At 36.4% G+C, this 72089-nt stretch overlaps 1 protein-coding gene across 2 annotated transcripts; it reads left to right on the top strand.

Annotated features, from left to right (window-relative positions):
• Positions 1 to 16181: 16181 nt before the first annotated feature.
• On the top strand, positions 16182 to 71019 carry TDRP (testis development related protein). Of its 2 annotated transcripts, none has more exons than XM_016428709.2 (5): positions 16182 to 16405; positions 17351 to 17606; positions 41216 to 41275; positions 65779 to 65882; positions 67926 to 71019. In XM_016428709.2, exons 1-5 carry the CDS (start codon positions 16197 to 16199, stop codon positions 68269 to 68271), a joined length of 975 nt encoding a protein of 324 aa, XP_016284195.2. In that variant the 5' UTR covers positions 16182 to 16196; the 3' UTR covers positions 68272 to 71019. The 2 variants fall into 2 exon arrangements, with proteins under 2 accessions (XP_016284195.2, XP_056669371.1); XM_056813393.1 differs by lacking the exon at positions 16182 to 16405 and adding an exon at positions 16522 to 16813.
• The last annotated feature ends 1070 nt before the right edge of the window (positions 71020 to 72089 follow it).

Genomic DNA, 72089 nt, shown 5'->3' with positions numbered 1-72089 from the left:
TTACCAGATTTCCTAGTTTGATTGAAAAGGTTTCGTTTTTCTAATAGGGCAAATGTCCTTGAAAGAATTTCAGGAAGTCTCTCTTCTGAAGCCCAGAAGATAAAATCTCTGGGAATTGCTAAAAATGTAACTGAAAATTCTATTGCTTTGTGGATTACCAAATCTAGAGGAAGCTATTCAAGATGGTTTGGGAATGGCAATAGCTATTTGTGAATTGATTTATTGTGCTTAACTGCCTAAAATTTGGAACCTGCTAGGTATAGGATTTGTGCCTGTAAATAAATCTACCAAGAAGACCGAGGCCAATAGATCTTTTGATCTTGAGAGTTTGGTAGTACAACTGTATATGCTGATTGGGGGTCTGAAATAGAAATGTAAAGTTTCTCCTGGCCAGCTCACCTGCCTCTCCTGGGAACATTCCCTTTGGAACTTTCTCCTTGATTGACAGGTAGGTCAGGTCCCCAGCTTGTTTTCTTACATCTTGGCTTGTCCTGAAAAATCTCTCTTCAAGTCTCTACCACAGGTCCACACTATGTTTGCTGCAATAAGGTGACACCATCACCTCCACCTATCCATTGTCATTCTCCCTATGCAGAATCAAGGGATTTCAATTTGGGTAAGACAAGGCAAATTGGCACACCACAAGTCACAAGTTTAAGTTCTTACCATGATTAGTAATGAGAATTGGCTGGGAGACCCAGTCTTTAAAAGTAAGACAAAAAACCCCCAAACAATTCAGAACATGGGAAACAACCCCAGGAAAAATAATGTTCCTTGAAACTGGGAGTCTAGAAGGTTATTGAAAACCATAAAGGCTACAGCTGTCTTTTAATCACAAAGCTCAATTTGACAGTTACAGAGAAGGAAGTCAGATATTTTTCCTTGACAAAGTGGAAGATAATTCAATATATTATTGTTGTCCAGCTGTGTCTGACTCTTCATGACCTCATTTGGGGTATTCTTAGCAAAAATAATAGAAATAGTTTGCCCTTCCTTTCCCCAGTTCATTTTACAGATGAAGAAACTAAGGCAAAAAGGGTTGTGACTTGTTCAGGGTCTTGTTCAGCCACTAAGTGTTTGAGGCCAGATTTGAACATAGAAAGATGAGTCTTCTTGACCTCAAGTTTGGCACTCTATCTACTTTGCTGCCAAGCTGTCCACAGTCCAATGTAGCTAACATTAATATGGCACAATTAGATTTGAAAAAATTTACAGATACTATTTCACTTGATCCTCATAACAACCTTGTGAGGTAGGTGCTATTATTATCCCCATTTTACAAATGAGGAGACTGAGGTTGAGAGTAATTAAATAATTTACTAAGAGTCTCATAGCTTATATCAGTGCTATGTAGTAGGCAGAGATGATTTGGAGTTAATATCTGGATTCAAATCCCAGCTCTCAGGTCCCTTTCAGTCAGCTATCTGTGACCTCACTCCAATAGCAGATAAATATATGTCCAACCACCATTTTTTTTGCTTTTTCTATCCCCCTAAAATGGGAGAAATTTTTACTCTAGCCCCTTGGCTTCCATGCCTGAACTGTTCCTCCTAGCTCTTACTCAATATCACCTCCTCTTCCTTCCCATTGAGCTAGTGTAATCTAGAACAAATGAATAATTCTGGGTTTTTTTTTCTTCCTTATGGCTAAACTCAATGGATCTAATAGACTACTGATGGTGAACCTTTTAGAGACTGTATGCTATGCCCCACTCCAGACCAAGTGCCCTCTAAAGACAAAATACCCTCCACTACCTTACCCCAGACAGGGGAGGGAGGAAGTGCTCCCATTGGGCTGCCTGGCAAAGGGAGTAGGTAAAGTGAGGAATGTCCTTAAGTGTGGTGGAGAAGGGGAGGGGAACAGCTTCACCCCAAGCCTCTCTTTCTTTTGTGGTAGAGGCATGGAGAAAGAGAGGACTTGTAAGCCAAGATTCAAGAAACAAGCAGCTCTCTCTAGTCACAGCCAGTCAGAGTAGTCATTGCAACAAAGAAATAATTTCCTCAGTTTACCTTCTCTATTTCACTTTCTAGGAACAAACTCTTGTAGTCAACAGGGCATATGCCCACAGAGAGGGCTCTGTATGCCATCTGTGACATGTGTGCCATAGGTTCACCACCATCAGCTTAGACTATAGGGAAGAGCTATTCCTCCCTTAAGTGAGGCAAATTGAAAAGGACTAGCCAATCAAGAGTTGGAAGTGACCTTAGCCATCATTTAGCCAACCCCTCCTTTTTCAGGGAAGCTAGGTAAATTGATAAGGTCATAGAGCTCAGGCTGCTTCTCCCATCTTGTTACACTGTTCCTGAATACCTATCTATGATTTTATTCTGGCTTCAGCCCACATTCTTGATTAGAATCATAAGAGAAAGCTGGAATTCATCAATATATTAACTAGCTTACTTCCTGGCCACACCAAAAAATTAGCAAGAAGGCTGATGATACCTCTACTTCCTATTCTAAAAAGAACATGAAAAGAGAATAAAATTCCTTACCTTCCCTTCACAGATTCTCTTTAAGCTTGTACTACATTACCTTTTCAGCTTTATCATTAATCTCCACAGCTTCTATGTTGTAGTCAAATTACCCTACTCTATCTACTGAACCTCATCACCAATATTCCCTGAAATTTCCCACTTCTGTGCCTTTGTTTACCCTATTCTCTAACCCTAGAATGCACTCCCTCCCCCTTTTTCCCAGGTGAATTCCAAACCATCCATTCAAATGCAAACTTTTTTCCATGAAGTGTTCCATGATCCTCCTGGGCAAGGAATGACCTTTCTGGTCAGACTTCATAAAATATTTTGTTATGTAACTTGCTAATGTACTTAGTCATGCTATATTGTGCATTTTATTCTTCCATTTTATCTTCAAACTAGATCAATAGTGAGTTAGTCAGTCAACAAGTCTTTATTAAGGACTTATTGAGTGCCAGGCAATATGCTAAATGTTGGGAATCCAAAGAAAGACAAAAATAATCCCTGCTCTCAAGGAGTATTCATTTTCAGGGAGGAGACAACATGTAAATAACTAGGCTCCTAAAGTATATATATAGTGTAGATGAAGGTAATCTGAGATGGGAAGGAACTAGCAGCTGTGGGAGCAGAAAAGGTTTTTTGCAAAAGACAGAATTTGAGCTGATTTTTTTAAGGAAGCCAGATAAGCCAGGGGGCAGAGGGAATGAGGAAGAACATTCCAGGCATGCTTGACAGCCAGGGAAAAAGTCAAAGATCTAGGAAATGGAAGATCCTGTTGGAAGAACTGCAAATTAGGCTAGTGTAGCTGAATAACAGTCTGTGGAGGGTAGAAAGGTGTAAGAAGGCTATAAAGGTAAGAAGGATCCAAGCTATATAGAACTTTAAATGCTAAACCGAAAAGTTTGCATTTTATAATGAAGGTAAGTGTGAGTCACTGGAGTTCAGACATATCATATTCTCAGCCAAGTAAACTGAAGTAAGGAGAGACTTGAGGCAGGGAGATCAGAGGAACTCCTACTGTAGAAGTCAGAGCAAGAAGTGGCCTTGAATAGGATTATGACTGTGTGATTGTAGAGAAGGGAATAGATAGACAGACAGATAGATAGAAAATCTCTCTAAGATTTCATAAAAGTAGAAACTCTTAGATATGTTGTATAAGTACAAATGATGAGTTGCAACTGGCTGACTGAAAGAATAATGATGCCCTTGATAGTAATAGGAAAGTTCAGAAAAGAGGAAAGTTTGACAAACAGTTCTATTTTGGACACATGACATTTAATTACCTATATACAATACAGTTCAAGATATTCAAGGAATTGTTGGAAATGCATGAATATGAACTCTATAATTCAGAATTGAGATTACAGCTAGAAGCATAGGGCATGGTGGTGTTAGATTAAAAAAAAAAGAGAGAGAGAGAGGGCTCCAGGATAGACCCTTGAGAGACATCCAAAGTTAGTGGTCATCACATGGAGGAAGAACCAGAAAAAGAAACTAGGGAGTTATCAGACAGGTAGGGGAAAACAAGGAGAAAATAGTGTTATAAAAACCCAAAGAGTAGATAATCCAGAAAGAACAGATGATTAAAAGTGGCAAATGTTACAGAGGGTAAAGGAGGATGAAGATTGAAAAAAAAATCTATTTGATTTGGAAATTAAGAGATTATTGGTAAGAAAGAGAATGAAGTTAAAAGTCATTTGTAGAAAATTTATAAGAGTGACAGACAAGGAAGTCAAATATACTATAGTTGATTTTCTCAAGTTTAGTCATGAAGTGGAAGGAGAGATATAGCTAGTGGAATGATCAGTTTTTTAAAGAATGAGGTGAACTGGGCATGTTTATTGATAGTGGGGAAAGAGCAAATAGATAGGAAAAGGTTGAATATTAATGAGAGAATGGAGAAGATAGAAAAGAGAACATGTTGGAGAAGTTGGGAAAGAATGGGAACAAAGGTGCATGTAGAAGGGTTGGCTTTGATAAAGAGAAAGACTTTGTCTTCATTTGAGATCAGAGTGAAGGAGAAGATTATTGGGGGAAAATGTCTGAATAGTGAAAGACAAGGAGGAAGAAAAGGAAGGCTGAGGAACTTTCTGGTAATCACAATTTTTTGGTAAATTATGAGAAAATTCTTAGTTGAGAGAAAAAGAGAAAGGGCACCTGCAAGTAGGCTTGAGGAAAGACAAGAAGATTTTAAACAACTAATATGGGATTTAAAAAATCAATTTGAGAGGGATAGCTAAGTAGCACAGTGGGCAGAGTATCAGGCCTGGAGTTGGGAGGAGCTGTGTTTAAATCTGGCCTCAAACACCTCCTAGTTGTGTGACTCTGGGTTAGTCACTGAATCCTTATTGCCTAGCCCTGTAATGGCCAACCTATGGCATGCATACTGAAAAGGGTACACAGAAACCTCTCTGTGTGCACACCTGTGAATTTACATTTTTCAGTAAGGAAACAGTATGAACACGAATTACTAACTACAAAATATATGTGTGCTGCTATTTATTGGCTCAGTTTCCTAATTCTCTGTACCCACCAGCAGGTTAAATCTTCACACAGCTGCTGGTTCCTGCTATCCTCAAGATTCTAGGGGTAACACTCTAAGGTTGTAGTTTCTAATTGAAATGTTTTCTCCTCAATAGCATTTAAGTAATTTCTGTCTCCCTGATATCAATGAACCAATAACATAATTACCTTTTATAAGGATATATTTACTGAGAAGTTATAGCAACTACCTAAGTACAGTAATATTCTCCAAGTAAGAAGGTAACTCTTCCCCTCCATACACCCACTTGGACCCTTAGGAGTATGGATTCAGATTTAAAAGTGGTTTCTATAAAACATTCTTCCCCAGTATACCTGGGTGTGTGTACACACACACAGTGAATTTTAAAACTACTCCACCCTACTCAGATGTAGTTTAGAAGATTTGATTTAGCTATCTCCTGATTGTAACAATGAAGACACTCTCTTTAACAGAATCAGGAATGTCTTGTAGTACTTTACATTACTCCACTCTACTTAGACATACTTTAGGGGAAGATAAAGTTGTAGTCTCCTAATTGAACAATGAAGGTACTTAGTTCTCACCTTATAGTGAAGCTAGAACTTTAAGCTAAGTCTATTTTTAGACCTTAATACAAAAAGGTGTTAAGTAACTATAAAGGTTAAATTAATCACAAAAAGGTCAAGTAACTAACAAAAGGTGAATTTAACAAAGAAGTGTGAAGTAGCTCAAAAGATATAAACTAATCAAAGAAGGTGAAAACTAAAAGTATGGGCAGTCCTGGAGAAAGCCTTTGATACAAGGGTGAAAGGTCTATATATTTGGGAATTTTTGTCTCTCAAAACCTCTTTCCCTGGAAAGATCTGGCTGATCACTTCTTGGAGGAGCTCACTCAGACACTTTCCTTGAGACAGTCTTGTGGTGAGTGATAAGACTGACTTCTTTTTCCCTTGGGCTCAGGAAGGCCCCTTTGGCCAAGGCCTTTAACAGTTGCCTAGCTCAGCCTGAGCTGGAGCAGTTTAAATTAACTTTTTCCTCTCCCTCTCTTTTCTCCTTAAATTCCTTCCCTCCATATTAATTAAATTACCATAAATTTCCAGACTGACTTGGGAATTTTATTTGGTGACCATTTAAATCTAGATTTAAAGTCACAACTCTAAATTCATCTTTACAACACACACACACACACACACACACACACACACACACACACAAACACACACATACATACATAAGGGGGAGAGAGTCTGACCATAGAAGACTTTTTTCTCCCTTCTCTGGATATTATGAAGTCAATGGAAAAGTTGCTCCTTTCTCTAATTGGGAGGACTACTTGCTGTACTAGGTCAAGGAGGTCACTCCTTAGGGCTGCTGAATGTTTTATTAGTGAAAGGGTTTATCAATCTTTTTGGATGCAAACTAAATTCTGGCTCTCTCAACATTCTTTCAGGGTCTAAAGCTCCTTGGAAAACTCCTCAGTAGCACCAGTACTAGTCCCTCAATCTTTCATGGCTAGAAGATGGCTTCCCAAAATTCTACACATTGGACTGAAACCATCAAGGAACATTGCACATGTATATATACATACATACACATACATATACAAATGTGTATGAGAGAGAGAGAGAGAGAGAGAGAGAGAGAGAGAGAGAGAGAGAGAGAGAGAGAGAGAGAGAGGGAGTGAGAGAGAGAGAGAGAGAGAAAGAGAGAGAGAGAGAGAGAGAGAGAGAGAGAGAGAGAGAGAGAGAGAGAGAGAGAGAGGGAGTGAGAGAGAGAGAGAGAAAGAGAGAGAGAGAGAAGGAAGGAGGGAGAGGGAGGAAGAGAGAGGGAAAGGGAGACAGAGACAGAGAGAGACAGAGAAAGAGACAGAGAAAGACCTAGGTAGCTTAGCAGAGAGAATTCTGGGCCTGAAGTCAGGAAGACTCATCTTCCCAAGTTCAAATTTGTCCTTGAACACTTACTACTGGACAACCCTATTTGCCTCAGTTTTCTCATCTCTAAAATGAGTCAGAGAAGATAATGGCAAACTACTCTAGTATCTTTGTCAAGGAAATCCCAAATAGCATCATGAAGAGTTAGATCTGACTGAAAAGATTGAACAAGCACTGTGTATACATATGCAAGTTTCAGAAAGATAAATGGATAATAACTCTGGGTTTAGAGGGAGGAAACTAACAATTGGGAGAATGAGAACAAGACATAGAGGAGATGAGCCTCGAGTTGAGCCTTGAATGGCCATAGGGATTCCAAAAGGGAAAGTATTACCAACATGGTAGACATTCTATGCAAAGGCCAGGAGGTGGGAAATAAAATGTCATATGAGAGGTACAAGTGGGCCAGGTTGGCTAAATTGTAAAGTGTAACATAAAAGGGAGTGTAATATAAGATCATAGAATAACAAAGCTAGAAGAAATACCTGGGATTAACTAATCCAATACATATCTGAAAAAGAAGCCCCATTCCAGCAACCTCAACAAATTGTCATACAGTCTCTTTCTAATTATCTCCAGTGAGGGGAATCTCAATAACCACAGAGCCAGGCTAATTGATTTACATATAGCTCTAATTTTAGGAAGTTTTTCCTGCCATCAAGGCTAAATTTGTGTCTTTGAAACTTATATTGCTCTTAAATCTGTCCTGAGTGGAAATAGAATTATAATTCTAAATTCCTCTTATACTTGAATCTGAAAGGATGAGTTTCAGGTAGATTAGGAAGAGGGGATAGTATTTTAACTGAAGCAACAAGTAGTGATGAAAATTCCTTGAGCACAGGAGTACCATGGTTAGATCTACATTTCAGGAATATTGATTTGGCAGCCATATGGAGGATGGATAGAGGAGAAAATGGGAGCAAGAAAACCAAGTAGGAGGCTAACATAATGGTCTAGGAAAAGGGAGATAAGGGCCTGAACTAGGCTGGTCGTTGTGTGAGAGGAAAGAAATACAGGCAAGAAATTTGTTACATTGTATAAGAAAGCCAACTTCCCCTGATTGCCAGTTAAGTGAATTATTTTAGAATCACATCAACAGAAGGTACTCTGATTATTTTATTAAGTGAAAGAGTTTTAGCAAATTTACACAAAAATTCCTTTAACAGCATGAGTGAAAAATGTTCTGACAAGTCAACCAAAGGCAGGAAATTCATTATTAAAGCTGCCACAGCCTTCAAAAGAGAACGGAAAAATGAAAAAAAAAATACTATGAATGACCAGTACCATTGTTGATTGAATACCTAAATTTCCACAAATTGTTTAACTCAAAGCTTTTCCATGTTAGACTCAGAAGAAGTCACCAAAGCATCTGACTTCCTGCTATAGCTCAAATGTCCAGGCAGGCAAATACTGTTGGCATTTCTATTCTGTGAGGTGAAATTTGTCACTGAGAAAAAAGCAAGGTCACAGGTTTTCTACTAAAGGCAATTTTATCTTATGTTTTCTTATTTTTATTTAATTAAAAATATTCTTAGCATTTAAGAAGAGATAATATATGCTATGATTGTGTACTTTTTATTTTTCTTTTATTTATTCACTTTGCAAACTTCTCATTATGGCATTCAAGGGCCTCTCTAATGTGGCACCAACATTCCTTTCCAATTTTGTTCCATATTACTTTCTGTCACAGACTGTCCTCTGTGTTCTGGACAAACTAGATTATGAACTATTTCCTAAATTTAACATTCTTGGCCTCACCTCTTTACCTTCAGAAAAGCTATCCTCTGGGGCTAGAATTCAACTCTTCTCAAAATTCTTATCTTCTTCAAAATCTAGTTCAAGTACCTGTCCCTTTGTGAAGCCTTCCCTCATCAAGCTACTCCATCAGTTGCTAGTGCCTCTCCTCAGGTTAATTGTGGTCATTGCTAGGAATAACTATTGACAACCTGAGTGTGTCCCTAGTATTTTCTTAATATTAGGAAAAAGATATTAAGAACTCCAGTAGGTTTGGTAGACGTTCTTTGTTGATTTTATGAAAGAGCATTGGCATTTGCCCAGGATAAGTAGGCATGAATTGGTTGCATTGGAGACAACATCCAAATCCCATGAATTCATTTTCATTCCTCCGTTCTGATGTTCTAATCTTACCTTGTATCACTTCATATGGGTCTTTCCAAATTTCCTTATATGATTCATATGTATATTTTTATAGCTCCATAAGATTCTACCATAATTTATCTAGTCATTTTCTAACTCTTAGATATAATGATTGTTATGGAAGAAATTTTTAATGAGCATGACTCTCTTAACTTGTACATCAACTGTTTGAGAAAGATTTTTCATTCAGTGAGTATTTATTTGGCCCCTATTATTCTCAGCATTGTGCTAAACACTGAAAGAAGGGAATTTAATTGTGACATAAGATATGGTCAAAGATGATTTCTTCTTAGAGGAGTCTTAAAATATGAACAATATTTTAGATTTCTTGATTTGTCTTTTAAAATATTAATATGTTTTGCTATAACACAGGACACTTTTGACTTTATAGTGACATAAATTCGCTATTCTCTAAATTTCAAATAGAATATTTGGAGTAACCTAATTATGCGAATGTAGCCCAAGTACCCATGTAGCTAATTCTCTATCAACATACTTGAGACTATAGCAAGTTTTTTTTGTAAGACAAAACTGTCAAGCAAATAGGACAAGTTTCCCCAAACATATGAAGGAGTACAATGTCCCACATCCTGGTGGGAGAAAAAACATTCCCAAGACAATTCACAGTCCTAAGGTTGAGTTCCATCTGGAAAGCCATTTACAACTCTATCATGCAATAGACTTGTTTTAATGATGTTCCACTCTACTCCTGTCACTGGTGTGCTTTTCTGCTTCTACCGTTATTTGTTGCTACTTCATCATAAAGCTGTTCTTGCCATTTGATGCTGGGTTTCTTCTTTCCTACTGAACTCTTGCCATCTGCTTGGACTGTTAGCGGCTGGGGCTTCTTCTTTCTCAAAAGGATTGTTATCACTAATTTGTAACATTGCCCATGACTTCAGCTGTTCAACATATTTTAGCTCTTTTGTTATTTAGGCCAATGGGAACAGAAAGGAGCCTCTCAAGGCACGTTCTTCCCCTTCCAAAATGTTCATCACTTCTCAGCAGAAATTTCCCTATGGTCACTTGCTGTTTAGGGGTGTTGATTAAATTCTTTTCCAGCTCTCATCAATACCAAGATAATTAGGGTCAGGACCTTAAAATTATTTTGGGCCTTCAACAAACCTCAAGGTTTATTTTATATGTTTATACATATATTGACTTATTTATAATTTGGAGCTGACAGTCTTTGCCCTGAATTCCTGTAGCTTCACCTATGTTGCTAATACCAGTAAACATTCAACCATTCCAAAATCACTATACATATATTTTGTTTCTAGTTTTTTACTATCATGAATAATATCATGAAGATATTTGTCCATATGGATCTTTCTTTCCTGTCAGTAACCTTCTTGGCATGTTAGTCTATAAGTTGGATCATTGATTCAAAGTATATGGATGACTTATGAACTTTTTTTACATAATTGAAAATGATTTTCCATATCCACTGAATCAATTGAATTCAAAGCTCTACCACCAGCAGGGAATTAGCCTACCTATTCATAGTCCTTGAAACATTTAGTTTTCCCATTTAAATTCCATCTTTAAATTTTTATGGGTATGAGGTATTGTTTATTAGAGGGAATATAGCACAATAGAAAAAGCACTGGTTTAGGAGTTCCAAAAGGCTTAGGACTAGGATTTAAATTCCACCTATGACAATTACTCATTGTGTCCCCTGGATAAGTAATGCCCTGGGCCTTAGTTTCTTCATCTGTAAAATTAGCAATTAGCCTAGATTGCTTTTGATGTCTCTTCTAGATCTAGATCTATGATGCTTGGTAATTTTGAACATTTTTTCCAGTTGTTACTGATAAGCAGTATATCTTCTTTTGAAAATCCTTACCTTCTGTCTTAGAATTGTTATTTCATATCAGTGCCTAGACAAGAGTGTGAAGGGCTAGGCAATTGGAGTTAAATGACTTGCTCCCCAAGGAAATGTCTGAAGCCAGATTTAAACCCAGGACTTTCCACCTAGATCTCTATTCACTGAGCCACACTAGCTGCCTCCATTGTGGATACTTAATAAATACTTATTTACTGAATGATGAATCTCTGAATGAACACATTAAGCCTGGTTGGTTGCATAAATAGCGTCCATATACAGAACAATCAAAGCTTAGCTTCTGCCAGTTATAAATGACCAGCTTTTCTCTCTTCTTTCCTGTTGCCTGCTTTTTAGCTAGCAATGCCCTTCAAACAACTGGATGGAGTCCTGTGCTTTACTCCTGACTCCCACTATTGAAAACAGATACTTGGCCTCTTTAACTTTGTCTTTCCTTGAAAGTTACAAAGCTGACTTTAAAAATACTCTTAGATGACTTTTTCCCTATCAGGATGATTTTATCCATTTTTTCCATATTATTGATACTTAATGCTTAATCTGAAATGACTTCCTGTGCAGTATGAAGCAACGATTACAGTACTCTACTAATATAAAAGGAGTTCTCAATAACAGAAGAGGTAGTACACCTGCTTGAATGAAAAGTGGTTTGTGTTATTTTGGTGTAAGCTTTGTTTGGATGTATTTTTTGAAATGTCTTTGTGTTGGTAATGTGTTTATTTGCATTTTGTCTTTGTTCAGTATCCTTTGTTTTATGGAATTTGGCTTTTATAATTGTTTTGGAGCTTAGGGTGTGCTTGTTTTGACAGGCTTGTAGTGAGGTATAGGATACAAATACATTATGAGTTTGTAGTTTGAGTAAATAAAGTGAGAACTGCCAAGTTGATGTCCTTGCAGTTCTTAAAGCATTGTGGCTGTGAAGGAAAGGGATAGGTACATGTATGTGTGCCTGTGCAGGGAGGACCCAGCTTCTTCAAGCCATTGAATAAGGTATGTTTTCAATGCTTAGGAAATAGGAATGATTAATTTTGTCTATGACATATGATAGTAGTGTATACTCTTGCCTAACGGTAGAGTCTAATGGAATGTGACTTTACTGAGTTTGAATGATTTGCCAGCATAAATTGTTGATAATTCTGCCCATGAGTTTTGTGCATGTGTGCCATTATTTGGGGGATGCATTCTATTGGTTTCTGAGGAGTCCAAGTTTGGGATCCAGTTGTTTGATTTGATTGTGATTGACTGATAGACATGGGGAAAGGTGAAGGCAATTTCTAACCTTAATTTCTTCTTTTTCTGGGGTTGGTGGGGCCCTTTGCTAAAGCACCTAAAAATTTAAAAGTAAAGATTCAAAGTATTTCTGAATCTGAGTAGATCAAAAGGGAAAGAATAAAGTAACAACATCACTGGTTTTAGAAAATGAAATGAGACAGAGGAGGAATAGTGTAAGAAATGGCAGAACAGAGAAGTTCATTGAATGTTAGGGCCTTAAAATCTATTTCAATCTCCTCATATAAAAACTGAATTTCAGAGGCAGAAAGGGACCTGACTATGGTTGCACATCTAATTAGTGGAAGAATTAGGATGAGAACTCACATCTCCTAGTGAAGTAATAGAATACTACAGAGGACTTTAAAAATCCTAGAGTTCAAAGGAGCTAGAACTTGGAGGTGATTTAATTTAATTTCCTACTTCTAGCAGGGTCTGTTTTATAATATTCTTGATTTTATACCTTTGATTTTTAGGAACTCACAATTTTACATGGTAGCTTTTGTGATTTTTGGAAGTAACAAAAACCCTAATAGGAATTTAGAGTTTAGTGGTCTTTAAATAAATGTGAAGGCATAAAAGGGTAATTTTTCTTAGTAACAGAATAACTGACAGTGAGAAGTAATGTGTACAGTGGTTAAAGGTCCAGAAGATTAGAACTTAAAGAAATTTAGAAATATTTAATCTAATCTCTTCATTTTAAATAGGGGAAAAACAAGCCTCAGAAGATATGAAGGAACGTTTCCAAAGTCACATTACTATTTATCAACAGATATAATTAGAATTCAGGTCTTCTGTATTCCAGGTCTGTGCTTTTTCTATTGTTTTTGGTAAACAACCAGAGATTTAATCCAATCCAACATTTATTAAAAACTGAAAACATTCAAGAGACTGTGTTCTAGGTGCTCAAGATCCAAGTCCATAATGAAAAATGTCATTTTTTTTCATTGTCATCAGTGAATGAGGATGACTCACAGTTCAGCAGTTGTGAATGCAGATACCTTGGTTAAAACAAAACAAACAAACAAACAAAAAATCCTTGACAGCTTCAGGGACTATCCTGATTGTTTTGTTGTTCTAGAACTGCTATTTGGTGAACGTGGTCAGAAACCACAACCTGGTTCCTTGTGATTGCTGATGAAACTAAGCTCAATTCACTTTACACAGCTAAATTTGCAATTCAATTCAGTTTGATATTTAGTGAGCTGCCTTCTATGTGAGGAGAATTCTGCAAGGTGTTGGTGATAAAAAGACAGAAAAGAAACAATTCCTCCTCTCAAGGAGCTGACATTTTTCCTGGGAAGGTGGACACAATATGTATAGACATGAGTAAATACTTTGAGGAGGGAGAGAGGAAGATTTCATAAAGTGGCAGTTGACTTGAAAAAGTCAAAGATCAGGATTCTGAGAGGAGATGAAGCAGGAATGAATTCCAGGCATAAGGTGACTGTATGTCCATGCACAGGTGGGAGGTGGTATGTCATGTCTAGGGAAATACATAGTTCATTTTGGTTGAAAAGGAGAATATGTAAGATAATCTTGAAAAGATGGGTGGGAGCCAGATTGTGGAGGACCTTAAATGCCTGGCTAAGAAGTTTGAAGTTTATCTCTAGAGCAGAAGTTCTTAACTTTATTTGTTCATTGTGGATCCTTTTAGCAGACTGGTGAAGCCATTGGACTCATTCTCAGAATAATAGTTTGTTGCCTACATTTGTAGCTGAAGGAAATACTATATTTCAATTAGAGTAGGGGGGGTCTTAACCTGTGGTCAAATCAAGTCAGGTCAATAAACATGATTAAGCTAGGAACTATGCCAAGAGATGGGAATACAAAAAGAGACAAGTCTCTGCTCTTAAGGAACTTGTAGTCAAAGGGGGAGAAAACAAGTAAACAACTATATACAAACAAGTTACAGATGGGATAAATTTGATATGATTTCAAGGGGGAAAGAACTAGTACTAATTAATGAATTTGCTTTTTAAAGAATATTTTGATAACCATTTTAAATATATTTGGTTTGGTTTGTCATCTTATATGTTATTTTAAGCATTTCAAAACATATTCTGAAAAAACATTCTGAAAAGAGATCCATTGGCTTCACCAGACTATCAGAAGGGTCAATGACACACAAAAAAAGTTAAAAACTACTGAGTTAGAAATTAGTGAAAAATAAGGAAATAATTTTTATGTCCTATCCAAGTTAATGTACCCCTTGAAATCTATCCAGCCTCTGCGGACCCCAGGGTAAGAACCCCTGTTAGAGAGGCAATCTTAAGAGGCCTAAAGGTTTCTGAGTGAGTGAACTGGGTGACATGGTCAAAGCTGTGTTTTAGGAAGATTATTTTGGCAGCAAGTAAGAACTTTGAACACAGTAGGAGACAGGAGGTGCCATGAACATGCCCTTTTCCCTCCAAACTCCTGAAACTTAGTTTGTTATTTGGTAATGGGGGATGGGGAGGAATGGTGGTTTATGAGTATCTTTTGTTTAAACTTTTGGGATGTTTGAAGTGGTTCTAGGGAAGTCAATTAAAGAGAGGTTGATATTTGATGGGAGGACAAAATATGCCAACAACTCTTACAGTTTAGTGATCTGCCCTCCTCACCTACAATTAAAATACCACACAGTAAGTACTTTTTTTTTTTCTTGCAGACTTACTTCTGTATTGCTTTTGAATTTTGGAGTGGAAGCTGAGGTATCTGATATTGTCTCTGTCACCAGTAATTTTTCAGAATTATAGGAATTAATAGAATAAGACTCCAGTCCCTGTTATTCTCAAGTGAAAGAATCCAGGTCTGTGTATCTCTAAAGTGACTGTCTCCTAAGCTTGACACCCCCTTCTCCAATGGTCTTGCTATACATTTCTATGTGCAAGTCTAGCTTCACTTCAAACTGAATATGCCTAAAATTCAACTCAGCCTCTTCTCCATTTCTTCTTCCCATTCTCCCTCCAAAGCTAGCTCCACTTATTGACATTTCAGCATTCTCCCAGTCTCTGATTCAGAGGCATCTCATTTCTCTTCCCTTGATTTCCATATTCAGTTACCAATTCCTGTAAATTCTTCCTTTGTAATGTTTAACATTCTAGGCCCACTGCCATCATGTCAGGCTAAAATTAAAACAATAATCTTTGCCTTCAGGATAAACCACTTTCCTCAATGGTATTTGATTATACTTGTACTTTCTTGCAGTTTTCCAATATTTTCTATGTTATTATTTTCCTAGATTATGGTAGTTTTTGCTCTTCCAGTGCCTTGATTAGGGTAAATGCTCAATAAATGCAAAAATAGGTGGTAAGCATTTTAAGGTGATGTATCTATTTGTTGTGACCTAGATAAACATGAAGGCTTTGATCCCTTTTTTCCTTCTTTCTTCACAGAACCCCCCCCCTCCTCCCCCTGCTTTCTTCCATCTAAAAGCAGGAATCCAAGGCCTCTCTATCCACCTTGATCATTTTATTTCCCTACAAAGTATATACAAGTAAAAGCCTGGAAGACACACCAAGTATGTTTTGCTCACCTATTAAATGGGTATAATATCTGCTCAAAGGGGCTTCATTGCTCTTTTATGATTCTGACTAATGAAATTATATAGTCAGAAGTTTCCTTTGCCCTTAAAACTTTGTTTCCATCTAAGTATAAAAAAGACCTAATTCCTCTTTATAAAAGAAAACTCAAGGGAGCCCTCCTGCTATAGAATCAAGATCACTGTTATTGGGTTTTGGGGAACTTTTCTTCTCGAGGTAACTACACATTAATTGCCCCAGGACATTTTTTCATCACCTTCATTACCCCTTCTGTACTTCACCTTAACAATGATAACACCTTTTAAAATACTTTCCCCTGTGTATTGTGTAAAGAGTGGATTTGGAGTTAGTCAACATTTATTATGCTTTTCCTATGAATTAGGTACTTGGCTAAACCCTGTGGGAACAAAGAAAAGCAAAAACACAGCCCCTGTCCTTGAGGATCTCATATTCCAAAGGGGAAAAGAAGAGACTTGGTGACGTGGGTTTGAGTCCATGACATGGACCAGTCATGCGAAACCTGGGCAAGCGTTTCAGTCTTCTGTAAAAAGGGGACTCGGTCACCTCTCAAGGTGTCCTCCCGCAGTATATCTTGCCATCTCATTATCTTGGTGTGCCAGCTCTTTTCTATTCTCCCTTACAGAGGGGAGGCAGGTTTGGGCTGGAAGAGAACTCGGCAGTCGTCTACTTGCTCAAGGTCTCAGGTGGGCAGACAGAATTCGAATCTCAGTTCTTCCCTCATAAAACGTACACTCTCACCACTGCACCACTGAGCCTCCTAAAAGGGGAGGGAGAAACTCACATTGAGTATGCGCAAAGAGCGAACAGCTCGTCCTCTTAGTGGCCAGCGACTGTGCCTCTTCTCCGCACTCCGGTCGGGGCACCGGTTGCCGTGGTAACCGGAAAGCCTGTCTTTCCTTGGGAAGCGGCTCCTTTTCTCCCCCGCCCCCTTCTTCCTCCCTCCTCCCCTCCCCTCCCCTCTCCGGCACCGGGCGCGCTGCAGTTCGCCCGAAACTAACATGGCCGAGCCCCCCGGCCGGCGGCAGCGGCTCCAACGGCTCTGGCTTTTGCTCCAGCTCCGGGCTCTGGCCGGGGGTGGGGGCCCCTCACTGGTGAGACAGCGACTCCAGGGAGCGAGGGGGAAGCCACCGAGGCAGGCCTAGGGCTGAGGGGTTACTGAGGCTGAGGCTGACCAGAGAGAGTGGTGGGGAGCGGTAGGGATGGGACGGAGAGAACTATTGCGGCCTGGGGCGAGGGAGAGTAGGGCTGAGGGGACGACGCGGAGGCGGCCTCAGGCCTGCGGGCATAAAGTTGAGGTCGGCCTTGAGGTGGGGGCTTGGGTTGAGAAGAAAGGTCCGAGGGAGACGGGAAGGAGGCAGCCTCGGGATTGATGGGAGTTACGGGGGGCGGGGAGGGGGCAAGTCCTAAGCCACAACCTCCGGTTGTGCGGATACCTCCCCCTCAAGCTGAGGGGAGCGCACCGGGGGGCCGACCCAAGACAGGGTCAGAGTTGGGGACAGGGCTGCCTGGAGGAATAGCGGGAGGACGGCGTATGGTGGGGTGCGCCTCCCTCTCTGGTCCCTGCCCCCTGCCCCCTTTTTGACTTCATAACTTAAGTTTCTTCTTTTTTTCTCCTTGTCTCGGGACAGAAATCATAAACCTGAAAATTTTTTATACGTCCTCAGTCACCTGGACCGAAATCCAGCAAGTTTTTTTTTTTTTTTAAGGGTGGGGGTGGGGAAGAGAACGCCCCCAACCCAACCCTCCTGTAGCATGTGGAAACTGAACAAGAGCAAAGTGCTTCTGGATGATTCTCCCGAGGAAGAGGAGACCAGGGGCGAGGGGAAAACGCTGCCGACGCCGCCGCTGCCGCCTCCAGCCGCCTCGGCCACCGCCTCCTCTCAGGTATGTGGGGGACGGGGCAGCAGCACAATATCCTTAGCATTCATTCAGTGGGATGTCTGCCCGAGGAAGAGGAGGGAGAAGGGAATGGAGGGCTAACCGCATTGCTGGGCACCTAATCACTCTTCCCCTCGGCCAGTGTAGAGTGCGGCTGGTTCTTATTTTAAGAGTTAATACTGTGCCTACCAGACACTCCCCTCCCCCCATAAGAAGCCCTGCGCTTGAACTTGTCAAGGATTGGAACCTTTTACTTCTGATTCTAGGGTCTTGGGAATTTACTTGCCTGACCTTGAACAAGTTAGTTTTTAGCACTCAAGACCTCAGTTTCCTGATCTGTAAAATTTGGGGGTTTGAAGAATTCTGAGGCCCTTAACTTCTAAATCCTATAATCTTCTAAATTTGAGATCTGCCTCTTTAGGGTTTATCACATGGTTGTATGGGGGTTGGGGAAGAAGGATTTAGCTTGAAACCTGACTGCTCTCTCAGATGACTTTGTAGTTCCAGGTCATACTGCTGCTCTGCATACTACTTAGGTCTATAACTAAGTTAAATAATGTTTTTATTTAAGCGCTTAATAAATACTTTTTCTACTTCTAATAATTTGTTGTGTCTAAACCCACCCATGCTGCCAGGGAAATTATCTATAAAATGAAGAGGTTTGACTAGTTGATCTCATAAATTTCCTTCCAGATCCAAATCCCATAATCCCATTGAATATAATGCAGTTAAGCTATAGATTAGAGGAATCATGGCACAGTGGCTCAAGAACCAGCCTCAGAGTCTGAACTACTGAGGCAAGTCTCATTTATGACACATAACTGATTATTTGACCCTGGCAAGGCTTATAATCTCTCAGAGCTTTAGGCAATTCACTTAAGACTGTAAATTGCCGAACAGTTGCATATCTGCATTGGTAAGGGGAGTTTCCTTATTTGGAATTCTCTATTCCAATGAAAACACAGGTCCAGGTTTGGACCAAAAAAGCCAGAATAAAACTAATCTATCTTTAGGAAAGAAAATCCTGAAAGAGTAGTTTTTTTTTTTTAATTGAGAAATGGCTATCACAGCTCATTATAATTGCAGAGTTATAAATACAACTCTTAACAAAAAGTGTTTTTTTCTAAACTATTCTTCCAGGGCAGATCAAAATCCATGCATAGATATTCATATCCTGTACATTTCTTGTCCTTGTTCTTCCACAAATTGTTCTTAAAAAATCTATCTAAAGTGCTACAGGCATTCTTCTGGTTCTTTTATTGTTTCCTGAATACCATTGCTATACTTAAATTGTCTGTTTTTTTGAACCTTAATTAAAAAAAAAAATTCTTTTCAGCATATTTAAGATCTGAACATAATCATCTAGACACTTAATTCTAATATAGACATCTCTTCAATTTTTTTTCCTCTTTAGAGAATTTGGAATGGTCAGATGATAAGAATCACAGACCAAACTAGTATATATGTTGATTGATGTGCATTTTATTAGTAGGAAATTACTGGATCTAGATGACATTCACTTTTTTTGTAAGTAGCATCTATTAAAAATGGGGAAAAAAGGTAAAAGATTCTAATAGTTTGTGTTCTGAGTCCTTAACAGTATGTTCCTTTAGTTTTTTCAGAGTATACTCACCCTCAGGATTGCTATGAGAAGCACTTTATAAAGACTTATAGAAATGTGAATAGCCACTTTAAAAATATTTATTATCCTTCTCAACACATATTTACAGTACTCTATGTTATGCCTTTCTTTAAATTTGATTTTGAGAAAACATTTTTATCTTCGATTATTTTGTTCTAGTAGTTAGTTATTCTATATTTTACACTGGATATTGGTATAATAGAAGAGAACAGTTAGACTCCCAACCATAATCACATGTTTATTGAATAATAAGTTAACTTAAATATAGGTCTTCAGAAAAATTTAAAGTGTTAATATTTGGTTTATAAGCATTTACTTATTTTTAAACCCTTGATTTTGTGATTTTATGAGAGAAAATTATATACTTGTATATTGAAAGCCTGAAAGACATTGATGTTAAAATTTAGAATCATAGAAAGTTTCCCCAGATGGGCTCTCCAACAGATACTAATTAGATTAAATTTCCAGTGGGGTTTTATGCTTTCTTGAGCATTGGCTCTGGAGTCAAGAGTCAAATCAACAAATATTTATTAAGCACCTAATATGTGCCAATCATAGGACCAAGCACTGGGGATACAAAGAAAGGCAAAAATTGTCCCAATCTGCTTACAGTCTAATGGAGGAAACAATATATACACAAGCCATAGATAGGATATAATGGCAATAAGATGGATCGAAAAAGTCTTCTTGCAATGGGGGGAATTTTACCTTGAACCTGAAGGAGGCCAGAAGACAGATTAGGAAAGAGAAAATTCCAGGCATGATGGACAGCCAGTAAGAGGAAATGCAGTCAGGAGATGGAAGGACTTGTTTGAGGAGGAACAGCAAAGAGGAAAGATTTTGGAGGAGAGTAAGTTATAAGAAGACTGAAAAAGCAAGAACAGTCTGAAAGCAGAAGATTTTACATTTGATCTTGGAGGCAATGGGGAGCTACAGCTTTGCTTGAATAATGAGGTGATGGCCTCGGGCCCATGTTTTAGGAAGATCAGTTTGATAGCTAATTGGAGAATGGATTGGAGGGGGAAAGACTTGAGACATGGAGACTGACCTGGAGGCTCTTGTTAATAGTGTAGCCTTGAGGTGATGAGGGCCTATTTCAGAGGAAAGAAGGGGATAAGTACAGAGATGTTAAAAGGTAGAATCAAAAGTATTTGACAGCAGATTGGATAAAGATAAAAAAAGAATAATCAGCCATGGATGGCACTTAGAGATGGAGAATTTTGGTGACTGGGAGGATGGTGGTTCCTTTTGATAGTATTAAGGAAATTAGGAAGAGGCCACTGTTTGAGCCTGGTGATTCAGTGGATAGAAGGCCTGTTCTGAACTCAGGAAGAGTTCTCCTTCTTGAGTCAAAGTTGGCTTTGGACACAGGCTGTGTGACCTTGAGCTAGTCACTTAACCCTGCTTGCCTCAGTTTCCTCATCTGTAAAATGAGCTGTATAAGCATATGGCAAACCACTCTAGTACCTTTGCCAAGAAAACTCCAAATAGGGTCACAGAGTCAGATATGACTGAAAAGACAAAGGTTCAGGAGTGGAAGATAAAATTCAGTTTTGGTACATGTTTAGGTTGAGATGTCTACAGGACATACAGTTTGAAATGTCTAATAGATATGTAGAGATAATAGACTGGAGGTCAGGAAAGAGGTTATTGTTGGAAATAGGTCTTGGGAATCTATATAGAGATGACAGTTGAATCCTTGGGAGCTAATGTGATCACCAAATGAAGTAATATAGAGGAAGAAGAGAAGAGAAGAGGATAAGTTAGATATGCCCTTTAGACAGTGGGAAATACAATCCTGGAAGTCAGGGAGGGGACCTGGGTTCAAATTCTGTCTCTTATGTTCATTACCTAGATTACCTTGGGCAAGTCACAATTTCAAATTCTGGATATGAGTGGGTACTTTAGTCTTCTGAGATTTTATGCTTGTCTTATTCAATGACCTAAAAATAAAACAAAATAGTATTTCATTTTGAAAAACTAAAAAATTAAAATATTAAACTTAAACATAATTAATAACATCTTCCTATTTCTCTTAACATATTTAAAGTTATTTAATTTTTAATAGAGCTTATCAGTATTCTCTATTATTAAAACAATAAGATTTTATTTAAGTAATTTGAAGTATCTGGGTCATATTGTTAAAAGTTATCTACAGGGTGATTGTGGGGAAAACTTTTCATGTTTCTTATGCTGACAGGGATGAGGAGGAAAATTACCTACTAATTCTGATAGGTTAGTCATACACTAAATTTAGTATTACCAACTCTTCCAAAAATCTGAATCTTTATCACAACACCAAATTCTTGAAGCATTGAGCTTAACAATGCATTGCAATTCATACATGAAACCTCTGCCCACAAAATTTTAAGTTGAATAAAGAATTATACATGAGTGAGGCTGAAATAATCTCTTACAATATGGCAAGTTCTCCAGGGTTATTAAAAAAGGATAACTTATTATTTCTATTTAACATATAAAGATTTCATCTTTGTACTTCTCCTTTTCCCTACCCAAGTAGTCTGATTGATAAGATACTAAACATGTGGCTTACATTGTTTTTTATTTGCTAGAAATGCATTTAGTCTGAAATTACAGCTATTGGCTATTGTGTTTAACTGTTTGGCTTGATTTTTCAAGGATGGTACCATCTCCTTATTTATCTTATAAAGCAAGAAAGTGGTTTAGTGTTGAACAGAGATGAGGGTGAAATGTGAAGCTTTTAAAATTCTTGTTTAAGAGGAACTGCTAAAATATTGTGATAAAATGACAGGGAGAGGTCTTGGGAATCAATGTGTATTAATGAAAAGGAATCCATTTCAGAACATTCTAGTAGGCTTCTAGACCTTTTTTTATTTGAATCACTTACTTGATTTTCCAAAAAATTATATTTGATCTTGAAGAAAACAATATGATGACATGATTAATATCAATTTAGATTTTTAGGCATGTATTTTACAAGAGTCGTCATATTAAAAAGCAAATCATTTTTAAAAAATGTGCCCTGGAGGTATTGATAAGGGGAGAAGGGAAGGGAAGGTGATATTTTGCGTTTTTATTAATCAGCATTGAAAAAAACCATAGAATAGTTAAGCTCTGTAATTCAGAATCTGTTAAATTAGAGTCTTGTAATAGATGGGCTAAAAACTTTGACACTATAGAGCAGCATTGGCAAAGATGTGGCATACTTGCAGAGCTGGCACTTGGGGTGCTGCTCTGTTCCTCCTCTTCCCAGCTCCCGAGGACATTTTTTGCCCCACTCCTCTGTCCAGTTAATCTAAAGCAAGCACTTCCTCCCTCAACTCCCTCTGATAATCTGGGGGTTTAGACAGCTTGAATTTGCCCTCGAACTTGGAAAAGATTCACAATTAAGGCTATAGAGGAAGGATAGTTTTGCTAACAAAATTAATCTTATAAACAAGATTCTGAAATATATGCTTTTTTGAATTACTATCTGTGTTTTAGTGCTACACTTGGTATTCTAGATATGTGGTTTCACTTAACCTCCATCTTGGTGTCCTCATCTCTAAAATGAGTTTTTAGATTAGATGATCTCTAAAGTCCTATTGTTGTTCAGTTGAGGTCCTTTTTATTGTTCTTTTGTGTCTAACTTCCTGACCCCATTTGGGGTTTCCTTATCAAAGATGCTGGAATTGTTTTTCTGTTTCATTCTCTAGTTGATTTTACAAATGAGGAAACTGAGACAAATAGGGATAAGTGATTTGCCAGGGTCACAAAGCTGGTGTATCTGAGGCCAGATTTGAACTCAAGAAGCTGAATTTCCCCAATTTCAGGTCCAACACTCAATCCACTGCGCCACCTGCTCAGCCTTCCAGTTCTCAAATTTGGTGACTAAATTATTTAAAAAGATTTCAGTGTCTTTGACATTTGTATAAATGGTTGCTAATTATAAGTTATCTAGATAGTAAAGGCTATCTGTTAATTCTGTGAAAAAATAAATATATTAGGTGTTGTTATTCAATGACCTTAAATTAAAAAAAAAGAATTATTCCAAAAATATTCTGCAATATAGATTGGTAAATTAGTGTGAACTAGTGAGGTTGTATGATATACCTTTCCATAATAGATATTGCATTGTCAGTTTTGAGAACTTTATGTATTAATGTCCTGTATTGAAACATCCACTTTTTTTTTCCCCATTGGGTTCTAGACACCACAAAGGAGAGGAATGGTGATTATGCAAGAGTTATATTTCTCCATGTATTTTGCACATTATGGGCATCTCAGAGAAGAGAGCCCCACTTTTCAAATATACATGTATATTCTACCTGTATGTGTACATGTATAATATTGCCTATACATCTTAATGTAATATTCATTGATATCTCCTGGCTCATCTTTGGAATATAGACCTAATACTTTCTTTTCAGTTGCCTTAATGGGATCAACATCTAGATTAGTGGTTTTCAAAAAGTATTCACTGGTAAGCAGTTCTGCTGTAAATTCTGCTCTGAAATTTTGGATGTTATGTTATTTCAGATAAAAATTCACAGGTAATTTTGTTTAATGTAAATTTCATGGGCCCAGAATAAGTAGGATGTATGTATTATTCACAAAATAAATAAAACTTATCTATCATACATAACTTCAAACTAACTAGACTAACCTTGAAACCTATTAGACATTAAACTTGGAAAGTATGTAATAAAAATGACCCGCTACTATTAAGTGGAAACTGCATATTCAATTTTACCTTGGTGTTGCTAACTTAAGCTTCTGTGTGCTGTGATTTCCTTAGGAAAACTGTGTTGTAAATTCAAGTTTTGTTGTGGTTAGATGTAGGGTTAAGTAGAAATTGAAGATGAGTTATTCAGTAGCTTGTTAGGCTCTTCCCTTTCCTCCATCACCTTTTTTTTTATTTTATTATGAATTCTTGGGATACTTTTACCTAAGAAATCTTTAGAAAAAATCTTTCTTGAAGAGATAGGGTCTTTCCTTTTTTTTTTTTGGTAGTTTTAAGGGAACATCATGAGCTAGTTTACCTTGTTCATGCTAGCAATACAATAAGTTTCTTGGAGCAGTTGCCATAATTTACACTTTTCCTTTATTCTTGACAGACCTTAGAACACTGAGCATATAGTAGACCTATATAAAAAATTATTAAACTAAAATCCAACAAGTATGACAGTCTGGGAATTTTATAGATGATAAATTGAAGTCCTTCAAGGAGCTTACAACCTAGTAAACTAAATACAATTACACAAATAATTAAATGTAATTAAATTAGTATATGATAAGCACATAAGAGATGTAAAGATTAAAATTTAGGGGAGACGGGAGACTGAGGCAGGTAGAAATTAGTTTCTCTCTGCAAGGAGTATTATATTTTTTAGAGGTTTATTAAAGGATAAAGATTAAAGAATATACAAGTAAGAAACATGCCTAGGCCAGAGGCCTAGACAAAATAACCTCATATCACGCAAGAGACCGCCTGCTCCAAAACGGAAGTCCAAAAAGAGCCAAGAGAGAGAGCCTCAAAAGCCTTTGAATCAGCTTAAATACCTTCTCGATTTCGGCCCAGGTGAGATTACAAGGCATTCTGGGGAAGTGGAGCAAAGGCTCGTGGGGATTGTAGTCATGTATTCGAGTCTATTTTTTACAGAGAAATAGGGTATGAAGTGTTATATGATTTCATAGGAGAGAGAAAGCAAAAGCAATTCCAACCAGAAGCAACAGGGAAGGCTTCATAGATGAGATGGCATTTGAATTGGACCCTTGAAGGATGGGTAGGATTTCTGAGCTCTACTTTGACTTTCTGAGGTCCTTTCCCCATCAATACCCAGCATCTTTCCCAAACAGGAAGATCACTGTGGCCTCTTTCTTTGATTGGTCAGTTCTTCCTAGGATCTCCATTTTAAGAAAAGTATCAAGCCAATGACTTCCAATCCTTCTTGACTTTTTCCTCCCCTTCACCCCCTCCTTTTTTTTTTTAATGTGTTATCTTTCCTTATTAAAATGTAACTTTCTTGAGGGTAGAAACTGGCTTTCTTTTGCTAGTATTTCTGTTATCAACACTTAGTACATGGCACATGAAAAGGGCCAATTAAATGTTTCTTGAATTGATTTTCAGGGGAGATTGGTGGTAAGATTTTCTAGGTAAAGAGAATGAAGTGTGCAAATGTTTTTGGAATAGTATGATAGGTGGGAAAGTATGAGAGATGTGTGGAGAACTGTTTTATACTTAATATATTTTTTTTTAAATGGCTATGTTCTAGATCTTTCTTTCACATTCCTTCTATTTACCTTCACTGAGTCCTGATTTGTCTCTGACCATACTATGCCTCTGGCCTTTCTCTTCAATTACTGGCTGTAACTTCACCCATTGCCAAATTCCTTGATATTTGTCCTGGAGGAGTCAGGACACTTACATCCACCTTTGCCACTTCCATACTCTTACTGTCATTTAGCAAAGTTCACAGAATCAAAATTTTCTACTTATAAACAGTAGGATGACTGTTGTATGAGAGTTTTCAGGTCATCCTTTTTTCTTAAGGAGTTTTAGCATCTAACTCATCTTCCTCTTTAATTCTTGACTTTATACTAAGGGACTTCAGCATTTATACTGATTGTTCCTTTAATACCTTCCAATTCTTTATTCTCCTTAAATTTCATGACCTTTATATGACCTCATAAGGATAATCATAGACTAGATTTTTACCATTACCCAGAAGGGCATTATATTTCCTTAATTTAAGACTTATATTTCTCTAGTGGACTGTAATCTTTCATCATTTCTATTCTCCTTTCCCTTATAAACCTATTTTTCACTCTTCATTTAAACTTCCAATTCTTCTATACCAAAGTACTTTCTTAGGCCATTGCTCTTACTGTGTCTTCACTTCTGTCTTCATTAATTTTGACCATATAGTTAGCAAATTCAACTCTATGCCATCTACTATTTTTGAATCTCTAGCACCCTGGTTCTATCACCACCCACCAAACCTCAGTCCTGGATTACTCCTATATCCATGTCTTTCTGCTCCTACTTATGCTGCTGAAAGGTGATAGAGGAAATTGCATAACTGCTGACTGAGTACATTCTAAATTCATATCCAATTTAACTGAACCCTCACCACAGCAAGTCAATCTGTTTATTTCCTAATTAACAATTTTATTTCCCACAAAAATATTTTCTAAATCATGATTCATACTTTGCTTTTACTCTTAATTGAGGATCTTGCTTTATTAGGAAAAAAATTGAGGTTATTTGAAGTGAGTTTCCTCTTCTCTTCATACCCCAAATTCTTTGACATTAACACTGACTGTTCTCTGTTTCCTCTGAAATGAGATGTCCTTTTCTTCTTGCCTTGGAGAAATTCCTATACAGGGGCCCTTGATCCCATCCCTTTCTGTCATCTTTAGTAAATTATAACCTTGTTATCTTCCCTTTTCGTTAGTCCTTTCTACCATTATCCCTATCTACCATTCTTTATGGATTCCAAATATACTCAAATTTCCTACATCCCTCCATTTCTCACCTACACTACTAGAAGCTGCCTTCACGTCCTTCTTATTTCTTTTTCCTTTATAATCTGTCATCGCTTAACTGAACTTGCTCTCTCCAAAGTTACCAGTGATCTCTCAATTACAAAAGTTGATGGTCTTTTTTTTTAGTTCTCATCCTTTTTCACCTATCTGCCCTTTACCACTATCTCTTCCTGGATACTCTCTCCACTCCTGAGTTTTTGTGTCAAAAGTTCTACTTGCTCCTTCTAAGTTTCCTTTGTTGGCTCATATCCAAGTCAAGTCCTTTAATATGAGTGAAGTCCTCTTACTCTCATCTCTGATGAATTTTACATATATAGATACATATACATGTGTGTTTATATATGTATTTCTGTATAGATCATACATCTGTCTTGCAATAGATTATGCATCTCCAACCTCAGTTACTCCCCTGAACTTCAGTAACAATTGTGTATTGGACAATTTGAACTCATTATTTCCTAAACAGAACTTTACCCTATAACTCGGGACTCTTCCAAACTTTCCTGGGTCTTTCAAATGCAGCCACTATTCTATTCTCCTGGATTCTTAACTTGTACTCTCTTCTGGATTCTTCACCCTCACTTCCCACAACATTCATTTGTCAAAGCTTGCCATTTCTCTTGACACAAGGTCTCACCCCATTTTTACTCATACTACTACCACCTTACCATAGGCCCTCACTTGGTCCTCTTACTTGATTCTTTCCCTATTCCACCTCATCTTCCACCCTGCAGTCAAAGTGATTTTCCTTAAGTGCAGATGTGACCATGTCATTCTCTTAGTAAATATCAATGGCTTCTTGTTGCCTCTAGGATCAACTACAAACTCCTATGTTTAGTGCTTCTCCCCCATGCCCCCCTTATTTTCTATCTTTGAATCAGTAGTGTTTTTTGGTTTCAAGGCAGAAGAATAGTAATGACTTGTTGATTGGGGGTTAATGACTTGCCCAAGGTCATACTGCTAGGAAGTATCTGAGACCACATTTGAACCCAGGTGCTTTGGACTCCAGACCTGAAAGTTCTATCCACTATGCCACCTAGCTGCCTGCTCTGTTCAGCTTTTGAAGACCTTTACCAAATTGTGCTAACATAACTTTATAGTCAGTTAAAGAACACATAAATATCTGTAAATTTCCAGGCTCATTATCCAATTGTGTTCTCATATCCACTTATTCAGTACTTGCTGCTTCAGATATTTGCAATTAACTGTGGGAAAAGATACTTAAAAAAGGGGGGGGAGGGATTTTGAAGATTCCAGGGGAAAAGTTCATAAATTTCAAACCTCTTGCAATGCCAGTCAGTACAGGCTATATTAATGGTTAAGTCCAGTACATGGACTCATCTCCCTTTGTTCCCATATCCATGTTCTCATTTGAAACTTTGCTCTAGTCGGCTTCTAGTGTTCTGTTTTATTGAATTCTTTTAGCATTATTGTAGTGCTTTTTATTTAAGAAAGCCCTTATTTATTGTAGTAATAGCCTCAAAGCATAAGAGTAAATAGTACCATGGTATAGTTGTGCCCCTGTACCCCTGCTTCAGTAATCCTCTGATTCAGTACCCAGGATTAATAGTAGGGTTTGCTCATATCCACAGTTTCAGCCATCTTCAGTAGGTTTTGAACTCTTGCAGACACAGGGGCCCTACTGCATATTACTTCCCTGCACTCACTCTGTATCCTAGACAAAAATACCTGGTACTCATACATGATGCTTTATGTCTTATGCTTTTGCTTTGGCCATCCTCCATGCCTAAAATGCACTCCCTTATCTCTGCCATATTGAATCCCTTTCTTTAAGAAGGAACTCACATGTTCTCCCTCTCAAACTACTTTGTATTTATTCTCTTTACTGTATATTTTGTAAGCTGCTTCCTACTAAGGATTGTTTCACTTATTTTATTTATATCTCCACTGCATAGTATGGGGCTTAGTAGGTACTCAATAAATACTTTTTGATAGATTTTATGAAGTTTAAGAAGATTAAATTGGCATCAGGGTGTAGAATGAAATGGAGAGAGAAAGGACTAGCCTGGAGGTGGAAAGGCTTATTGGAATAGTGCTGATAAGGAGTAGTAAGGGCCTGAATTATTGTGGTGACATTGGGAATGGAAAGAAGGTAACAGTTGAGACATTTTGAAGATAGAATCTATGGCAACTGTCTAGATGTCAGAGGTGAGATCAGTGAGTCAAAGATAACAGGGAATGCTTTAGTGACTTAGAGCTTGGTGCTGCCCTGATAGAGATAAGGTAATTAAGAGGAGAAACTGAGTTCAGGGCTAAAGATAGTATTTGACTTTAGGCATGTTGAAGTTACTGGGCAATAGTACCTCTAGGTCATCTAGGTGGAGATTTCCATTAGGTATTTGAAAATATAGCCTCAGAAGAAAGGTTACATATAGAAATAAAAATATAGGAATGATTGTTATAGACTAGAGTATATGAAGTCGGGAGTAATAGAATGCTCTCCATTCATTTAGGGGCCTTGGTGCCTTGGCTAGAATGTTCTCAGTCTTTGCTCTGGGACTAAATTGAGAACTTAAGACATATTGTACTCCCCACTGTCACCTACCCCTGCTCTTTGTGTGTGACCATAGTTAGAGGACTGACTTGAAACACAGCACATGCTGGGACTGGGCCATCCTTCTGTTCCTTTTCCAATCCTCCATTCCTTTTTTGGTATCAGACCAGTGCCTCAACTGTTTGGAATGGGGTTCTGAAAGGACGGATTCAAGGTCATATGGGTCAAAGGGGTTAGTTAGCCTTTACTTCTTCCTCCAGAGAAGGAAGATGGAGGGAACTACATTAAATGGCATATTCTTAAGTATAATAATAATGTTTTAAAAAGTTTTTTTAATTAACTATTTTACTTTCTCATCTTTCCCCAGAATTTTATTTGGGGATACAGGAGAGAATCTCATAGTATCACAATTTATTTTTATATTTATAATTTTTATAATATTTATATTTTATATATTATATATTTTTATTTATATATTATATAATTTTGTAATATTTATAATTATATAATATAAATAATATAGATAAGAAGGTGAGAAAATGTAGAATTACAGAATTTAGAAAACGAATATAGTTTTTGGCCTCAAGGAGCTCACATTCTTTTGGGGAGATAAGTGTAAACAAAATCAGTACAAGGTAATTTTTTGACAGATGGGATTAGGAAAGGTTTTATGTTGGTGACACTTAAGAAGCTGAGTTTTGTAGGAAATTAGAGATTCTTAGAGGCAGAAGTTGAGGAAGAAGTGAATTGCAAGCATGGGGAATGGTAGCCAGTGCAAAGTTGTATAGGCAGTAGATGTTGCACCTACTGTATGTGAAGAACTAGTTTGATCAGACTACAGAGAACACAAAGGGTAGCGATATATGATAGGGCTAAAAGAAGAGTTGGAACCAAGTTGTAAAGGATATTAAATGGCTAACTGAAAAATAATGTACTTGATCTGAATGTAGTAAGAAGCTATAATACTGGAGTTTATTGAGTAGGAAAGTGACATGGTTATGCCTGAGCTTTAGGAAAATCAGTTTGTAGCTATGTGGTGCCTTTACATAAATGTTCCTAGAATGCTGCTTTAATTATATTACTTAGCTGCTCAGAAATCATGTTGCCTAGCATGCAAAACCCTCATAGCCTGGTTCCAGTCTGACTTTGACTTTATCCAATTTTATTTCCTCTGTGCCAGTCAGTCACCTATGCACTCTCAGGTACTCAATGCTATGTAAGCACATAGCATTCCTGCTGCCTAGTTCTGAGAATATACTAAGTACGGTGCTATTTACAGGTAGTAGGTACTTAATACATGTCAGTTGAATTAAATTCCTAATTCAGTGTGTTTTTTCATATCATTGCCTCTGCTTAAAATTTCATTATTCTTCCTATCTAAATCATATCTGTTTTTGATCTATCAATGTGTAGTGTTTAGTTTCTGATTTGGAGTTCGGAAGACCTGAGTTTGAATCCTATTCCAATTACTAGCTTTGTAATTTCAGGGAAGTTGTTTGTTATGTGCAGGTCTAGGTTCCACACTGACTATCAGCCTCAGCAAAACAGAGGTGCTGTTCCACCCTGCACCAGGGAGGCCAACAAACCAGCCATGCATTACAATCAATGGCACGCAGCTTTCCAACGTCAACACTTTCAAGTATCTGGCCAGCACCATTGCCAACGACAGGTCCCTAGACCACGAGATTAATGCCAGGATCCAAAAGGCCAGCCAGGTACTTGGGCAGCTGCGCTGCAAAGTCCTCCAACACAGAGGTGTAAGCACTGTGACGAAGCTCAAAGTGTACAACGCAGTGGTCCTCAGCTCCCTCCTGTATGGTTGTGAGACATGGACACTGTACCGGAAGCACATGAAACAGCTAGAGCAATTCCACCAACGCTCCCTCTGGTCAATCATGAGGATCCGATGGCAGGACTGAATCACCAACCAGGAAGTCCTCCACAGAGCCAACTCCACCAGCATCGAAGTCCTGGTCCTCAAAACCCAGCTACGATGGTCTGGACACGTCATCCGCATGGACCCACAGCGAATACCAAGACAGGTATTCTATGGTGAACTGTCAGCTGGACTCAGGAAACAAGGCCGACCAAAGAAAAGATTCAAGGATCAGCTAAAGTCCAACTTGAAGTGGGCTGGCATCACACCAAAGCAACTAGAACTCGCTGCCTCTGACAGAAGCAGCTGGCGAACCCACATTCACCATGCTGCCACCACCTTTGAAGATGAGCGACGTCGACATCTTGCCGCTGCGCGTGAACGCCGACACCAGGCCACAGCCGCACCTCCTGTAACAACTGGCGTCCCATGCCCCGTGTGCCACAAACTCTGCTCCTCAGCCTTTGGACTCCAGAGCCACATGGGGGTACACTGTAGATGAAACTGTACAAAAACAATAGTCATTCTCTGTCACCGAGAGACTACCACTATACTATAATGATCTTTTCCAGCTCCAGCTTTCCAGAACTGGAAAAGAATCATAAAAATCATCTTGTTTCTTTTTTAGACTTAGACTTACTAGGAGAATATGAAAATGAGTAAAATTCATAAAGGATGATATCTAGTTGGGAAAATGGATAAACAGTAGAAATAACATAAATATATGACAAGGTTAATAAATGTTATGAGAGAGATCTGAAGAAGTAAATATTACTTGGCATCTGAGTTAGATCTAGAAAGAGTTTAATAAGAAAGGACAGGGAAAGGCACCTGCTTTAAAGTTAAGGAAGCAGGAAAAGGCAGGCAGATTTGGAAATGATAAGTTTGTTTGAAGCATTAGAGTTAGTGAAAGGGAGAGATGTAAATTAGTTAGGTTGAAGCCAGATGTGGTGGTCAGTATTAACAGTAAGTAGGCAGTAGGTGTCTACTTGAAAATTTTTTGATCAAAGATATGACCTGACCAGAGCTATCTTTTAGGAATGTTATTCTAGCATTGGTACATAGGATGGAATGAATCGGGAGATATTGAACTCAGAGGCCATTCTAGTAGTCTGTTGAAAAATAAATCACCTGAACTTAGGCAGTGGACATATTATGGTTATTGGTATCAGAACAACAACAGCAGCAACAAAATCATTTGTTCCTGATGCTCTTCTTTCCTTGCTTTTTTTTTAAGTCTTGGTCTTTGATTTCTTAAGTTTCTTTCTTATGCTCTTTTTCTTCACATTTATCTGCTCTGACATAAACAATTTTTAGGAAATAGAATTAATCAGAAGAGCCCTGCCTCTTCCTCCACAGCAGGGGTCCTCAAACTTTTTACACAGGGGGCCTGTTAACTGTCCCTCAGACCATTGGAGGGCCAAACCATTAAAAAAAAACAAAAAAAACAAAAAAAACTATGAACAAATCCCTATGCACACTGCACATATCTTATTTTAAAGTAAAAAAAAAAACCCAAAACGGGTACAAGTACAATATTTAAAATAAATAACAAGTAAATTTAAATCAACAAACTGACCAGTATTTCAATGGGAACTATGGGCCTGCTTTGGGTCGCCAAACAGGGGGTGTCTTATAAAAAACACCTAGTGATAGTGGTGGGCTTCTCAGAGTAGAGGTCCACCATTGATGTCAGAGGACAGATCACTGCTATCCGATGCCTGTATATAGTACTGGAGGTGGTGCTGGGCCTGTGACACTGTATACTGCTGTCTGGGATAGCGGAGGCTGCAGCGCTGTCTGTGATGGGCCTGTCACACCTTGCACAGGCCCAGCACTGCCACCACTATACCCGGCAGCAGTATACACAGTGCGGAATCCCCTCCCCCAGATGGCTGCTCACCATGCTGACTTAGGTTGACTAAGGAAGTTGTAGATTCTCTCTCAATGGTGGAAGTCTTTCAGCAAAGGATGGATGACAATTTTTCAGGTATATTTTAATGGGGATTCTTTTTTGTTTTTAGTTTTAAAACATTATTTTATTTGGTCATTTTCATACATTATTCATTGGAAACAGATCATTTTCTTTTCCTCCCCCCCTTGGTCCTTTGAAAAAATGGGAGGTCTTTTTTTCTTTTAAAAATATTTATTTTATTAAGTATTTCCCAGTTACATTAAAAAAAATTTAATTCATGTTTTAAAATTTCAAGTTCCAAACTCCGTCTTCCTCCCCTTAATAAGATAAACATATGTGAAGTCATGCAAAACATATTTCCATATTTGTTTTATTGCAAAAGAAAACATCAAAAAAACCCCAAAATTAAAATGCTTCAATCTGCACTCATAAGTCTTTGAATGAAAAAAAAAAGTCACTATATATTTGCAAAGAATTCAAAACTGTACTCTTTAGTAAGCCAAAATGAGCGAATTCTTCTCTGAAAATAAGCATGCTTACCTGTTAAGGATAACTGTTTCGACAACTCTAAGGTATCACCTCACACCTAGCAGATTGGCTAACATGACAGCAAAGGAAAGTAATAAATGTTGGAGGGGATGTGGCAAAGTAGGGACACTAATGCATTGTTTGTGAATTGATCCAACCATTCTGGAGGGCAATTTGGAGATATGCCCAAAGGGTGCTAAAAGGGCATCTTCCCTTTGACCCAGCCATAGCACTGCTGGGTTTGTATCTAAAAGAGATAATAAGGAAAAAGTCAGGTACAAGAATATTCATAGCTACACTCTTTGTGGTGACAAAAAATTGGAAAATGAGGGGATGCCCTTCGATTGGAGAATGGCTGAACAAATTGTGCTATATTTTGGTGATGGAATACTATTGTGCTCAGAGGAATAATAGACTGGAGGAATTTCATGTGAACTGGAATGACCTCCAGGAATTGATGCAGAGCAAAAGGAGCAGAACCAGGAGAACATTATACACAGAGACTGATACACTGTGGTACAATCAAATGTAATGGACTTCTCCATTAGTGGCAATGCAATGATCCTGAACAACTCAGAGAAAGAACACTATCCACATTCAGAGGAAAAACTGAGAGTAGAAACACTGAAGAAAAACAACTGCTTGATCACATGGATCGATGGGGATATGACTAGGGATGTAGACTCTAAAAGATCACCCTAGTGCAAATTTTAATAATATGGAAATCGGTCTTGATCAATGACACATGTTAAACCCAGTGGAATTGTGCATCAGATATGGGCGGGGGGTGGGAGGAAAGAACATGAGTCTTGTAAACATGGGAAAGTATTCTATATCATCTAATTAAATAAAATTTAAAAAAAGATAACTGTTTTGGGTCATCAGGGTTTCCATTAAATAATTTTTTTTTCAATTTTTTTTCAATGTATTCTTTTATATGGACAGCTTTCTGGGAGAGGTAAATGAAGGAAAATGTGACATGTAGGCAATGTAAAGACAAATGGATCAAAATTTGTTTAATAAAATTTTTAATGTATTTAAGATTCAGTAAAAAACTTATCATTAACACAGTAAAATATCCAAAGTATTCAAACCTGCTTGGCTCTGGATCCACAATTAATGTTGTCTAACTTATTATATTGCAAGCTCCTTCAAGGCAAGGTCTGTCTTTGGCCACTTTTTCTAATCTTAACACAGTACCTGGCACATAGTAGGAGTTTAATAAATGTTTATTGCTGACTGTAAGGAGGTAAATTTAGGGGTTTTTGACTGAATGTATTACACTAGTGGTTGCCAGGGATTAATTCAAATCCTAATAAAAATACTCAAGTTAGTTTGGGAATTTTATGGTGGTTTAATTAATATAGAGTGAGGGATTAAGAAGAAGAGAGAGAGAAAGGGGTATAAGATTTCTCCAGCCTAGCCTAAGCCAACGGAAGTTCAGAGAACTCAGTCATGAGACCTCCTCAGAAGATTTAATCTAGCTCGGCTTTCAGCCAGGAGGTCTCCTCCGAGATGAGGGGTCTCCTAGGAGGATAGCATTTTAGGAGGTAATGGAAAAAGGAAACACTCTCCCAGGTTGCTCAGGGAAGACGCCTCACCTAACCCACACCACAGAGCTTCTCCCAGTTATTTCACTGGCAAGCCGCAACCCACCAAAACTCCAGGACACTCAACATGCTGCCACAAGCCACACCATCCAGAGCAAGAGCCACATGTCTGTGAAAGAGCCCCGAGAGAGGAAGTGACACAAATATATAGACCTTTTTTTTACATCACTTCCTGCGTCTTACATGTACCAAAGGTAGCTTAAGCTTGACTTAGGACAGCCCAGGGGATCTGTCAGTTGTTTCTTACTTGTCATTTGTAGCACATGTCTATCATAGGCCATCCTTAACACTTAATCCTTAAGTAGGGTTGTAAACATTCCTGGTTGCTAGACTAAGCAGAGTGGAGTAAATCTAAAATTCACGTTGCCTGCTTGATTGGCTACTGCAAAACATTGTTACTATAAATATTTTTTTATATATGAAGACTTCATTTTTATCAGTGAGCTTCTTTACTTGAGTGATTGCAAATTGCTTCCAAGATGTTAACCCTAGATAGCTTAAGCAATATTTACCAATAATCAAATTCTAATTTATCCCTAAAGAGTGAGGGTTGATGTACTGAGTAATTTTTAAAAATTCTTGAGACTCTAGACAAAAACACTTTCCCTCAAAGTAATGATGTTTTTGTCATTTCTACTCTGCATCTTTCCTTTAGTTAATCAGGGTTTTATTGGAGAGTCTTTATAATGAGATTCAATTTTTAAAACATTTGATTTAGTACTTAATGGTGGTATGCATGGATTTAAAAGGATTCTTCAATATACTTGTTAAATTAATCCTCTTTCATCTTTTTACAAGCTTGTTAAACAAAAGATCATTTACTTGTTTCTAAGGAATGTTATGACTAGGTTGCTTTAGGTACTTTTACTAAGAATAGACATTTTTTTATGTTTTTTCAAATTTTATTTCTATTACCAAAAATGATGTATTAAAAGGACAGTTAATTGTGCCAACTATTTAACTTTTAAAATGAAAATTATCATACTATATATATATACATACACACTAGTTTTTAGTATATATACTAAAATGAAAATTATTATACTGTATGCTAAATCTTGAAGCATTATTCCAAATAATAAAAACTCATATGGGTAGATTAGTTGTTAAGTTGCATCAAAACTGAACTTTAAATGGGATGAATAAAAAAGTATAATTTTTAAAAGTAGACTTCAAATGGAAGTTTTCTTTTTAAAAAAGACAACTGTGAAATTATTTGAATTTTAAAATCTGGGTCTGGAAATACATAGAAGCCACAAACAGAGAGTAGTCTTAGTAATCTTCTTCCTTGGTGTTCCTGACTCTATAGTGAAAAATTAACTTTTTCCCCCCGTAGGTTGTTAATTACTTAAAGGACAGAAACTTTGTCCTATTCAACATTGAGAAATATTTAGTCTAAGAAATAAGGAAGACAAAACTAATGGTTTTGTCAGCTGTGGTCCCTAGTCAGTATCACAAAGTGATGCCTAATAACAAAAATCAGCATGAGTAAGTGGTAGAGTATATCAGGTAGTAGGATTGTAAACAGTCTATGTCATTATCAGAATTGATGGATTGAGGGGGTGCGAGATGGCTTAGTGGATGCAGATTCAGGCCTGGAGGTGGGAGGCCCTGGGTTCAGATCTGGTCTCAGACAGGCAATGTGATACTGGGCAAGTCACTTAATTACAGCTGCCTAGCCCTTTATTTGGTATTAATTCCAAGACAAGATAAGGATTAAGTTAAAAAAACAAAAGATGGAAGATTGAATTTTATTTGAAATGTACAAAAATTGTAGATGATATAAATAGGCAGTTGTAAAGTTTATTTGCCATCATTTGATTGTAAGAGGAAGATTGAACTGCAGATCAAACTTTTCATCATTATTATGAAATAAATTATTAAAGCTATTAAAATAGAACACCCAATTCATTTAGTTAGTGAGTTTAAAATCAGCCTTAGTTAAATATAACAACTTTTAAGACAAATCCTTCCCCCCTATTTATCACAAAATTATATAGATATTATATTTTCCATATTGTGAATGAGGAAATAACCAAAAACAAGGGAAACTTGAAATTTGAAAAAAAGGTTTCTGAATAGTTGTAAATCATGGAGTAGGAAAGAATCTTGGTCATCATATAGTCTAGTTCTCCCAATTTCTAGATGATGAAAATGAGACTTGGGGAAATGCAATAATTTGCTCAGGGTTGCACAGCTATTTAGTGATAGACCACTTAGGGTAGAAAGTTTCAGTGTACATAAAAAATTAAAATTCTTGAATTTTTTTTCTTTATCAGCCAAGGCCACATTTCCTGTCTTATTCTTTATGTCCTTACGTAAATCTATCAGCTATTTTTTCTCATGAAATTCCACTTGATTTACTTTTTGCTGCTTTATATTTGCTAAGTACTCTTAAAGACTCTCTCTGGTTTATTGAAATGTTAGTTAATTGAAGATTGAATAGAGAATAATACATGCTTTTAACTTTATTTCTCATATCCCTTCCCTAGGATTTCAGTATTAATATTGCTTCTGCATATAGAAAGATAGTTATTTAGAAGAAAAATTTTTTATAAAATGGTATATATAGTATTTTGGAAAACTACATAATGTCATTGGATTGTAGATTTACCACTAGAAGGGATCTCAGTTGACTGTCTTGTTCAACCCCTTCATTTTGTAGATTAGGAAACTGACATCCAAGGAGGTAAAATAATTTGCCAAAAGATCAAACAACTGGTAAACATCATAAAGGGAATTTGAACCTGGATTCTGACACTAGAATCAGTATTTCACCCTTATTTAGCCATAATTTCCCTGTAATCTAACTTCTGAAAACAAAGATATAATGTAAGAAAGGTGATTTTTAAGAGAACTATGGAAAAATTCGTGGAAATAGTTCAGTTCAATAGATGTTTAATCTCACTCAGTCATTAATGAATCAGTAAATACTTATTAAATGTTTACAACATGCAGACATTGTCCTGAGTAGAGGCAGAGGATACAAGCTCAAAAACTTAAATAGGTTCTGCCTGTAATCATACTCCCTCACAATAGTGTAAGTAATAATAAAGACTGGTCTTATTTGAATCTAGGCTTCTTTTAAAGAAAGGTTATTATGGTTTTTTTTTTCATTGTAGATATTTTTAAAAATAAACTATGAATACCTGAGTTAGTGGAAAATGTTTTAGGATAGAATTATTTTATCGTGTACAAAGATAAAATTCCTAAACTTGTAGACCCTATTAGTTAAGTTATGTATACATATTTGAAATTTTAAGTCCAAGTTGGAGTGTAGGGAGAGGGCATTGTGGTAAGGGGGAATCTAATTTTAACTTAAATATCAGTAAAATTTTAGGGACCATGTCCCAATAAGGTTCAAAATTGTTTAGTTCTGGTCAAAAATTGTCATTTTTTTTCCTCATTGAGTACCAGTATTTGCAGAATGCTTCATTATTTTCAGTTCATTCAAAATGAAAATTTTGTAGTGCTATCCACTAATATACGTTTTCAGAAAACCTTTTGGTAGCCTTAGAAAATAAGGGCATTTCTTTCTCTCACATTCTTATGCAAACTTTTAGTAAATATAATTTAATATGGGAATAATGGGAGGTTTGTAGCAGGGTATGGAGGAGTAAGGGGAGAGAGGGAACAGTGCTAGGTGAGGCAAGGGAGGGAGATGCCCCCTGCTGAGAGGAAATAGCAGGGGTCCAATAAGGACAGTTTGTCTGAATTACTGAAACTGAATTTCAGCTCCCTCTATGATCAGAAAAGATAGTCCACTTATCTGACTGCGAATTCAAATATAATAAAGTTTAATAACTAGTTGGGATTGGAGTTTTCTCAGCTTCAGACCTGAGGCCAGGCCCCAGAGGCTGGCGGAGAGTTTGTCCCTCTCCCATCTACTCTCATGGTTCTAATTCAGAATCTTAGCAGTAGACAGAAAGCAAACAAGAACAATTCTAACCTTTAGAAGCCTGTGTCTTTGGGCTGAACCAAGACGAGCATGTCACTCCAGACTGGGCTGACCAAGCTCCTCTCTCCTCCAACACCAGGACACACGCCCCCCCCCCCCCCTTCCCCCTTCCCCCGGCAGGAAGGAAGTGCTGGTCACAAGACCCAACTGCCACTCCCAGTTGGCCCTTCCCCCACACAAACTGTTAGTCTAGTTTCCTTTCCACAAAAGAATTCAGATGATTTTTTTCCACCTCTTTTTAAAAATGACTTGAAGGACTCTTCATCTTTAGCTTTTTTAGATATGCATGTCAGCAAGGTTGGATACCTTGCATAATCTTATAATTTTCTCGTCTTTTGACTTTATTCTAATATTTTTTGATGTCTCATTGAATCATTGAGTTTTATTTCCTGCCATTATGTTTTTTAGAATATGCATTATTTTTTTTAAACCTTTAATCTTCCACCTTAGAAGAAATATTGGTTCTAAGGCAGGAAGAGTGGTAAGGGCTAGACAATGGGAGTTAAGTGACTTGTTCAGTAGGAAGTAATTGAGGTCAAATTTGAACCCAGGACCTCCCATCTTTGGGCCTGGCTCTCCATCCACTGAACTACCTAGCTGCTTCCAGAATATGCACTATTTAGGAGTTTTCTGCTTCCTGTTTTCATTTTTTATCCTTTCCTCAAGATATACAACATACATATATATACATATATATATATATATTTTTTAATTTCTTCCTTTAGGTCTACTTTCATCTTTCTTTGGAATAATTTTTGACCAATCCATTCTCCCCCCCCCCCCCAACATTCCAATTATACTTAGACTTTTGACTTTATTCTAATTTTTTTTTTTTGATGTCTCATTGAATCATTGAGTTCTCTTTTCTGCATTGTATTTTTTTTTTTAGAATATGCACTGTTTTTAGAATGTATACTCCTTTTGTGTTTGCCTTTTAGGCTTTTCTTTATCCATATTATTTTTTCAGTGTATTAGAACTTTTCTTCTTGTTATTTGTATCTCTCCTTAGTTTCTGATTTGAGACTTTGTGCTAGAGCCAGATTCTGATGCCTCTCAGATACTTGGATGGGATGATTAGGAATATGCCATAGAAAAGCTCTAGATGGGATTGTTGAGTCCATGTCTTCCATCCTGCTAGGTGACCTCTTCATGTCTCTTTCTCTCCCCTTCTACTAAGAGTTAACTTTATTCTTTCTAATCCTTAATCTTTTTAGCCTCTTATATTTTGAAGGTCCTCAGGCATAGGCTGCCCAGGAGCTTTCAATTCTATCAATTCTATTTGTCTCCTTTCATTCACCAAAGGGAGCTAGCTATCTAGGAGGAGATAATGCTGTTTTTAGGTCTTACCCCCACCAATGATTGAATTGAATTCAGGCTTCTTAGGGCACCCTAGAGTTGGAACCAGGTTCTTCAGCCCTTCCATTTCCTTATGAAGTCACCTTCAGGATTTACTTTGTTCTATCTTAGATAGTTACAACATGTATAGACCTACAATCTCCATGAGTTCAGCCACTTTTAAGGGTCCTAACTAGACTTATCTTCTTCATGAGTTCAAATCCAGTTTCAGATACTAGTTATGAGACCCTGGGCAAGCCACATAACCTTTCTAGCCTCAGTTTCCTTATCTATAAAATGAGCTGGAGAAGGAAGTAGCAAACCACTCCAATATCTTTTTCAAGAAAACTCCAAATGGGGTTATGAACAGTTGGTCTTGGAAATGACTAAACAATAAGTATTAAAATACAAAGGTGTTAAATCTTACCTGTAAATGACATTTCCTGGCTACATATGGAAAAGTTATATGTTTATGAAACTTGTGCAATTCTACATCTATTGCCCAGACCTGTGTAAATATTTATGATTGTGACAACTATGTTCTTAGCTTTTTAATAAAGTATTATTTAAACAAATTTTTTTCACAAAGAAAAATAGAATTTCCTAAGGAATTTGTTGTAATAGAATCTATCATTAAGTTTAAGAGATTTAATAAATATTTTTATTTACTTTTTATTTAATAAATCATTTTTTCCTATTCATTTTTCTGACTTATTTTTTTTTTAAGAACAAGGACCAGTTACTTCAGGATGAAATTACCTCCTCAGTGTCTCAACTTGCCACAAAGGTAGGCATTTGCATATTTGCTTTCCCTTTTCACTTGATGTTTATTGTCCTGGTTTTTATTTTTGGTAACACTTTTTTTCTTTATTACAAAAATTTTACATTTTTCTAGATTGCATGTAGGTAACAATTTTAATAATTATTTTCTGATGTTTTGTGGTCCATATTCTCTTCTGACCTCTTACCCTGCCAGGCCCCCTTCCTGATACAGCAAGTAATTTGATATAGGTTGTACATGTGTTCTATCAGGCAGTATATATTTCCATGCCCCTTAGGTTGTGAGAGAAGACACATATCACTTTTACAAGGGAAAATTTCAAGAAGGAAATAAAGTGAAAAATAGTATCTGTCAGTCTGTATTTGGACTCCATAAATTCTTCTATGGTGTGGATAGTATTTTTTTATTATTAATATCTTGGAGTTGTCTTGGAACATAGCACTGCTGATAATGCTTGTCATTTACTGTTGATCATTGTACATTATTGCTTAACTACATCTTGGTTCTGCTTACTTTACTTTGCATCACTTTATCTTTCTAACCTTTTTTGTGATCGTCCTATTTGTTATTTCTTATGGTACAACAGTATTCTATTATAATCATATAGGACAATTTTTTCAGCCATTATCCAACTGATGGGAATTTCTTCAGTTTTCAGTTCTTTGCTACCACAAAATAGCTGCTATAAATATCTTTGTGCAAGTAGGTCCTTTCCCCCTATTTTTTATTTCTTTGGGATACAGATCAAGTAGTAAGAATTGCTGAGTAAAAGGGTATGTACAGTTTTAAGGTGTTTTGGGGCATGGTTCTACATTGCTCTCCAGAAAGCTCCAACACCAGTGTATTCGTGCCCCAGTTTTCCCATATCCCCTCCAACATTTATCTTTTTCAGATTTTTGTCACATTGGGCAATCTAATAGGTGTCAGGTAGTACTTTGTTTTATTTTTCATTTCTGTAATTAATAGTGATTCAGAGCATTTCTTATATGATTAAAGATAGTTTTAGTTCCTTCATCTGAAAATTGTTCCTATCCTTTGACCATTTGTCCTCTGATTATAGAAAATCAGAAAGTAGAAAATAGAAGAGGGGAAAATATAGCACATATTAAAGCATTTTACAATTGTTCTAATATATTTCTACTAATAGATAAATGTGAATAAACCAGTATCTCATTATTAGTATCTCACGTTTTCTCTAATAAAATTAGTACTGAAAGGTGACTAATTTACTCTAATTGAAGTGAGAATTCCTACTCTCACTTCTAGATGATTCCCAAATGGTATTTTTTTATTGTTATGTTTACCCATGCAAAGTAAAGTGGAAAATTAAGGCAATTTTTGGACAACTCAAACAAAAATGTAATAACTTTTCACTGAAAATAGAGCAGAAGTGGTTATCTTTTAAAAAAATTTGAGTTGACTGAAAATTGCCTCATATTTTTACTTCATTGTTCAAAATTGCTTTAATAATAATGTCTGAAGTGCTTTTTGGTTCTAAAATAGTAGTTTGTTTTCTTTTATATTGTCTTTATGTGTAGCCCATTGTCTTGAAGTTGATAGGTAGTTGCCAAAGAGGTCAGGGTAATATGGCAGCAACTTGGCTTAGGGAAGACAACCTAGTTTAGTGGAAACTGGTGCTGAACACAAGGCAGGGATTCAAATCTCAGCTTAGATGCTTATTGGCATTATATCTCTTAGAAAGTCAACCCATGTCAACTTCTGTTTCTTTATTTGTAAAATGGGGGTAATATTTATTCTTTCTCATAGAGTTGTTATGAGGAAAGCATTTTGTAAACTTTAAAGCATTATTCAAGAATGAGATTAGTTTTTATACCTGCATTATACCATTTGTTAGTTTTGAATCATGCACATCTTTGTTCACTTAAATTAGTGTGAATATTTAAGTACTTGTAATTAGGTCAACTAATAGTATTTAAAAGAAAAAAGTATCTAGAACATACTTAATAAAGTGATATGAAAATAGAGGTGTAATACAGCTCTGCATCCTCAAATGTTTTTACTTTGGTTTATATGAATTTTATGTAAAATATTAATAATAATGGGTTAGTAACTTACATTTATATGTAATTTCATATATCATTTTCATTACCCTTTTCCAGCTAGTTTGAAGGTCAGCTGAAGTTTCCCAGATGCTGTTTTTTCATGGGGGAAAAATTCTGTACAGGATGTTAAAATTTTCAAATTGACTTGTGATACATTCAACCTGAATACTAGTAATCTTTGCAAAATTTAGTACATAGTGCTAATATTACAATTTAGAACACTGGTTTTACTGTATGTTACTGCTCAGGGATAAGGAAGCAAAGTGGAAGTTGCTATGGTTCCCAACTTTGTTCCAGTTCTAGATCTAATTAAGTAAATGGCTAAGTATTATATATTGGTTAACTGTGAACTTCTGGAATTTCAATATAACTTTATTCCATGGTAAACAGTAGTGTATTTATCAGATGGAAGAGCAAGGTAGAGGAACATATAAAGGCCCTTACATTACTTGGATCAACTTTGATATAATCTGTGGTACATGCCATCTGCCAGCTTTTTAGGTAGCTTTGGTTACCCTTATAAATTTACTAAGAAGTTAATGTTACATTCTGTTCCCATTTTCCTATTTTTACAAGATTAACATAAAAGATTTAGAGCTAGAAATGATCTTTGAGATTATCAAATTCAGCCCTGTCATTTTATAAAAGAGGAAACTGAGGCCTTCCCAAATTGAGCTAGTTGCTCAAGGTCACATGGAATAAACAATTGGGATTTGAACCTTCCACATCTAAATCACAGAAATTATTTAATAATTTAGGATTAAGGCTCATAGAAAGAGGTAAATTCAGATAATTGTTAGTAAAATAGAAAAACAGCTCTTTCATTTTAGAAAATTTTCAGATTATTGCATAATGTGAAGATTAAAATTAACTCTCCCCTGATTGTGAAGATTAAAATTGTAACCTCTGCCTATTTTTAATCACCAAAATTGTAAACATCCTACTTAAAAGTTGAGTAAGGAAAGATCTGCCATTTTTAGGTTTAATAACTAAGAGTGTAGACATCCCACTTAATCATTGAGTGGGAGGTCTGTGATCCATGTGTGTGATAGTGGGTGATGAATCAGAATCTACTGACTGCCTTCTTGGGCAGTCTTAGAGTAGAGCTTCAACTGTGATTCATAGAAGCAGAATTAGGGGAAGGCACAGGAAGTGACACAAGAGAAAATGTCTTTAAAAGGGAGTGACAACTTCCTGAAAGGGATTCAATTCTTCATGCTTTCGAGTTGAGGCTGGTGAAGAGGGGCAGAAGGATCTGCTAACTGGACCTGAGACCCTGTTCCTTTAGACTGACATGTGGTGAGTGAAAAGCTGACTCTTAACTGCTGGATATTCAGAAGAGACTAACTTCAGGAGAGACCTACCCTCGAGAGAGATTCCCTGCATCCCCAGGGTCTCAGCTACAAGGGCCAAGGTCCCTTTAGTGAAGAACTAACTCTCCCTGCCCAGAGGCCAGGAGTAAATTATTTAGTGTTTAGGCTAGATATCTTACCTTGTCTTCTTTCTGATTTCTTACTTCACTCTTTCTACATTTTGTAAATAAATTGTGAATAAAATATCTTTGGAATTAATTAAATTCCTGGGGATTATACTCTTAAATAATCAAGTCCAGCACTTTAAAAATTAACCCCATTTCCCCCTTACATTTTAATTGGCAGACTGTGTTGGTTGTGACGAAATACCCTCAATCTTCTTAACTTTCTTGAACTTTTCCTTTACTTTTGTGACTATCCCTAAGTCAGTTTTTAATAGCATATTTTGAGTTTACACAAATCAGCTACTGAAGGTAAGTTTAATTTTTTTTTCTTTTTCCCCCTTAAAAAAAAATAGCATAGCTGCCTTTAATTTTAGTGGCTGGACCCTGAGGCCTCACCTGGGGAAACTAAACACCACTCCCCCTCCCCCTTTCCCAAACAACTCAATTAGCAGACCCTTAAGTTCTCACCTTGAGAAAGATTCTATCTTTTAGCTACTTTGCCTTGTCTCTTAATTAGTGGTGAGGGCAAAAACTTGTGAGGAGGGGTAAAATAGTCTTCAATCTGCCCCAACAGAAAATCTTAATTTCTTTTTTCCAAACTCTATAATCTATAGAGTTTAACTTAAGTGGAGAGTAAAACCTGGAGAGATCAGTGAGGAATAGTAGTGTTAAAGTAACAACAACCAAAAAATGATCCTCTTTACCCAAAGAGGCTTTCACAGCCCAAATAAGGTAAAAAAAAATTCATAAAAACCTTTTTAACACCATATACCTTTTATTCCCCAAGACATAAATGAATTGACACTCAACGTACCACTTTTGAAGCAGATCCCTTTGTGGTAACAAAAAAGATGAGTGACATATTTTTTCAGTATGATCTGTCTTACAAAGACATTGAAAAATTTACTCCAGGTTTTCCTAACAGAATGTGAGAAAAATAAAATAATTTCTCATGTGAATAAAGTCTGCGGGTGCAATGTAGCACACTGGCCATTGCAGGATCCTGGATGGGACTATACCAAATCTGAATATTATTTACAATTAATATCGTTGTAGGGAGGTCATTCTAACTGCAGTGAGAGAGTGCTCTGAAAACACGGATAAATGGACAGAATTTGAAAAACATAAGCAATCAGATGGCAAGATACCCTCCAGATTCATGGATAGACTCACTGAGTTTGGGGGTTGATATCTAGATTTTGATCTTTCTTAATTAAATTACATAAGACAAATTAGAAGATACTTTGTCAATAACTCTTGAAAACTGATCAGGGATTATTTTAGAACTCATTGCCCAAGGTGTTCTGAGATGGATCTTGGTGAATTGAGAAAAAACTGCTGTTCATGTTTCAAAAGGCAACAAAGAAAAAAGAGGAAGAAACTAATGATTTCATGGAAACAATTAGGAAAGATTGAAATATTTAAGAACTAGTATTGATAAACAGGAAAAGGGCATGATACTCAACCAATGGCACTTACCCCTCTCTGAGAATCTAACTATTGATCCATCACCTGACACTTCTGTGAGAAGGGCCACAAAATGTTGGACTGTAGAAATTTATTCAAGGCAGTCAGAAATAATATTCAGTTTAAAAACTACAGAAATAATGATTATAGAAATAACTATAATGATTATAGGAATCAACATTTTAGAAATGAAAATTCTAGGAGTAGAAATTAGGAAAATGATAACTCAAACCAACTAATCCCACAACAGTATAACTTAAGTGGAGCTCGTCCAAAAAATACTCAGGGTGCTAATGCCCCTCAGGGGGGAGGGAGCCCAAGGAACTTCCCAAATATTATGAAGATGTCTGGGGGGTGAGGTGAGGCACAGGAATCAGAGGATACAACCTTTGATTTTCCAGACCCTGATGTCTTATTACCCGTTGTCCCTATCCACTGCCCCCTCTCCCCCGACACATATTGATGAGCCCCATGGTACCTTAAAGGTTGGTAACACCTATTATGATTGTCTTTTGGACACTGGAGCTTCCATGTCTGTATTAAATAGTACACGTGATTCAGATTGCAATTCCATTGGCTAGTAGGAGTGTTGGGAACACCCCAAAAGGTTAAGAAGTTTTCCCCTAGAATGGTGTCTGTTGGACATGTAAAGGGTGAAATTATGGTTGAGACTGAAAAAAATCTTAATTTAAGTGGTCGCCAAGGGAAATCCCAAGTAATAAAATACCCAAGTCAGCTGCCAAATTTTGTGGTGATTTAATTGATATAGTAGAGAAGATTTTAAGGAGTAGGAAGGAAGGGGCTAGTACCGGGTAGGAAGATAGGAGATCTAGAAAGTAAGGTTTTGAGTGTGAGGGAGGAAAGAATCAGCCTGACCTCTAAAGAGGCTTAGATAAGATTCCCAAACCTGAAATCAGCTCCAGGGAAAAACTCACCACCCAACACTCCAAGATGTTGGAATGCTTAGCATGCTGCCAGCCAGAGTCCTCTCTACAGGGAAAGAGAAAGAGGCAGAAACTGACATGCCTTATATGGACGTCTTTACATCACTTTTCTGTGTCTCATCTGTACCATTGAGGACTTAGCTTGACTTAGGACAGCCCAGAAGTCTGTCCTTTTTTTGTACATTTCTGTTGAAGGCCATCTCCTCAGATGATAATTAAATCTTGTGTTTGACGCAGACCTTTCAAAATCTTGTTAAACTGAGTAGGGTGGAGAATGTGGAGTTTCAAAGACCTGATTCTGTTATTCCAAGTATCTCCATTGTTATTGATCAGGAAATAGTTAAATCAGATCTTCTAAAGAATGGTCTGATTAGGGTGGAATAATTTTAAAATTTACATACAGCATTCTTTTCTCTTGTTTCCTGGCTCTCCTATAAATTTGCTGGGGAGAGACCTTTTATGCAAGCTCAGAGCCAATAACTTGCTCTCCAGATGACTGCATATCACTGGAATTGCCTGAGGAATCCTTAACTTTGCTCCCTGTACTTCTTTTAAACACTCATGAGATCAAGGAGTCTCATACGTTTGAAATCCCAAGTGATATACCTGAATCTCTCTGGGCCACATTATCTTCTGAGGTCGGCCTACTTAAATTGGCTGTCCCTGTCCAAATGAAAACTAAAAGTAACCTACCTCCTTCCATTCCTCAGTACCCTCTCTCAAAGGAGGCAATTGAGGGCATTATCCCTGTAATCAATTCACTAATTGACCAAGACATCATAATTCCCTGTAAATCTGAATATAATATATCCATCCTACCCATTAAAAAGCCAAAATTGGGGCCCGATGGCAAGCCATCTGTATTGATTTGTACAGGATCTGAGAGCCATGAACAGTCATGTTATAAAGAGACACCCTGTAGTTTCAAACATAAATACTATTATTTCTTACATTCCTAGCACAGCTACATACTTTACAGTAGTAGACTTGTGCTCAGCCTTCTTTTCTATACCTATACATGAAGATTTTAGACATACCTTTGCTTTCACTTGGAAGGGCTCTCAGTGAATATGGCTTTGTCTACCTTAAGGTTATTTGGAAAGCCCTGGACTTTTTGCACAATTTTTGAGCCAAGACACAGATAATATAAAATTTTAAAACAGTAAATTAATTAAATACTTAGATGATCTACTCTTGGCTTCAACAAACATTGATGTGTGCCAGGAGGGTAGTAAGCACCTCCTCCTAGAACTACATAAAAGAGGGCACAATATATCAAAGGAAAAGGTTCAGTAGTATATTTTAACTGCTTAGTTATCCTAAAGTGTATAGAGGTTTAGAATATGTATATACCTTTGTGTTTTCATCCATTAATTTGAACAAAATTTCTGCTACTTAGAGATTATTCAGGGTTCCCATTAGGGCCTCAATAATTTTACCTCATACATAGTTGATATTGAATTTAAGGGCTCCAATGATATTGAACATACCAGGACAGAGAAATACCACTGTGAAAACAGTTCAGGAGCTGTCATCTTTTTTTTTTCCTTTTGTGTTTTATTAAATCTTTTAACTATGTAACATTCATTACATTGTTGCATTTAAGCTCTATTATTTTATTTTTTAAAAAATCAACCTTTTTTTTCCTCTCACATTTCTTCTCCTCACCTCATTACCCCCATCATTGAGAAAGCTGTTATAAGTAGGTATAGTCAAGCAAAACAAAATTTCTCATTCACCATATCTGAAAAGAAAAATTTCAATCTGTGCTCTTAATCTTGTGTCCATCACCTCTGTCAGGAGATAGGCAGTATTTTTCATCATTATTTCAATGATTAGTCATTGTGTTGAATAGAATTCCCAAGTTTTCTTTTTTTTTTAATATTTCATTTTAATCAGCCAAGATCAACCTTTTTATTCCTTTGTTCCCCCACCTCTTCATTAAAATACAATAAAAACAATATCCATTACCATGTGTCTATTAAAACAAATGTCCACATTGGCCATGTACTTAAAAAAATTAACTTTTAATATTTTTTCCAGATTATATGTTGATACAATTAAAAGATATTAATAGAATTTATTTTCAGATATCTTGGCCCCTCCCTCTTCTCCCTGTGACAAAGAAGGCATTTTTCCATATATATATATATATATATATATATATAATATCTTTGATGTTTACCCTTTTTGGTTAATTCTCTGGAGGTGAACATTTATAAATTAATTCTTCCAATATTAAAGCTGTAGTTGTATATAACATCCTTCTGGTTCTACTCATTTCACTCTTTATTATCCCATGTAATTCTTTCCAAATTATAAAAAATGATTTTCTTATTTTTTTTCTTATGGCACAGTAGTATTTCGTCATAATCATATACCACAATTTGTTTAGCCATTCCACAATTGATAGACATTCCGTCAATTTCCACTTCTTTGCTAACGCTAAAAAGTACTGCTATAAATATTTTAGAAGATAAAAGTTCTTTTACTTTTTCCCTGATTCCCCTTGAAAACAAACCTGGCAATGGTATTGCTGGCTTTAAGGGTATAAATAGTTTTATAACTCTCTGGGTGTAATTCCAAGTTGCTCTTCACAGTGTTTGGATCTAACATCTAATAGTTCTTTGGAAGGTGGGTAGCGTTCTTTTTTTCATAAATCCCTCAGAATTGTCCTGGATTCTTGTATTGCTGTTAGTAACAAAAGTCTTATCACATTTGATCTTTTCACAATATTTCAGTTACTGTGTATGTTCTCCTAGTTCTGCTTATTTCACACTGCATCTTTTAGACATAGGTCTTTCTAGCTCTTTCTGAAATCATCTTGTTTATTCATTCCTTATAGCACAATAGTATTCCATCACCATCATATAGCAGAATCTGTTCAGCCATTCTCTAATTTAGGGATATCACCTTAGTTTCCAATTCTTTGCCACCACAAAAAGCACAGCTGTAAATATTTTTGTACAAACAGTCCTTTCTTATTAAAAAAAATCTTTTTGGATGTATCATTAGATAAAAAGGCAGGCAATCTTTTAAAGTACTTTGGGCATAATTCCAAATTGCCCTCCAGAATGTTTGGATTAATTCACAATTCCACCAGTAAAGCATTGGCGTTTTTCTTTTGCCACAACCCCTCCAACATTTATTATTTTCCTTTATTGCCATACTGGGCAATCTGATAGGTGGGAGGTGGTACCTCAGAATTGTTTTAATTTGCATTTCTTTAATTAAGAGGATTTAGAACTTTTTTTCATATATTATTGAGCTTTGATTTCTTCATATGAAAACTATATTCATATCCTTTGATTATCAATTGGGGAATGATTTAGATTCTTAAAAATTTGAGAAATGAGACCTTTATCAGAGAAGTTTGTCATAAATTTTTTCCCTAGTTTGTTTCCTCCCTTCTAATCTTGGTTGCATTGGTTTTGTTTAACAAGGTAGTTTCTGAGGCTAGATTTGACTTCCTGTCTCCAGATCTGCTCTCTCTCCACTGAGCCATTTAGCTGTCCCTTGCATTTAGTTTTTGAAGTCTTTTTTTTTAGCTCTTACAAAGACTTTTTTTGAATCTATGACCAATTGTTGTTTTTCTTTGCTGTTATAGTTGAGTTCTTTCTCTTTTCCTTAGAGGGTTTTTTTTTTAAACTTTAGAGCTCAAACTAATAGACTTAATTGTTAGCTTAATGTTAGAGTCTGCTCAGTGCACCTGGGCCTCCTGAAGTCCTTCCCTGTTCAGCAGTCACCCCCCAGCAAAGGAGGAGTGGGGATTTCTGGATTAGAAGCTGCAGCACACACCACTGTTCCTGGGTCTTACTGCCTGTTGACTCCACTGAACTCTGCCACTGGGATATAAACTTGTTGGTCAAGCAGACGGGTGAGGCTGTCCTGCCTTTTGATTCCTCTGTATTCACTCTGGGATGTTTGTACGCTGGTGATAATGAGGTCAGGGAGGTCAGAGCTTCCTCCCAAGTTGTTCTTGGCTGCTCTGCTTTACTCCCAACTCTTCTGTTGTCATGTTTAGCATTGATTTTGTGAAGTTATTTTTGATAGTGGGCAAACTTGGAGAGTGAGAATCTCATGCCCTGCTCCACTATCTTCCTACAATCTCTCCCTTAATACAGTTTTTAATAATTGCTTTCTGACATTTTGGTGTGTTCTTTCCTTCCCTCTACCCCTCCACCCTCTCATAAGATGGCAGGAATTATGATATATGTTATACATGTGCTATTATTGTAGTCACGATCCTGCATATAGGCAGCCCACAGACCAGTGGTCGCTCAGCCCTGTAGGGCAGCAGGGACGTTCGGCAGCATCCTGGGCGACTGAGCAGCCCTCTCTAGGACAGCACTACTCACCCTAATCAAAGGAGGGGACTAGAAAAGGTGTCCCAAACATTGCTTGCCCTACAAACACCCGGTCAGCACACCGCGGCTGGGGGGTCATCCCTTTAAGTGGTCGAAATCAAAAGAAACAAAGTACAAAGAAACTCCTACTAGGAGCATGGAACATCAGAACATTACTTGATAGAATACCCCAAGGCTTGAGAGAAGAACAGCTCTAATCTGTAAAGAACTGGCACCATATAACATCGACATCGCAGCATTAAGTGAAACAAGCTTACCAGAAGAGGGATCACTCAGCGAACCCACCACTGGATACACCTTCTTCTGGAAAGGTAGAGCCACAAATGAAGACAGAATCCACGGTGTTGGCCTGGCTATCAAGACCAGCTTGATCAAACAGTTGCCAGACTTGCCTGTGGGCATCAGCGAGGCTCATGAAGATCCGTTTGCCTCTCAGCAAAGACCGGTATGCCACAATCATCAGCGCATATGCCCCTACACTGACCAGCACAGAGGAGACCATCGAGCAGTTCTACTCTGACCTGAGTTCCATCCTGCACTCAGTGCCCACAAATGACAAGCTGATACTACTGGGAGACTTCAACACCCGCGTTGGCCAGGACCATGAAAGATGGAAAGGAGTGCTCGGCAAACACGGCGTGGGCAAAATGAACAACAGTGGCCTACTGCTACTCAGCAAATGCTCAGAGTTTGAACTCGCCATCATGAACACTGTGTTCAGAATGGCGAATAAATATAAAACAATGTGGATGCACCCACGATCAAAACAGTGGCATCTCATTGACTACATCATTGTATGCCGGCGAGACATCCAGGATGTATAGATCACCAGAGCTATGAGAGGAGCTGAATGCTGGACAGACCATCGATTGGTTAGAGCAACTCTTCAAATGCGCATTGCGCCTCGCCATCCAAAACGCGTCCAGACAGCTCGCACATTTTACAACGTGAGTTGTCTTAGAGATCCATCTTATTTGCAAACATTCCAGTCCTGCCTGGACAACAAGCTGTCTGCCAAGGGACCACTCACTGGAAGCTCAACCGAGAAATGGAACCAGTTCAGAGACACAGTGAAGGAAACATCAAAGGCAGTCCTAGGCCCCAAACAACGCAACCATCAGGACTGGTTCAACGAGAACAACACTGCTATTGAAGACCTATTGAGCAAGAAGAACAAAGCCTTTATGGAGTGGCAAAATAACCCAAACTCTGCTCCTAAAAAGGACAGATTCAAGTCTCTCCAAGCCATGGTGCAGCGTGAGATCAGGAAGATGACAGACCGATGGTGGGGGAAAAAAGGCAGAAGAAATCCAGCGTTTTGCTGATAAGAAAAACTACAAACAATTTTTCAGTGCCCTCAAGACTGTCTATGGGCCATTAAAACCCACCACCATTCCCTTGCTATACTCTGACGGTGACACTCTCATAAAAGATAAAAAAGGCATCAGCAACAGGTGGAAAGAACACTTCAGTCAGCTTCTCAACCGACCCTCTTCAGTCGACCAAAGCGCCCTTGACCAGATCCCCCAAAACAGCACCATTGAACAACTTGATGTCCCTCCTTCAATAGAGGAAGTCCAAAAAGCCATTAAACAAATGAGTACAGGCAAGGCACCCGGTGAAGATGGGATCCCAACCGAGGTGTACAAGTCCTTAAATGGAAAGGTGCTCCAGGCATTCCACATAGTGCTGACCAGCATATGGGAAGAGGAAGACATGCCCCCAGAACTCAGAGATGCCTCCATTGTAGCCCTATACAAGAACAAAGGCTCATGAGCAGCCTGTGACAACTACAGAGGCATCTCACTACTTTCCGCTGCTGGAAAGATCCTCGCCCGTGTTATACTCAACAGACTCCTGTCATCTGTTTCAGAGTAGAACCTGCCTGAATCACAATGTGGCTTCCGACCAGATCGCAGCACCATCGACATGGTCTTCATAGTGAGGCAAATGCAGGAAAAATGCCTTGAGCAGAACCTGAGTCTACGTTGTCTTCATAGACCTGACAAAGGCGTTCGACACAGTGAACAGGGATGCATTGTGAGTGATCCTCAGCAAGCTCAGTTGCCCAGCAAAATTCGTCAAACTGATCCAGCTCTTTCATGTCGACATGATAGGGGAAGTCCTATCTGGTGGAGAGACTTCTGACCGCTTCAACATCTCCAATGGCGTGAAACAAGGCTGCGTCCTTGCTCCTGTGCTATTCAACCTATACTTCACCCAAGTATTACGACATGCTGTGATGGATCTAGACCTGGGCGTCTACATAAGATACTGACTGGATGGTTCGCTATTCGACCTTCGCCGCCTGACTGCAAAAACAAAGACAACAGAGAGACTCATCCTGGAAGCTCTCTTTACAGATGACTGTGCTCTCATGGCCCACCAAGAAAATCATCTTCAAACCATTGTGGACAGGTTCTCTACCACAACAAAACTGTTTGGCCTGACTATCAGCCTCAGGAAAACAGAGGTGCTGTTCCAACCTGCACCAGGGAGGCCAACTAACCAGCCGTGCATTACAATTGACAGCATGCAGCTTTCTAACGTCAACACTTTCAAGTACCTGGGCAGCACTATCGCCAAAGACTAGACCACGAGATCAATGCCAGGATCCAAAAGGCCAGCCAGGCACTTGGGCGGCTGCGCTGCAAAGTCCTCCAACACAGAGGTGTAAGCACTGTGACGAAGCTCAAAGTGTACAACGCAGTGGTCCTCAGCTTGCTCCTGTATGGTTGCAAGACATGGACACTGTACTGGAAGCACATGAAACAGCTGGAGCAATTCCACCAACTGCTCCCTCCGGTCAATTATGAGGATCTGATGGCAGGACCGAATCACCAATCAGGAAGTCCTGGACAGAGCCAACTCCACCAGCATCGAAGTCATGGTCTTCAAAACCCAGCTACGATGGTCTGGACACGTCATCCACATGGGCTCACAGCGAATACCAAGACAGGTATTCTATGGTGAACTGTCAGCTGGACTCAGGAAACAAGGCCGACCAAAGAAAAGATTCGATGATCAGCTAAAGTCCAACTTGAAGTGGGCTGGCATGACACCAAAGCAACTAGAACTCGCTGCCTCTGACAGAAGCAGCTGGTGAACCCACATTAACCATGCCGTCACCACCTTTGAAGATGAACGATGTTGATGTCTTGCCGCTGCGAATAAACACCGATACCAGGTCACAGCCGCACCTCCCGTAACAACTGGCGTCCCATGCCCCATGTGCCACAAAATTTGCGCCTCAGCCTTTGGGCTCCAAAGCCACATGAGGGTACATCAGTAGATGATAATGCACAAAGACAATAGTCATTCTCGGACACCAAGAGACTACCACTACTACTATTATACATGTTTCCATGTTCATGTTGTGAAAGAAGACACATCACTTAAACTAGAGAAACAAGAGGAAATAAAGTGAAGAACAGTATGATTCAATCTGCATTCAAACACTGTCACTTCCTTCTATAGCAATGAATAGCCTTTTCATCATGAGTCCCTTGGAGTTGTCCTGGATCCTTGCATTGTTGATAATAGGAAAGTCATTCACAATTAGTCATCATAGACTATTGTTGTTTCTGTGTACAGTATTTCCCTGGTTCTTCTCATTTAGTTTTTTATCACTTCATATGTCTTTCTGTGGATTTTTGTGATAGTCCTGTTGTTTATCATTTCTTATGGCACAGTGGTGTTCCATTACAATCATATGCCACAGCTTCTTTAGCCATTTGCCCATTGATGGGCATCTCTTAAGTTTCTAGTTTTTTGCCACCACAAAAAGAACTGCTATAAATATTGGTACAAGTAGGACCTTCCCCTCTATCTTTTCCTCTTTGAGATAAATACCTAGAGGTGGTATAAGCTGAGTCATTGGGCATGGTGTTCCAAATTATTCTTCAGAAAGGGTTGATGAGTTTGTAGCTCCAACAGCAATGTATTAGTGTCCATTTTTTTCATATCCCCTCTGACATTTATCATTTTTTTTGGTTACTTCAATCTGAATGGTGTGAAGTAGTAACTCACAGTGATTTTAATTTGCATTTCTCTAATTAATGGTGATTTGGAACATTTTATCATATGACTGAAGACTTTCATTAATTCCCTTCATATTGATATTCTCTTTTGTACTTCTGGATGCAATTTTATTATTATTTTTTCTGTATTTGAAATTATTTTTGAGTAGTTTGATATCTCTTTTTCTATACCCAACTATATATATTCTTATGTATTTTGACAAATTCTGATGAAAAGCAAGGTTCAAGTATTAGATCACCATCTTTTCCTTGTATAAATGTCTATTGTGTACACTGTTAATTATGTGAATTTATTGTTCCATAACTTTCATTCTTTTTTCTTTTCACTTCCCTACCAGAATATATTCCTCTGCCTTTCTCTCTTTTTTTTCCCTGTAAGATTATCAAGTCATAACAGAACCACACCTTGTGTTAGGAAAAATTAGGGTCTTAGTTTTTAGTGTTTATTAATAAAATGAGGAGAGAAAGGTCAGAGAGAGAAGAGATATAGATTGTTCTACATCTGAAAGAGAAGAGATTGTTCTCTTAAAGAAAGATTAACCTGATTTTGATGTTTTCCATTTAGCTGGCTAAGGCCTATATATTCTTCCCGCAGCAACGTAGTGAGACAGTTTGTTCAAGAGGGGAAGTAAATAGACCTTGTGGTTCCCCTGCTGGCCTTAAACATCCCCCAGCTCCTCCCTCTGTGGCAGCGTTACATGTTGTTGCTCAGGCTGACGCAGGGGAGCCCAGGCAAATATGACATTATATCTACCATTGGGGCACTGGGGTGGGATGGAGGTATTTTTCCTCACATACTTGACTAATTGTATTCACTCTATAATAGATCTGATAATGTGATATATGTGTGACATATATATATATATATATATGTTTATATATGTATACACAATCTCCCTATATATTAATGTTAAGCAGTTTATCCCTATTTGATTCTTTATAAAAATTTATTCCTTTTTACTTACTTATGTTTCTCTTAACTATTGTGTTTATAACTAAAGTTTTTCCACACCCTTTGACCTTTCACCAGAAGTGTTTGGTGGTCCTCTTTTTTCATTTAAAGTTCCATTTTTCTTCCGTATCTTTATACTTAATTTTGCTTGTGGGTAAATTTGCCTTCTGGTATATCATATTCCAGGTTCTTTGCTTTTTTATAGTGATGGCTATTAATTTGTATGTGATTCTTTACTGTGGCTCCATAGGCTTTAAATTCTTTCTTTCTGGCAACTTCTAGTTTTTTTTCCTCCAGCTTGCAAGTTCTAGATTTGGATATGATCTTTCTGGGAGTTTTCATAACAGGTTTGCTTTCATGAGGTAACCAGTGGATTCTTTCTATTTCTACTTTATCCTCTGCTTTTAATAAATTTGGGTAGTTTTCTTTTAAGAATTCTTGAAATATGATGTCTTATGTGTTTGTTGACCCTGGCATTCAAGTTCTTAAATGATTGTTTAATTTTTTTTTCTTGATCCATTTTCTAGGTTAATTGTTTTTGTTATGAGAAATGTTTCATTTCAATTTTTCAGCCTTTTGGTTTTATATTGATGTTTTTTTTTGTCTCATTAAGTAATTGGCTTCCATTTGGTCCATTCAGATTTTCAAGGAATTTGTTGTTTGGGCAAGATTGTATATCTCTTGGGCCAAACTATTACTTCCTTTACAATTCTTTCTTCCATAGCTCTCATTTATTTTTTACTTTTTTTCCTCATATACTTCTCAATTCCCTTCATAAAAACATTTTCTGACTCTTTCTTAAATTTTCCTTCATCTCTTCCAAGAAATTTGGTTGAGTTTGTGTCCAAGCTGTCCTTTTCTCTGAGGAATAGTTGTAGATGTTTGTAGTTCTGCTTTTTGTCTTGAGCTTCTGTGCCATCATAATAGTTCATTGTGGTTAGCTTCATTTTTGGCTTGTCTTCAGCCTTGGTGTTAGGTCTGGGCTCTGCTGCTCCTCAGAAGGGAAAGTCCTGTTCCTGCTTATTTTGGTACTACTTTCTTGGGTTATCAAATATTATGTTATTCTAGGATATCAAGGATAGGCTGGGAACCTGTAAACTTTTAGTATTTTCAGAACGGTCAGATCCAAGTTTTAAGTTTGGTTGGTTCCCCCCCCCCCCCCCCCCCCCCATTTGAGCTTTTCAAATTCCTGATCTGAGTTTGGGTCTGAGCAAGAGTAGAATGCTATTGGACTCCACCTCTGTCAGCTGACTGGAAAGCTCTGTTGACTCAGTGCGGCAAAATTTCAGGTTCTTCTTTGGTCTGGGATTCCTGCTCTAGTTATTCCTCTATAGGCTAGACTAGACATTGGAGTGAGAAGCAGGTTTGTTGTATCTTAGGTCTGGACCATACCACTGCTTACTGGCTTCTGAACTTAACTCCTTTATCTATATACCACCCAAGGCCTCCTTTCCCAAGAATGCTATTATCATAAGCAAGTCCCCTTCTCACTCTGCCTTGTTGTTTCTACAACCTGTGACTAGATAGTGGGCAAGAAAACAACTGATTAACATCTTTCCCTGTCATAGTGTCCCTTATGGTGGGTCAGGGGTTGCCTCAGTGTGTGTCTACAACCCTTTGCCCTGGCACAGGTATTCCTTAAGTGCTGACGTGGTCCTCATGCAACATGCTTCTGGCTTGACTCCATCTCCAGTATGTCCAAAGGACTTGCTGTGATTTTTGCTTCATTTTTCCATCAGGATTCAGTCCTTGTGCATTTTCTAGATCTGTTAGCAAGTGTTTGTGAAGAAGAACTTACTGCATTGCGTATTATCACTCTGTCATGTTGGCTCTGCCCATCACCATTTATTTGAAAAAAATATACCCCACCTTTGTTCTAGATTTGCCTGACAGTTAAACAGTAATTTTTGTATTGAGCTGCTCTAGAGATACTTTTTGCTCTTCCAAAGTAGTTAGATACTTTGAGTAAATGTTCCAGGAACTTCAGTTTTTAATTTTTAATTTAATTTCAGTTATTACAGATAGTTATTTGTAGGAAAAGTACTAGAAGATAACATTGGATAGTCAGTTGAGAAAAATGTTTTGGAGAGGGATAGAATTTACAAATTATTTTTTATTTATCTTCGGAATGTTGTAGACAAAATTTCAGGGTGCTAGATTCTAAGGACTTAGAATCGAAGAGAAGAATAATCTTCTTAATGTGTCAAATAGAATTTTTGCTAGCCTAATTATTTTTAAAACTGAGGTTGTGTGAATATATAAGTAAATATCTAGTCTCACAGAAGAGCTCTTAGCAAATTCATTAGTTGGGAATATTTTTTGTAATTCTCTTGTGAAGGATTTGGCCTACTAACTTACAGCTGTCATTTTATAAAAATATTTATTGATGTTGGGCTCCCTTTTGATAAATATTAATCCAGTACAATTCATGCCTGTTCGCAAAATTGTAGAATTTTATGGCATTTCTTGGTGGCAAAGTAAACAAAGTTGCTCTTCAAGTAAGTAGATGCTTTGAGATGAAAAGTGTAAATTCAGAATATGACCCTAATTAAGATTTTACTGATATCTTTATATCCTAGCTAAGTGAGAAAAAACCAAAGCAATTTCTTTCAGCAGCATCTAATATTGGCTTCAGGTGAATTTTCCTAATTTTCTCATTGCCTCTAATATTTCTACTCTTTCAAATCGAGCTTTCATGTAGTTGCCAAGGTGATAGTTGTAGAATTCCATAGTTCCTTTTAAATAGTATTTCAAGTATTATTTCCTTTAAAATATTTTTGATTTTTAAATTAAAATTTTATTAGTTTAATTTATTATTTACAATTGTATATACTTATTCATTTGACTTTATTTTTAAATTAAATTTTATTTTCTTTAAAAATAACTTTCCTGATTCCCTGAAACAGAGAAGTACAGAGAGCTTTAAGTGACTTGCCTAAAGTGGTATAAGAAGTAACTAGCAGACTTAGGATTTGAACCAAGGGTTCTCTCCTTTCCTGTCCTGTTTTTGGAGCTTCCATTTCTCTCTAAAGCAAAGCAAAACCAGAGACTACTTCAAAGAGATCTAGAAAATGCCAAGACAACCCTATTGGGGAAATCTAAGGAAAATTCAACAGGACCCTGGGGTGGGGATCTGGTCAGAAGTAACCACTCTGAGCACTCTGGTGCCCCTAGAAAGACTGTATACTTGAACAATAGGAGATCCAGACCCATACTGGGGCACCACAGCAGGAAGAGGTAGAAGTTGCAGCTTTGACACATATTATTCAATTCTGGGGCACAGGTACTGACCAAACAGAAGCAAGAGCTTGTACCCAGGGTTAGCTTTTTATCATAAGTATCTGTTGAAGGCCTGAGGCTGTGTAACTTGAGAAGGAACAAATTCAGAATCAAGCAGCAGTAGTACCAGACCTCAGGAATAGTATATCACTTATGACTTCTAGCCCACCTGGAAACCTGCAGAAGAAATAACCATAAAAGGCGTCACAGACCAAAAAAAGAACCTACAGTTTTGTCTCACTGAGACAGTGGCTAAATCTAACAAAATAATTGACTCTTACTGAGATCCAAATACAGATCAGGAACTAGCTGAGTTCAGAATTCTTGGAGTGGAGGGTGGTGTAGTAAAAGTAGCCATGATACGTTGTCCTGATAAGACTGTAGTTGGGACTGCTCTGTGATCCTGAAATAATACTCAATAGCCCAAGAAAGCAGCAATAGAACCAGCCAGAAGAATGAGCAAACAAACCAAAAAAAAGAATCTCATCATAAATAGCTGTTATGGTGAAAGTGATGATCAAGACTCAAATTCAGCAGAGAATGACTCCAAAAACACATATAAGCAAAGTGTCAAAGGAAAAGACAACTTGAACTCAAATTCTTATTAGAATTCTAGAAGGGAATGAAGGAAGAATTAAAATTAGTTAAAAATGTTTTCTTATAAGGAATGAAAAGTACTAGATTTAAAAATTGTAGAAGAAATGAGAGCTATGGAAGAAAGAATTGGAAAGGGAATTAACAACTTGACTCAAGAGGTATAAAATCTTGCCCAAGCAGCAAACTCTCAGAAAATGAGAATGGAGCAAATAGAAGCCAACAATTCCATTTAGATATAATTTACTTTTGGTTTCATTTATATCAAGAATGCCAACAATGTTATAGTTTATATCAATTTTGTGTTTAGTGGACAGAGATCTTACATTTAAAAATATCAACAGTTTATGTTTATGGCATTTATTTCTTAACTCTTTCCTCCCCCTCTTTATACCTCTGATATGGGCACAGTAGCACTAGAAAGGGCCACACAGAATCAAGGGCTTTTTCACATGTTGAGTAGCCAGCATATCCTGTAGTGTACAGTCCACTAGTAATGGCCCTCTTTGTACTTAGGGTAGATCTAACTAATTTATAATCTGCCATTAGAACTATATTTAAAGTATTTTTTTCCCTTTAAAAGGAGGCCTTCCTAACATGTAGATGACTTTCACAGGCTTTGAGAATTCAGGCTCATCTTCCATGCTATGATGAATGAATGGAGTAGGACTACAGTGCATGTTACTGAAAAATAGAAATATATAAATGTTAAGGATCTAGGCAGGTCATTATGCTTAAAAGTATTTGATATTAAATTGACATATTGAAAGCCAATTAACACATTCTCTAATCTCACCTAGACAAAGCATATTCATCTTTACAGGAAGATAATTCCCTAATGGCAGTTGCAGCTATGAAACTGATATTTTTAAAGCCTTTAAAGTTGAGCCTTTTAAAAGCTTTGTGAGAAACAAAGTGGAAATTATGTAGGCAAAAAATTTGTGTTCTGAAAAAAAAATTCCTAAAAACAAATGAATTTGGGAAATAACTTAGATTTTGAATGCTATTTAAAATAGAGTTGTAGTTCTTTTGGTTTCATTTACAATAAGAACATCAAGCTGAACATGATAGCATATTTACAATAGGTCATTGGAAAAGGTAGAATACTATCAATTAAGCTAAATACAATTCACTATGCTCACTCTTCTACTTGTCACCATTACTATAGAAGGAAGTCGAAAGGGTCATACAACACTGCATTGTTTTTTAATGGATTGTTTAGCCTTTTTTTATAATCCTTAGAAATAATAATCTTAGAAAGAAGATTTCATGTTTGATGGGACTATACATAAAGCTGTTGTGCTCTGACAGTCTAACTTTCAAGAATCCAGAGTCTTCTGTATCCAATAATGCAACATTAGAATAGGGAGACCTGTTAATATTTTTGCTACTTAGATGCAACTACTCTGCCAGATTTGGGTATAAGTAATGACCCTACATTATAGATGGCTTATTTTTTAGGTCAGTTATATATGGCAGAACTTGAAACCATTGTCAATTTTTTACAAAATAGATTTTATTGATATATTTTGTTTTTCTATCACCCAAATTTTTCCTACTCACCTTTTTTTCCCTTTCCCAGAGATCCATCCCAGCTAGCAAATTTTTTTTAGTAGAAGAAAAAAAATCAGCAAAACCAAGGAATACATAAAAAAAAAATTCACAAAATATATTCACTGCTCCACAACTGTGGACTTAGTACAGTATGTATTTATTAAGTTCCTTCTCTGTGTCAGGCACTATCCTAAACACTTTACAAATATTATTTCATTTGAGTGGGAAGAGATATCTTCTTACATTTCTTTTTTGAGTTCATAATTGTAACAACTTGTTAACAATTATAAGTTTTCATTTTCTTGTTGTGGCTTCAATTAGTTTTTGCATTGCATTTACATTGTGATTTTGTATGTCGTTTCTTGGTCTGCTTATTTTACTGTGCATCAGTTTGTCAAATCTTTCCATGCTCCTCCCTAATAATTCTATTCATTATTTCTTACAGTACAATAATATTCCCTTATACTACTTTGTATTCATAAGCTCCTTGAGGCTAAACAATACTTTTCTTTCTTTTTGTATTTGTATTCCCAATGCTTAGTATGGTGTCTGGCACATAGTAAACACTTAATAAATGCTGATTGATTTGATTATACATCTAGAAATCAACAGTAAAAACCATCCTTACTTATCACATTTGATGACCATGAATTTAATTATCATTTCTATGCACATGATTTCCTAAACTACAAATTCATACCTGAAATATCTTCTCAGGTCCAGTTATACACCCAGACCTTAATATGTACCATGAAATTGATTAATTTCAGAATCTCAACAGGTTCTTAATATAATAATTTTGTGCAGAAAATGTTGCATAAAAATGAAGTGGTGCTACCATACTCTATTGGCAGAACAGTCTGAGGATTTCAAGTGATACTTTAGAAATAAATCTTCACCTAAACAAATTCTGTATATATCGAATTATATGCAACCAGTTATGATTATTCAGATCTTCATAATAATAAAATCCTATTTATGAAGTCATATCTTACTGGAATTGTTTGATTTTTCAAGAAGTTTTGAAAGAATAGTAATTAGAATGGGCTTTGTTTTACTAATTTAATTTAATGAAATAATACAAATTTAATTTAACAAAACAAATACTAAACACTGTCACACTGTGACTTTGGGAACAAAGATGAAATAAGACATAACCCCTTACCCCAAGGAACTAACATTCTAAAGAGCTAATAACAATTCATCAAATAATTATTGAGCCCCTATATATGTGCAAAGACCTAAATAAAACAAAGTTCATGTCCTTGTAGAGCTTACAGCCTACTAGGGTACACAGCAGTGAACTGAGGCAATTTAATTGTTGTACATCACATTTTTTTATCAGGCTTTTTTTTTTTTTAAGGCAGAAGAGTGGTAAGGGCTAGGCAATGGGGGTCAAGTGACTTGCCCAGGGTCACACAGCTGGGAAGTATCTGAGGCCAGATTTGAACCCAGGACCTCCCATCTCTAGACCTGGCTCTCAATCTTCTGAGCTACCCAGCTACTCCCTTTATCAGTTTTTAAGTGACATTTTATGCTTTTAAGAAGATATTATGTTCTCCCCATGCCTTTGTTTTTCATGAGTTTAAAAAAACCAAACCCTTATTTTTTTCTTAGAATCAATACTAAGTATTGGTTCCAAGGAAGAAGAGCTGTAAGTAAGGGATAGGCAGTTGGGGTTAAGTGACTTGACTCACACAGCTAGGAAGTGTCTGAGGCCACATTCGAAGCCAGAATTTCTTGTCTCCAGGCCTGTTTATCAGTTCTTTGAGTTTTCTAGCTTCCTCTTTGATGAGTTTTTAAAATTACATTTATTTATTTGTTTTTAACTTTAATTAAAACATTTTTTGAGCTCTAAGTTCTTTCCCTTTCTTTTGCCTGATGAATTATATGTATGAAATCATATAAAACATATTTCTGTATTATCAATGTTGCAAAAAAAAAGGCAAGGAAAATAAAGTGAAAAAATTATATTTAATTCTGCACTGTCTTTTCCCTCTGGACATGGATAGCACTTCATATGAGAATTTATTTTGGGTCATTGTATTGATAAGAGTAGCTAAATCTTTCACAGTTGATTGTTGTTAGAATATTTCTGTTCCTGTGTATAACGTTCATTGAGTTCTGCTCACTTTATTTTGCTTCAGTTCATATTAATCTTCCCAGAATTTTTTTGAATTGTTGTTCTTGTTGTCTCTTATAGCACAGATGGGGCTAAATTAGTTGTCCGAGTTCACACTGCAAGGAAGTATCTGAGGTCAGATTTGAACTCCAGTTCTCCTGATTCCAGGCCTAGCACTCTATCCCCTGTGTCACATTCCCACTCCTTTTCAATGCATTTTTAAGCCATGCTTCCAAGACTCTTTATCAAATGTAAATTTTATTGCATTATTGTCTTAAAAGGAAACATTTTATATTTCTGGTTTTCTGCATTTGTCTGGGATTTTTATGCTCTAAGGATTATTGCTTCTTATTCTTTCTTCAAAACACTTTTTTTGAGATTGTCTTCCCAACATCATTGACTCAAATTTGTGCCCTTTGTTTATGGAGACTCCTTCTAATGGGCCTAATGTTGATAAAGTTCTAAGGAATTATATGTATTATCTTCCCTCATGGGAATACAATTTAACTGTATAAAGTTCCTTCTGATTTTTTTTCATGTTTACCTTTTCTTGCGTCTCTTCTTGTGTTTGAATGTTAATTTTTATATTCCCTTTATTTTATTGGATACAATTTTTTTTCTGCCTTAAAGTTTATACTTAGTTTTACTGGTCAGGTTATACTTCATTAATATTAGGGTAGGAGCCCCAATTCCCACTCCCCTGCAGACTTAAGTGCTAGTGAACTGTGTGGTGTCATCACTACATGGGTCCAGGAGAGACCTTACTCTAGTGTCGCAGGCCTCATTTGACCTCTTTAAGTTGTCATGGCCTAGAAAAATGTCTCAACCTTAACCTTCTGTTGACTTGACTGCTCCAGTATTTGATTTGTGGAGTTATTTTAAAGTTTATTTTGGAAGGGAGTGTTGGAAGAATTGGGCTAGGTTGTTGCCCCCACTTTGTCATCTTGACTCTGCTTCCTTCTTTATGAATTTTCATGAGTTGTTTTGGCCTCTATCTCCCAAATTCAATACAAGTAGACTTCTGGTCTTTAAGTACTGAAATAATGGATATAAGCAAATATTTGCTGGTATGTAGATGTAAGTTCTTTTTCTCTCCTTGCTCCTACTGGACTTCCTGTTTTGCAGCTTCCCCTGTCCTCAATTTTTTTTCCTTTTAAAATGAAAGTGAAAGTGGAAAAAGGTGAAAGTGAAAGCAGAAGAGAGTGGGAATGGGGATGCCATGGGGAATTCCAGCTCTTCTAGGATGACCATAGAAAACAAAACCTCAGAAGGAGGCTTTTACTGTATCTTTAAATTTAGCTTAGACTGGTATTCAATCAGCAGCAATGGTCTATTCTTAGCCCTATATTCCCAACCTTTTCAGCTTACCAGAAGCTATAATATTCAAAAAGATGTTGTATGTTCTTATCCTATCAGAACTCTTTGTTATGATGAGGAATTAGAGATTAGGACTTTTAGTGGTCATTGTGATGATGTAAAACTTAAAGGATAATATAATAGTAGAAAATTATATTTTAAAACTTTGAATTAAAATCAGCTTTAAAAGAACATTGCATATTTTTAAAATGTAGAAACAGCATATATAAGATTTTGACCTGCTCAATTTGTTATTTCATATCCTAGTCTTGTTTTTTTTTCATCTTTTACTAGGTTCAGGGAGCCAGTTTCAGAGGTTGGAAAGAAGTAACCTCAATGTTTAATAAAGATGATGAACAGCAGCTTCTAGAAAAATGCAAATCTCCAAAGTTTAAAGGGTAAGTAGTAAAAGATTGAAGAAAAGATTTAACATTGAAAGAATAAGTTAGGGAAACAAATTTGAATGAAAAAAAGAAATGTTTCATTATTGTAATTTAATTATATTAAAATATATTTGTGTCTTAAATTTCAATCATTTTGGGAAAGAATCTATTAATCTTTGAAATAAGTGGTGTATTGGTTTTTATTTTTAAGGAATAAGTCAGCATGTCAATAGTCAAGAATAGCCATATTTTGTTATAATTATTTGTTATGCTATAAACCTCATGGAATTGTTTTGTTCCTATCCTATAAATTAGCCCACTGACCTATTTTTAAAGGCTTGGTAACCATATAACTTAAACAAATACTATATTCACTTTGACATTTTAAAACTGTAGGATAATCTTTTTTTGTTTTTGTTTTTTAATTTGCATATCTTGAAGGCAGCTTGAATTTTAACTCAAACTAATTAATTGATCCTGAAGTACCTTCAGTGATACTTAAGCATAAAAAGAGTTTTAGAAGATAAAGAAAACTACCTTAGAAATGAGGCAGGGTTCAGAAGTTTTAATACCTTTACAAATAAATATGTGTGTATATATAAAATTTAAATAGATTTTTGTGCCTTAAATTATTTTTTATTATCGATGTATTAAAATCGATAATGCCAGTAATGTACATTTTTAAAAAATGAAGTGACTGGCAATACTTTTTTTATTTCAATGATTATATATAATTTTTTACTTTTGTTCCCTTTAGCTAAGTAGATTTTATCTAAACAATATTCTCTTCTGGAAGAACTGGTTTTAGCAAGCTCTATTGATAGCTAAGATGATAAACTAGATAATTTTTAAAGCTTCTTCTAGTCAATTTTTGTCATGGAATCTTTTCCCAATTCTAAGCGTAATTCACTTTGTGGAATAGCTTTCCTGAAATTCAGGCATTTAAAGAAAATAAAACTACTTATTATACTTGCCAGGGGGAACATCCTTTTTAAAGGAATTAAATTACAAATCTTTTTTATAAAGTGAATAACTGCTTCTTGATTGATCTTATATGAAACCTATATTTTTGTAATCATATCCCAGATATTATTTTGAGATTATTAAATGCATTTTTATCAGTTCATATTATAATGATGTAAAACCTTCCATATAATATCGTTAAAGAAATCACCTATTTATAATATTGCACAAAATTGATACTTGTCACTTGCCTGTCATTTTTTTTTATGGGATGAAATTAACTGCTAAAACTGGCTGCTAAACTATAAGGATATTTTGGGGCCACATATTGATATAGAAGAATACATATTAATATTTTCTGTATTCTATTGCATTTTTATTTATTTTATTAAATATTTTCCAATTACATTTTAATTTGCTTAGGGCCATAAGTGCCATCCAGTGGCCATGTGTTTTAATATTTCTGGTATATTGTATATTATTTTTAAATAGGCTTCCATTTCTCCTAAAATTCACTTCTGCTCTATTACCCTTATCTTAGAAGAGCACTAGTTCACTCATAATAAGGAACTAGAACTCTTCTTTGCTTATGAATTTGATTAGCCTTCCACTGTTGTTTTTTTTTTTTAGGAGTTCTAAGAGGGAATCTAATTTCATTAATAAGTAAAATGCCAAACGTCTTGATCACTTATCTTAGTTTTACTCCAGGGATACATGATTTAATTAAAGTAGTTATTCCTTCCACCTATACAGGTTTTAACCTCTCAGCACCTTAGTAAAGTGTTTTTCTTCATAAGTTGCTCTGCCTTTCCCTCACCCTGATTCATCTTTTGATAGCTAATCCTTTGATATACTTCATTAAAAAAACTATTAATTTTTGGTATATATGTTAGATTGCTTGGGAATATTTATTTTGTAAAATTTTAAGTTTTCAAGAATGCTTTCAAAATGATTTTAGTAGCTCACCCACTTGAAAACTACCTAACATTTTAGATGCCTAATTTTGTTTTAGAAATTGGTTTAATTAAGGAATAAAAATATTTAAGTGTCTTTTGAAGAAAGGTGTTCAATATTTAACATTTTCATCTATCTCAGAACTAATTTAAGAATAAAAGAAGATGTGAAGACCGAAAAGAAATCTGGATTTTGGGACAGTTTGGTGTTAAAACAGAATGTGCAGTCTAAGAAACCAGATGAGATTGAAGGATGGGAGCCACCTCAGATTACTCTTGAAGATCCAGTCACTGATCTAGGAGACTCTTCTAGGGACCATCTCTCCTGGCCAGGTTGGGAAGATGAGACTAAGGGTTCTACTAAATACACCAACCTGACCAGCTCAGGAAACAGTTCTAGGTGGAGTATTAAATCAGCTGGAAAATTGGTTAGCATTAGACGGCAAAGCAAAGGTAATCTTACTGATAACTGGGAAGAATTAGAATGATAGTGGCAATTTGAAATACTTCTTAAATGAAAATGTTCCTCAATGTCCATATGTAGTCAAACCAAAATTTGCTCAATATTGCACCTGTTTGCTTAGTTTTGTTCAGATTCTTATTTTAGTAATTATATCAACAGATGAGTTGTCTGTTTCCTTCATTTAAAAAGAATAGAAAACCTCTTTTGTGCCTATTTTTCACATTTGGATTTTTTCAGTCTGTCAGATTGTTGAGAATACCAAAAATACTGTATTTTCTTGATGAATGTATAAACTGGTTTTGAATTTGACTGCCTTATCTAGAAACTTCTAGACTCTTAGGATCCTAAGACTTTTGAAGCTATAGATGTTAATTTTGGATGACTTCTCTTAAAAAGCCAATGCTGATTTGTAATTTGCCACAAACCTCTTTTCATGCCATAGTTATAATTCCTAGTTTTTTTAGCCCAAGAATCTTCCTTCTTTGTTTTTTAATTAATCATTCTATTTCTGTTTATATGTTATGAAATAAGGAGACTGTAGCAGTTGTACAATTCTCTTCCATTGCCAGAAATTTGCAACCAGAAGGTCAGTAAGTCTTCCAAAGTTTTAGGCTAAAAGTTATTTAATTTAGCAGAAAATAAAAAATTTCCAGTAAAAAATGTCATTAAAAAAGTTAAATAGGAATATAAAAGTTAGGATTAGGTGCAAAATGGCAAGTAAAAAAAAATTACAGTCATGCAATGCCTGTGGAGAAATAGCTTCTAGTTTGCACATGAATAGTAATGATTTTGGTTTTGTTTTGGTTTTATCTTTCTTTCATTCTCCTTCTGGACTTTTACATGTTGATCTTATTTTTAAATTATTTATTCTACAGAGTCACTGTGCTTTTATGTTGTCAGGGTAATAACTAAGGAATGCTAGAATGTGTGCTAACTATTTACATGTCTTGGTACTCTTAATTTTAGTTTGGGAATTAAACTAATGTACTTATGTTGATTTTAGATTTCAAACTGTATATAAAAACTGAAAGTGCCTCTTTTTCTATTATAACCACAGATTTGGGTTTAATTTTCAAGATGATATTCTTAATGTAATGGGTGTTAGTTACATCTTATCTTGTAAAAAAATTGCCTATTTTTAGCAGAAAAATAATTTATGGCTGATCCATTATTATCACTATGAAGTTATTTCTTAAAGTAAAAAAAATGTTTAAAATCTCTACACTTTATTGTTGTCTTTAACTATGGGCTCATGCCAGGTGTCTTTAGCAATATGCCACCTTACCGGGGATGCTTTGATAACTCTTGTTGAAGAGAAAAAAAAAAAGTCATAGCTTGTATTGGTAAAGAATGGGTTTTTTTTCCTATTCTTTTTTTTTTTCAGAAGGAGGTAATTTGCTTCAAAACAAATGTAATTTACCAACATTGTCACATGACACTCTCCCTGGCCTCTCCAAACCACATAATGCAATTGTACTTCTGTGCAACTCAGTTTAAATGGATGTTCCAGTTAACATCTCCATGGAATATCTGTACATGCCTGATATTAAAACTATTAAGTATATAAAGCATTTTAAAAATACAATGTTTTAGGAAAAAAAATATTTTCTTTGACAAGAATAGTCAGATGGATGCTATATTTTAAAAATATACATGAAATAATTTTAATTAGGTTTTTTATTTCATAATATTATCTAAAGCTTTGTTAATACTATGCTACTTAGCCTTGTTGAAGAAAAAAAGTAATTTGCCTCAGGTAAATAATTTGAGTTTTAGTTTTTGTCTCCAGTGTATTAGCAGCAATGCTTGCTAAAATTACATAAAGATGCATTTTGTAATTCATACAGCCATTTATTTCTTAGTTTATTAAAAAAAGTTAAAGATAAGAAGCAGTGTTTTGATATGTTTTCAGCTAATGCTGACATAAGATTTTAGAAATAGATCATTTGAAGACCTTATAACAACTCTTTTCTTGAGGAGAGAGGTCAAGAAATGCCATTACCTTTTCCTCTTATTGGGAGTTCTGTTATATACTGTGACCAATAAGGATTGCTATGCCTTGCATAGTTTATTGTCAAGTGCCTGTATTTCACCTTTTAATGTACTTGTGATGCACACAGCTGGAGAAATAACCCTGTATAATTAAGAAAAATTTCCCATAACCTGAATTATTCTGGAGTTTAAACTACATTTGGATCAGAATTTGCTGTATAACTTATTGAATTTTTCTTTCTTACAGATGAAACATATTAAAGTAAAATATTATTGTTGTCTGTCATAATTGTATCTGATTTTGAGGTAAAATGAATATGTTGTGATTTTAATATAATTATTTATTATTATATTTTATAGCATAATTTCTTTCAAAGAAAATTTCATTAAAGTGAGTTTTTCTTTGTTCTTTTCATAGGCATTAAATTCAATCTCTATTGATGCCTTAGTTTGGGTTTTAAATGTTTATATATTTTGAGTATGATCAGGAGTACTGGATGCATGCAGTAGAAATAGTGTTTACTCCTTAATGCTTTGTTAGATTTCAGTGAGAAACTGGTCATGTTTAATAAAACATAGCATTTAGAATGAATTTTGAAGTTATACAAAAAATATAATTCTTTTTTCCCCTTTGCCAATTTGCATGATTATTGGCTTTTCCTTAAGTTAATGTGTCAGATAACTGTAATTAGTCACAGAGTGACTTGACTTTTTTTTAGCCTCATTTTCAAATGCAAATAATACTTGTAGAATTTTCACATAAATAAATAATTAATTTAAACTTGAGTTTCATGATTTTTAAAAAAATAAAATTTTCTTCAGTATTTTCTTTTAGGCATATCAAAATTGTCACAATAAATAATCAGTAGTTGATGGGACCTTCCTACTTTTCTTGATATGTGACATGGGCAGGTTGCAATTGTTTGAGCAGGACCACTGTATTGTGGATTATGATTAGGATAAGTGGCCTTGATTTTGCCATAGGTTACTTAATATTCATAAACTATCATCTTCTTGATTCCTACTTTGGTAAACATGGAACAGTAATCAGACAAACAGGGTCTGATCAAAATTTTGCCTGGGAAGAGACTTTGTAAACCATCTGGTCCAATCCTGTCATTTACCAGATGTGAAAATCAAGGCTCCAAGAAAACATGTGACACATGGTCACATAGGGAATCAAATGGCAAAGCCAGATTTTGAAATCAAATCTAGCCACACAAGTTTCTTTTCTTTTTCTACACCCCCCCATTGCATGTAAAAAACAAAATTTTAACATAATTTTTTAAAGTTTTGAGCTCCAAATTCTCTCCTTCCTTCCAACCCTTACTCTAATAGAGATTTCACATGACAAACATGAAATACATCATCCCAAATTTGTCATTTTTTTTTGAGGAAATTTCAAATGAAAACAAAAAAGTGAGGTAGGAAGTGTAATATAATGTTTGAGATTACATTGCATTCATACTCGATCAGTATGTTCTTAGAGGGCAGATGGCATTTTTCATCATGAGTCTCGGATTTTCCAGGATCATTATCTCATTGAGAATAACTAGGTCACTCACAGTTGTCAAAAAATATTCCTGATACTGTGTAGGGTGTTGTTTTGGTTATATTCACTTCATTTTGCATCAGTTCTGATTAAGGCTTTCCAGATTTTTCTGAAATCATCCTGTTTGTCATTTCTTATAACACAACTAAGTCATATACTATCAAATCATATTCTATAGTTTGTTCAATTGTTCCCCAGTTGAAGGACAACCTATCAGTTTTCAATTCTTTGCTACCAGAAAAGAGCTGCAATAAATATCTTTGTATATAAGTAGGTCCATTTTCCTTTTTAAAATTATC

Source organism: Monodelphis domestica, chromosome 1, assembly GCF_027887165.1.
Source record: "Monodelphis domestica isolate mMonDom1 chromosome 1, mMonDom1.pri, whole genome shotgun sequence".
NCBI classification, from domain to species: domain Eukaryota; kingdom Metazoa; phylum Chordata; class Mammalia; order Didelphimorphia; family Didelphidae; genus Monodelphis; species Monodelphis domestica.
This window is presented reverse-complemented; position numbering and strand designations above follow the sequence as displayed.

Excerpts from the sequence above, each read along its gene's own strand:
- TDRP (XM_016428709.2), top strand. The coding sequence starts at position 16,197 with ATGACATGGACCAGTCATGCGAAACCTGGGCAAGCGTTTCAGTCTTCT. Across the intron at positions 16,406-17,350 it reads CTACTTGCTCAAGGTCTCAG|AAATCATAAACCTGAAAATT; the intron begins GTGGGCAGACAG and ends GTCTCGGGACAG. Across the intron at positions 65,883-67,925 it reads AAATCTCCAAAGTTTAAAGG|AACTAATTTAAGAATAAAAG; the intron begins GTAAGTAGTAAA and ends CATCTATCTCAG.